The following is a 72089-nucleotide window of genomic DNA, read 5'->3' on the forward strand; positions in this document are numbered from 1 at the left end:
TCTAATGTTTACATTGATGGAGGTGCATCGATTAATGTCATAAGTGAGATGACCATGATAGATGCTGATTTAAAATACTCTAGTACTACCTCTCCTTTTCGCATCAAATTGGCTGACAACACTAGCGTAAAGATCTTGGGAGTTGTGAAGAATCTAGAAGTGGATGTGTGTGGAATTTCTATGCCGACTACTTTTTAGGTGATCCCTACCAAGCCAGATGCACATGCCTATCCATTGATTTTGGAAAGGCCTTGGCTATGCAAGGTGAAGGTTGTTCAAAAGTGGGATACTAGAGAATTGATTTTGGAGGGAAATGATAAGATGCGCTACAACATCAGAAGTTGCAAAAAGGAAGTTGTCAAGGAGGAGCCTTGAACATCAGAGAGTTCGAGCTCTGACTTAACCGATGAAGAAAAAGAGACATGGTGTAGCTCGGAGGAGTCCACAACTCAGAGGGTGAGCTGGAAGGAGTGGCCTTTGGTCTTTGTCTTGGTGTTGATCAAGATGAGTCAGGAGGGAACAAGGTGGTGGTGCAAGAAGATCATGTAGAGACACTTCATGTGGAGGATGTGGAGCACACTAAACGACACCAACACAATGAAGAGCTTCTTGGTGATTCTCTATTAGGTAATGAGAAGCTCCAGTACTTCGATACGTTAGATGATTTTCCATGTCTCTTTGCAACAAGCTATTCACAAGTTTGACTAGTCTCTCTTGTGGAGCACAAGATTGTGAGTTGAAGCCAGAAAGCAAGCCAGTTATGCAATGCTTAAGGCGATTGGGGGTGATCCAAGCTGAGGCACTAAAGAAAGAGGTAACACAACTACTTGAGGTAGGGTTCATCTTTCCTGTTGATGATTCAAAATGGATATGTCCTATAGTTATCACACCAAAGAAAGGAAATAAGTGGCGGGTTTGTGTGGACTTTCATCCTTTCATTTGCCATTCAACTTTATTAAAGCTTGCATGAACATGTCATGGATTTTTGTTTTAGGTGGTTTTTCAACCTAATCGAGTGGACAACCAGTGGTGGTTTGTGATTCAAGCTGCACATAGAAACTAATATGTATTTGAAAATATGGAAGTAGAGGATGAAATGGAAATAGATGGGTTGGAAGATAGTACTTCCAATACCCCTTCTACTAGAGTTGTGGAAAGTGAAGATAGTTTGAGTTCCTCAAAGAGTTTCTCAAATATAGATTTTGGAGACCTCAATCTACATGCTGACGATGTGCGAGACCTAGCCACAGATGATCAAGAAGATGAGCACAATAGAGATTCTAGTGATTCTTCAATCAATTAAAGAATGGAGAAAAACGTTGATTTTGGTTTGTGGACATTTGAATTTGATTAAATTTTTGCAAGGTCTAGGAAAAATAAAACCCCACACTACCCAAATTTTGGCATGTCAAAATATTGATGCTTTTTTTGACACTATGTTTTATTTCAAAGGCATTTTCAACATAAATATCAATGCTAATATTTATGATATTTCCAATAGAATACAACACTATGTCGATGCTAATGCCTTAAAAAAGTATCAAAATAAAAGCTAATGGTAGTAGTAATTCAACAATGCTCATTCAATTGCTTAAACCCCTATGTCATCTAAAAGCTCAAGACAAGTACACATGTTGCTATGTTTATCATATGCAGATGTCTTTTCTCAAAGATTCATCAATCAGCTAAGGCTAGCTCATCTAATTTCAACTTTGACTATTATCAGTGCCTACACCTGACAAGATCTGATAGGCCTTAAAGCAACATATTGTTATAAGCCCAACAACAGTTGAATGCCTACAATTAGCACATATTTGCAAATGACGTTGGTGGAAAGATGTATTTGTAGGGCATGCTACTATATTGTAGAGGATCAATCATTTGAATTTGAACATTCTCTACATCATAGTTGTATCCAACATTGAGCCAGTGGACCCCACAGTGGAATGTGTTTTGATTTATTTTGAAGAACTTCTAGCATTTCATTTGTATTTTCTATTCTTTTTGTTGTCTGGTTGCAAGCCAATCCCTCAAACATGAATTATTAAACTCTTATTTTATTTGATGTTTATACAATGCTCCATGGCTTGTGCAGATATTACCACATTTACACTGGAGCACATCATTGAGTGTGCAAGGAGGCAGCTAAGCAAGTGGTAGTCCACAAGAGTAAAGACTTTCAAAAGGGGAAAGTCAAAAAATTAGACTCATCCAATGAGTCTATATCCTCCACATCTAACTTATAGTAGTTGAAAGATGAAGCAGACAATGCTGAGACCAAATATAGGCAAGCAAGAAGGTAGACAAGATGACTCTGGAAGAGTTAGTGGCCAAGGCTCACATCTCCAAAGATGGCATGGGTGAACCTCTCATCTTTGACCTAAAGTATGGTGAATACAAAATGATGTTCATAGTCCTAAAGAGTATGGACAAAATAGCCTCTAGTGTGCCATTCTACAAGGTTAATAGATAGACTACCAACACCTTCTAGTATAGCAATAGATGGATTCCTCGCTTGCCTGTAGCAACCACTTTCCAATTCCTTACTATAACTCCAATTCCAACCATGACCCTTGCCACACCTCCCACTATTGGAGGGCATCCCTACCATCCTTGATTGCATGCTTCCAATAGTGCTACCCCCTACCACATCATTTGTTTCTACTGTAGTGTTACCGATCATCAAAATACCAAATGTGAGTTATATAAGAAACACCATACTAAAAAGGAGTAAATCTACATTCAAACTACTGCAACACTAGTCATTTCTCCTCAAGTGAAGAGTACATATTGTTTCTCATGATGAGATAGATAGGTTTCCCACCAATGATTCTACCTCAGTCATGGTTGTGACAAGGGTGATAAAGGTTTTGCTAAGTCTAGCATTGCCTGATCAACATTTCATAGCAAAGGGTGAGATGCAAACTGATTGGTAGAAAGACAATTTAGAGACCAATGATAAAAGTGTGCCACATGATGTAAAGGTGAACCATAGTATGGGGGGAGAGTCATCTTCTGAGTCAATGTTGATGGTCTTATACTCCTCACCCCTTGGTTGATGTGGTTCCATTTTCTCTTTTGCTCTTGGATCAGTCATCTTCTTCACGCTCATTTAGTAATTTTCTCTTTTACTCTTGGATCAGTAATCTTCTTCATGCTCATTCATTAGATCTTGATCAAAGAATGCATGTTTCATGTCATGCATTTCCTCATCTTGCTTATAATCACTACTCTTGTGTAGCTATATCTTCATATTCTTGGGCTTTTGAAAAGGATATCCTTCTCTTTGGCCTTGCATCTTTTAGCAAGAGAACAATGATAGTCCATTACCTAGCTCCTCTCTACTCCATAAAATAGGACATGCACATATTTGAGCTACTTTGAGATAAGATTTACTTATCCAAAGATATACAAATTCATGATCATAACTCTTCATTATCGTGTATAAGTTTCAAATGCCAAAATATCCCATAGTCCCAAAAATGTTTATTAGTTGTGAAACATTGTCTACATATTATAACACCCTTGCAATCATGCACATTGGCATAGTATCTTCTCACATAAACTTCGAGAATGATTTCGGGACTTTGCTACAACTCCTAAGCCTCTTGATGACATCTACAACATAGCATATGCACAAAGGTGAAATTTTATTTTTGGAAGACCGCGATGTGTCCTCCCACTTGACTAAGGCAATGGGCCAAAGAGTGTTCTCATCCAAATGTGCTATGGACACTATCCTATCAACACAAAAACTTTTCAACCTCAAAGGCTTCCTACAACAATTCAACAAACATTAGATTAGAAGACCAACAAAAAACATTATACAAAAAAACCATCAAAACATTGTCTGGACCTCATGCTTGCTTACCATTATAGTGTTGTGAACTTCTATTCCGTACTCTATTCTAATGTTGATGGATCTCTGTAGGGTGTATCCTATTCCATCTTAGAGGTGGAAGATTTGTCCTATTTTGTCTGAAAAGTGGAAGATTTCCATTAGAGGGCTACACATCAGCAAGTCATATATTGACTTGTGTGCATCTTTCAATGTAGCTATCATTTTCAGCGAAAAAACTTTCATCATATGGTCATCTATCCCCAAAAATATCTTGGACACTTGTAGTAACATTAAACACAAATAGCACCCCCATTGCCTCATACTTTGGTAATCCAAAAAGCACCTCGATATCATGGACGAAAACATACTCTTCTCCATCAATAAGGAGGGGGGTCAATGACCATATGTCTAATGTTGGTTCATCGGTCTTTGATGCAAATGCATGTACTATCCTAGCAGTGGGCTATTGAGGTAGGCTCAACAACTCAACTAGTTCCCTCTTCTCCCTTTTGTGGTTAAGAGTCTCTTCTAAGTATAGGTCAGAGTCTAGTACAAGGATAAGTATATCAGTAGAATTGGTAGAGGCCGTACTTGAGGCTGAGGGTTCTTCTTCTAAATTTTCTTCATGGAAAAGGAAGAGGAAGTTGAAGGTCACCTCCCAGTAAAGGAACCTTATGCTAGTGTCCCTCGTGATTCCCAATTCTTTGAGGTGATTAGTATCTACATCATATGATTATCATAGAAATGAGCCAAGCACTTGACAAACTTGGGTTCCTCCATGAAAAGGTACTTAATGTAATCTACTAGAACTCAACTTTTTGTAGACTCGTTAATTTGATATGCAAAAGCAGTCAACTTGTCTCACATGTAGTGGTGGATAATCTCTTTGAAGACATACTTGGCTCTCATATATGCTCTTAGGACATCTAAGGTCTTGTCAAACACCAAAAAAAGATCCTCCTCCATATCTTTCTAAAAATAATAATAATAAAAACTACCTTGTATTAATTCTTGGAAACAAACCATACAAGTCGGGTGTCCCAAAGGTGCCAACTACGAACAAATACCTCAAGCCTGGCAAAGGCCAGCCTACATCCTAAGATCCAAGCTCACTGCTTGGGGTATCTTAGGGACCGGGACCAACAACAAGGGGGGGACTATACAACCAGCGAATCCCTCATGGCGTGATAATGTATAAAACCCCTATAGGCCATGCCTTGCGAAAATGCTCTCGATGGTCACTCTAGAGTTGAATGTCCCACACTCCCAGATGACATGCATAGTGTAAATGATAGCCTCCTCCCTATCTACAAAGAATTTAATAATTGCCCTAGTCATACACATTGTTTGCTATCTTACTTTAGTAAACTCTTGCTTATGTTTTCACCATTTAAGGTGCTCTCATACATCCCTTAGAGTCCATTTTGGTATGACAGTTTCATTCTAGAGTGTAGGGATGTTCTCTAAGTCTTGATATCCTCCATCATAATCTAGGCTCGAACATGCCATCCTCCATGACCAATAGGTGTTATCTCACATCCCTTAGAGTCCACTGTGATGTGACAATTACATTCTTGATTTCTTGATCAACAATAGATAAACTTACCCTGATAATGTCATCATTGTTAGAGTCAAATGAAAGCTACCAACTGCTTGTTTCCTTCTAACACCTATAATAGAAAGCTAAATACAACATCTGGCATGATATGTGGTACCTAATAACCACATTCCCCTTACATGCACAACATAGAAACACACCACCCTTTTGTTCACCTGACCTAGTTCCTCGAGTGAGGACTCTAAGGGATATAAGAGAACACTTATTGATCATGGAGGATGGCATGTCGAAGCCTAGATTATGATGGAGGATATAAAGACTTAGAGAACATCCCTACCCTCCAGGATGAAACTGTCATACCAAAATGGACTCTAAGGGATGTACGAAAACACCCTAAATGGCAAAATTATAAGCAAAAGTTTACAAAAGTGCATGCATAGTTTTAATTTCATCCTACTGCACATAGAAGATAGCAAACAATGTGTTTGACTAGTGCAATCATTAAATTCTTTGGCATTTGCAGTTCTTGCTTCAAGAAATGGAGGACATAGAAAATGTGGTGTAATTTATTTTGATGTTTTTACTATGGTTTCATGTCCAAAATTTTCAAACAATAATTGGGACTTTAGTATTTAGGGCTTTTATTTTAAGGGTTTGAATATATATAGAGGTAAGTGGCAAGTTTACATTGACTTTTCACTTTCACCTTTAGAGAGCCATATTTCTCATACTCTCAAAGCTATCTCACTCCTTTAATCGCTATTTGACTGCATCTTCCATGGATTTTGTAAGAGCCATATTTCTCATACTCTTAAAACTATCTCACTCCTTCAATCGCTATTTGATTGCATCTTCCATGGATTTAGCAGAGCTAAGTCCCATGATTTTATCTCATGGACTCCATTTGTAGATAGGGAGGAGGATATCATCTACACTTCCTAGCCTTTTTATGAACATGATCTATCAATGAAACTCTTCCCAACCCTTCAGAACAAAGACTTTCTTGGTACTTCTAGGTTCCCACCACCATGGAGTAGGAGTCATTACACTAGGCAATACTCATGGTGGTTCAAACTCATCCCAACCCTTGGGAACAAAGAATTTTTTTATGGGCCTATTCTAAAAATGAATCTTTTCCCATCTCTCAGGAACAAAGACTTTTCTAGTACTTCTAGGTTACCCACACCATGGGGTAGGGGTCATTATACTAGGCAATGCCTATGGTGGTTCAAACCTTTTAAACAACCACTTTTCAATCCTTCTTATCCTTAATGATCTATTGATGAAACTCGTCACAACCCTTGGGAACAAAGACTTTCCTGGTACTTCTGGGTTTTTGCCACCACCACAGGGTCGACGTCATTGCATTACAAAATTTCCACTATTATCTAAATAATACAAAAAAGTTTATGATAAATTACATGGTTACTTATATCTATCTAATATATTTATTATTTTTTCATGTAGGATTCCAAATTTTTATGGAGCACTCCAAGGAAATTTCAAATCTTGAGGGTCGAGCATTTATCTCTAATGTCACCTTGAATTTGGAAGAAAAAGAGTATGCTAGCAGGAAATTTGAAAGATGGCATTGATATCACATGGGTAGGAGAGCTTGGTTTTTGTTTGAAAATGAAAACAAGGTCTTTCTCGATGATGACAAAGAAAGGTTTTGAGGAAAATGAGGAGCTAGGGGATGCATCATTTTTTAAGAAAGATATGATTGATGTTGCGAGCATTATAGTAACAATAATGATGGACCCAAAGTTGACTTTAATTGTCTTTTTGTAAATTCTTTAGATCCTAAAGTTGGGGGTAATCATTTTATTTGATATATCTCTCATCATTATATAAGTGTCTATTTTGATATCAAGCTTTTGCACCTATGTTTGCATTGCAAAATAGAATCTAGATGACTCATTGGCTCTCAATTACTATCATTGGATTGTCATTTGCACCATTAATGAGCCCATCACCAATGTCTATGTTGCTTGCCCATATCTCAACTATCATTCCATTTTCCAAGGTTACTGTCACATCTAGGCCAGCTATTGCTTGTGGATTCTTTGGTGGTTTGACATGCTTGCTGTATGTTTTGTGTTTTGTGTCAATTACTTTTAGAAGATAAGGTGCTCTAGGAAACTTTTTGAATATGGATTTCTTATTGAGCATTTGTGAAGAAGAGATGGACCAACTTTGTGTCTCGGTCAGGTTTGTTATGGAACTTGATGTTCATGTAGTCCAATCTGTGTTGGTTTGCTAGACAAACTTTGTTCAAGATCTCTATGAATCTATTTTAGTTTTTGTACAATATCTTTGTTAGCTCATATCACCAAAATGTGTCTTCTCAATACAATTGCTTGGTGAGGTTCACAGGTGAGATATACTTTTGAATATCCATGTATCTCTAACTAGGCTTACTTGACAAAGGTCTCCAACAAAAGATAACGTCCAGTCCACCAAATGGTTTTATGTGATATGTGCTTAGTTGAGTGGATTCTAGTGTCAATGATGTTCAACATTCTCTGCCCAATTAGTGATACGTCATCAAACACAACTAGTTTCAAGTTTCTATATAGTATACTCAAGTTATCTAGCTTTTCACCCATAAATTTGTTGGGACGTGAGCAACTAAGGAAAGATGTAAAGCGGAATGCATTATTGTGCCACCTGTGTTAAAAGTATCTTTCCTTGTTTAGGCCTTGAGCAATGTGGTTGGGTTATCTAGGTCACAGTTAATTGCTTTATGAGTAGTGTCAAGCCTTGAACAATAATGTGCAATAGTTTCAAGCCTTGAACAATAAGGCACAATAAAAATCATGTGCTAGTGCTAGCACCACCAGTTAGGAATAGGTGGATTATGGTCTCTGCTTACAGTCTCTTACATAGCAAGATGTCATCATTCAGGAGACACTACTCTAAATTGGTCTTCCTTATCTCAACATGGTAATCTGCATTGGGCATGAATCTATATGTTTTATGGATATCATAACTATCAAAATTCTTGAATGGCAAGTAGAGCAAGAAATTCTCATGGTAGAAGCATGTAGGGTCCTTGTGCTAGTTGAAATTGACAAAGTATATGATTTGGACATTCTTCAATTTTCTTTTTTGTCTTGTATTGTGATGCATAGTCAGCCAAGCAAATGTCAGTAGTTAATGTGGCCTAAGGGCTTGAACATTTTTGGAAAAAGAAAAAGAAAACAAATAAGAGGTTTGCTTAAAATAAGTGATCATTAATGCCCATGAATCTAGCAAGATTATGTAAGGGACGATTATGTTAACAATGGAAGAGAGAGAGTCATTTAAGCCATTAAAGACAAGAGAGCAAGTCTATGTGTAGGTGTGTGTGTGTGTGTGTGTGTGTGTGCATGTGTGTGCGCACGCGCGTGTGCACGCATGTGCACATTAGAGAGAGAGAGAGAGAGAGAGAGAGAGACTCCCAAAGGTGGTATTTAAAAGGGAAAATAAATCAAACATTTAAAAAAAGTAGTAACTTATAAAAAAATTTAGAGGAGAATGAAGAGGGTTCAATGTGTGGATGGTGAAATATTTAGCGTGACCTACACAAAGATTGAAGCAAAAGTTACGATTGTTTCTCATCCAATTCACAAATTTCAATGTAAGTATATACTATTTTTTTAGCAAGAAAGGAAGAAAAGAAATAAGGTACTACAAATATCATGAATAATGTTCTACTACCAAGGAATTAGAATTGAGATGATGATAGCATTTAATATAAATTGAGATATAAGAATTAGGTAAACAACTTATTTCTTGAATTAGTACATGAATTGTGTCCTTGGGATTATGATACTATGGAATTGCCATTTGAAGCTCATGTCCATTGTGTCCATTCACAATGTTAATCTCCTATTATCCTTTGAACTGAAGTCTATGATGCACCTGAAAGAAAAACAAGAAAATAAATTAGTCATAGAAATGTATAGAAGAGCATAGATGTAAATGGAAACTATGTACATGAAATTTTGAAAACCCATCTCCCCACCCGACACACACACACGCACGCATGCATGGATGCATGTATTCACACACACACACACACACACACACACACACACACACACACACACACACACACACACATGCACATAGATGCACGCACACACACGCACACCATACACACCCACACATGCATGCACACCCACACACATGCATACACACCCACACACATGCATACACACCCACACACACACATGCCCACCATGGATTATTCTTTTGAGTTAGTTTCGTTAAGAAGAGAAACTTTTATATTTGTATCGAAAGATTGTATGCCCTAATAAAAATAATTGTTTGAAACATTTGCCAGGATTTGAAACTTTTATGTGAAAAAATAAAAAGTTTCTCCAAGATTTACATCTTTTACTTCAAATTTCATAAGAAAATATTAAAAATGTACTCTTTTTTATCAATTTTGTGAAACTAAACAAACTAGCTCGATAAACTTTTGCTAAAATTTTATATTAATATATAGGGATAGCTTCAATAAAAACATCCATGATGCCCACACCCACACACCCTCCCAACAAACACACATACACACACGCGCACACACACACACACACACACACACACACACACACAAAACTCTCTCTCTCTCTCTCTCTCTCTCTCTCTCTCTCTCTCTCTCTCTCTCTCTCTCTCACACACACACATACACACACACACACACACGAATGCTAGCACATGTGAACGCATGTGCATGCATGCAAGAATGCGCATGTGCACACACACAGGCATGCACACACACACATGCATGTGCACGCACACATATTTATGTGTTATCTTACCTTTTGAATGTGTGTAAGCATTAGAGATATATACCTAGAGTAATGTCAAGGAGTTTGTTGTTGTGAAGTCACAAAGGCTCATAGAGCAGAGATGGACATCACAAACACCTTAGGCACGCTAAGAGGACTACTAGTCTATGAGCTCTCAAAGCTACCTACACATGATTAACAGTTGCAAATGCCTCAATGGTATGTTACAATGACCAAGATGGATGTTTTATTTGAGGTGGCACAAGACTCAAAAACTTGACATGGAACTCCAAAGAGAACAGTTGCTTGATGTAATAGTTTGTGGATAGTAGAAGCATTGAGTGCTAGAGGGAAATTGCACAATAACCAAGGAGGGTGTCATGGCATTTATTGAGGGCAATTGTGAGAAAATACATCAAAGAGTGTTGGGCATAGAAAGATGGAATGAACAACTAACATATGATCCATAGACCATGCTATAAGTCAAAAAGTTGTGTCTCATCTCAAGTACTACACTAGGACCAGATGAGAAGATTGCCAAAAAGACAACATATGATGAGGGAAATTCCAAGTCATTGGATATCTTCATGGCATACTACGTCTTTGCACAAGTGATGAACCTGGCACTTGCAAAACATGGTTGGTTGAAACTGCCAATATATATTCATTAGTGAGCAAGTGCCAATATATATTCATTGGTGAGTAGGTTGAACGTAGACTCACAATTGGTAAACACACACACACACACACGTGCACGCACATGTGGATGCACACACACACACACACACATAGTGAAGAGTTAAAAATGACCAATGTTATTGTGATTAATTTGAATGTGTGTGATATGATCTATTAACAATAAAATAGAATAAGAGTGCATATGGTTGAGGTGACAAACTTTCGCAAGTAACCACCCTGCCATGTGGATGGCCCATGAGTGCATTCTTGCATGTAGTATATTCCAAGAGAAAAGCTCGATGAGTTGAGGTGATATTTATGCATATTCTAATCACTCAATAGTGTAACTCAAAGTATCAATTTAAAGCAATAGTAACCTTGTGTGTCTTGCTTGGCCAAAACTTCACATAAGGTAAGGGATTAGTACAAATGGAAAATTTTGTAACAAAAAAGATTACATTGATGACATTTGCACTTATGCACCATGCATGGTCAAGAAAGCTCATCTTGTGTGTCTTGCTCGATCAAAACATCACGTTAAAAATGGCAAAAGAAGGATGGGATACATTTGCAAAACTTTATGCACCAAAGAAACATTGAGAATTGAATGAATCATTTGCATAAGTTTAGAGAATTAAGCATACCAATATGTGACTTGTAGTAGCTAGAGAAAACATGAAGTCGAAAGAGCTAGTTCAAGTCATTAAGATATTAGGCCAATGCAACTAATAACTATCCAGCCAATAGATCGATGGAAGACTTGTGATCAGTTTTGCCAAGTGAAGACTGAGGAGCCTAAGCTATATAAGCAATAATAAGGGAGCATCATCTTATATGGCGAGTTACAGAAAATAGTCTTTTGAAATGATGCCATTAAAAGGATTAGGGAACTATTTACAAACTCCAAAGGCAACTCAAGGCAAGGGATTAGTAATTATGATAATTGTATAAAAAAGAAATAGATGTTTGCACATACGCACCATGCATGGTCAAAAATGATCATCTTGTGTGTCTTGCTTGCTCAAAACATTACATTGAAATGGAAGTGAAAGAAGCGACATGATTCCCACCTTTTGAATCAAAGAACATTCCAAAGTATTGAGAATCAAATCAATCATTAGTCATCCAAAAGTTTCAATATTGAAAGACAGAATACATAGCGTGCAATAGCTAGAGAAACCATGAAGCTTGAAGAGCTACCTCAAATTTCTGAACATATTAGGCTAGGGCAACTAATAGCTATCCAAACAATAGATCATTGGAAGACTTGTGATGAATTTTGCACTAATCAAAGACTTAAGAGCCTAGGCTATACTAGCAAGAATAACGGAGCGTCATCTCATCTGACAAAAAATGGACTTTCAGAATGAAGCCATTAAAAGGATTAGGGTGCTATTGACAATACTCCAAATGCAACTCAAGGTAAAGAATTAGTACCTATGGATAATTTTATAGGAAAGAAAGATTACATTGATGATATTCAAACAATGTCTGATGCTTACAAAACACATTTAGTAATGCATGACCAACACTTCTTTTCAAATATATTTTGATAATATATAAAAGTGCCACCATCTCTTCATTGATGTTGCCAATATGAAGGAGACATATTCAATATAGTCTTCTTAAAAGGTGTTGCTAGGAGAGGATTTTCATCTTGTGGAGCCTTCCATCGAGTCTGTTGCTAAGAGGAAGCCGATGCATCTATGACTGTGAACTTACAACAATGCTAATGAGAATGGCTACTATAGATGCATATGCCTACTCTTCCTAAGAACACATGCAAAATCATCACAAGAAAAGATCTTGCATATGACAATCATAAATGCTTTTCTCTCACTAGCACCTTCATCTGGAGGGGAATATCAAGGAGACATCCAATATACTTTTCTACTTAAAACTTATGCAATGCCTCACACCGACTCTTTATTGAGAGTGGTAGGGTCGCATTTGCACCCCATGTGATCACCAGTAGATCCAATCAAAGGAGCATTCACTTTTAGATGCCTTGTTTACTATGACTTCAGAGGTCACTATCATTGCCTCTTCAAGGATGGTTTCAAAACCCTATTCAGCCTCCTGTCTAATCCATATCAAAGATGTTTGCCAACCTTCATCCACGAGGTTAACCGACACAAGGTGCGGTTGCTCTCGATATGTAGACACACATGTAATATAGCCAAACTCCTCTCAAAGCATGATCACTAAATCTTTTCAACCAAACAACATCAGACAACGGATGCAAGGACCCAAACCAAAGATACGAGAGACTTGTCATTGCTTCTTCAAGGATGATTTCATATCCCTATCCAATCTCTTGTCCAACCAAGACTAGCGATGTTTACCAACCTTCATCCACGAGGCTATCCGACACAAGGTGCGGTTGCTCGGAGCATGTAGGCACAAGGTATATAGCTAGACCTCTCAAAGCATGATCACTTAATTTTTTCAACCAAACAACACACAACAAATGCAAGGACCCGAACCAAAGAAATTTTTTCAGCCAAACAGACGACAAATGCAAGGACCCAAACCAGAGATACGACAGCTTGTCAACGGACTAGACACGTGTCATACTAGGGGGCCTTCCCTCCATGCTCACCAGACCAAAGACACGATCCACAAGAGTGGCAGTGATGTTTGTTCACCATAGGGCCATCCATAGCCAAGAGATGCAACAAATTGACAATCCATCACAAGCCTTATGCCACCACAATAACCTGACACAACACCCCCACCAACTCTCATCGCCTGTGCTCAAAGTGTTTCTATATATTAGTGCCGCAATGATCATGATTATGGTTTTTTCTTTGTGTATTCATCATGGGAGTTGATGCCTGTTTAGTGGCTCCACCCCTCAACTCATTGTATCAAGTTCTTTTAGTCTCATAGACCCTTTGGCCTTTTAATAAACTCACTCTTTCTTTCTCAAAAGTTTAGTGGTGGGTTTGGATGCATAATGTGAAGCCTTTAAAACCTCATATTTCCATTCAAACCTACAAACACATTAGGTTCCAATATGATTTACAATGCACCCAGGAATGGATGACGATTGCATCAGCAAAGGAAAAGACATATGCCTTGATGGATACATGATTGCATGCACTAGCAAAGGGAAAGGTATAATGGATGCCATATCCCTACTCTTACAAAATCATCATAATCATGCCTTTTGCTCCTAGAAAGCCTTCATATGGAGGAGAATATCGACGAGACATCCAATACACTTTTCTACATAAAACTTTTGCAAGAGTTAGTGGTGGATTTGAACGCATAACGTGAAGCCTTTAAAACCTCACATATTTCCATTCATATCTACAAAAATACTTAGTTCCTATATGATTTATAATGTACACATGAATGGATGGATTGATGACTGCATAAGGGAAAGGTATATGCATGAATGGATGCATGTACATACATATGCATGTATACATGTACAAATGCATGCAAGTATAACTCTTTTTTTTAACATAATAACCAAAACCAGTATGTCAGCATACTCAAGACATTATAGTCACTGAAACACATTGCGCGAATAGCTCTCCAGCTTTCTACAACCAAAACACAACTTGCACAATCATCTGGATGTAGTAATAAGCTGACAAATGGTCCATGCAACAAAATCTCCTTTTCCCACTCTTTGGAGGCGAGGCCTTACAGTCAAATACCCAGCTAAAAATGCCGAAAGCTAGCAAGGAATCCAATTCTTGAAACTGTGCATGGACATATTCCTAAGATTTGCAATAAAAGAGTACATGACTAGAAATATGGAGTCATGGACAACATCAAAGAAGGGGCCAGGGCCAGCCAGACTGTTATAATATCCCATACAATCAAATGCCTTACACTACACTGCTCATCCAAGCATTTATACATTAAACAAAATATAGATTATATCGTTTTTATACGAGTACAATTTCTTGTCATCTCGGTAGGCTCTCTGTCAAGGCACTCTGCAGCTCATATAAATGCCCTGAGCTCTATGAAGCAGATCTCTCTGCTGCTTCACATAAAAGCAACCTCCATGCCAGTATGGAAACAGAAGTCTAGATTGCCGTTGTTCCATTTGCAAGTTTTAAGAAAACGTAATTAATGCATGTAAACCATTACTGTCATAAACCAGACTCCTATGTCAACTTACATTGAATCTTTCCCAAGAGAAACGGAGCACGAATAAGGCGCTGAGGCTGTACTATGCATGTGGAAAATTCCCAAGAATTGCAAATAAGAAATTGCCTTTACAAAGTTGGACCAAGATCGAAGGTTCACGGCATGCACACAAAAAACACGAGTCAAATGCATCTTGTAAAATAGTGTCCACTGACATAACCTCCAGTCATTGATCGCTTCACATTTGCTTCAAACTGTTTTGGGTTGTCTCTCAAGACATCTGCAGCTTCTCGGTTTAGAGGATCATCTGGATTAGGATCCTGCAATACCAAATAGATATCAGCATCATACCTGTGATGCCTCTCTGCTGCAATAAATTAAGGGCAAAAATATCTCTAGTGCATGAGCAACAAATAAGTGATGAAAGTTACAAGGCTGGTAAAGGCAAATGAGCTATATAAAGCTCTTAATTGAAACATCATGTTTTCAAAAGATGTGGAGCAGAGAAAAGGAGGGGACGGAGAGAAGATGCCTAGCCAGTGATGGCACAGTTATTCTATACGAGTAATATATGGTAAACTCACCAAAAACAAATACTGCAACCCATAGATGATAGAATTTATGCTCAAAACTGGTTTCCAGTCTTCTCGCAATATGTTTAGACAGACATTGCCCTCCAGATCTATATTTGGATGATAAACCTGTCAAAAAACCATTTTCCATCTGTAAACATTACTAGGGCATTGCATGCTCTGAAGCCACATCACTGCACCACATCAAAACCACTGTTTTCATTGAAGTATTTTGAAGATGCCGGACAAACATGTTGTCACTGAGCCACATCAAAATCACTGTTTTCATTTAAGTATTTGATGATGCTGACAATTAATTTTCAAAACAGTGTCAAGGAATTCTCCTACTACTTCAGCCAACAAATACCTTAGTCTTGCATTTGACTTTTGGTGCTTCATGTGGATAAACCGGTGAAATACTGAAGCTGAAGACAAACGTGCCACCCCTGTATAACAGTGATATTACATCGACAAATGGCACCCCTTGAGTATAAGTAATTTGAACCTCCACAACCAAAGCATTAGTCCTTTGTAATAGAATATTTACAGAGCCAGATGTTAAAAATGGGGACTAGAAGACTTACTGATAATAGCCCTCATCAGGCCGAATTGTGATTTCAAAGTTTAAAAGATCATCCTTCCCATTTGGAAAGGTGATGGAAGTCGTTTTCGCCAAATTCAACTCAGTAATATCTGCCCACAAAATCAAAAAGGAATGGTTAAAACTCACAATTGATCAGGTACCTGTCAAGCCAAAATCACTTCTAGAGAATCCACAAATACAGCATTGTCACTTTATCCTGAGACAAATTGAAAGCCATCACACTTAACAGATGACTACAAGTACATATCCAGATGAATCCAGGAGCATGCCCAATCAATCTCATGACCACAAGGTTGAAAACCATAACCTCTGTCAACATAGCAGGGACTAACCACATATGACATGCCCACCAACGTCATCAGTATAGACCAGAGTATAAGCATATCTCTCACACAGAGCTTCTGTTGGGAAGGGCAGACTCAGCACTAAAGGAGAAAGAACCAAAAAGTAGTCCACATCAAGCTACAATTGCTTGTGAAGACTATGGTATTTCATTTTAGTCTCTCCTAAACTAGCATTTCTAAGTTAGAAGACAGCAAAGAGGGCATTGCACCATGTAAGAAAAAAATAATTTATGGCAATATCGCACTACTAAGTTCAATGTTGAGCATCATCAAGTTGTAGAGATTACTACTTCATTGTAGAGAACTTGACTCCAATAACCACACAAGAGCTAATTCGAGTCTTTACAAGTGCATAGAGAGAAAGATAGAGACAGTAATTGAACTATGCTCAAGAGAGTAGAAACAGTTCTTGTACAAAAGGTGTGCACGGTGTGCCACCATCTAACAGCAAGGTCATGAGAAAATTTAATAACAAAGTTAGAGATTTACTCAAGTATAACAAGTTAGAGATTTACTCAAGGTCACATCCGACCTAGTCATCGTTTGTTTGCTCCTCCAATGCTCCTTGTGGGAAAAAGAATTAAGTCTATGCACCACTATATTGACTAAAGAGCTCTTAACAAGCTCACCATCAAAAACAAGTACCCATTGCCTCGTATTGATGGCCTTTTGGATCAACTGTTACATGCAACACACTACGGCTAGATTTTCTGACAAGCTTCTCCCTAGTTAAATGAAACTGCACTTCAATCTGCGTAATTCCCTCTTACACCAGATGATGCAAGCTTCTCCCTAATTAAATGGAACTCCACTTCCATGTGCTTGGTTCTTGCATAGAACACGACATTTTTAGCCAAATGAATATAGTTCTACTATCACAAAGCATAGCTGTACTTTCAATCTATGGAATTCCAATCTCTCTCAATAGAAGCCTTAACTATGTAAGCTTCATACAATCATTTGCTTCGTACTGCAGATAATTCAATAATTTGTTGCTTCTTACTGTTCCACTAATTTAGCCAATCTACATTTGTAAAGCCATGAAGACCTCTGTCTTCAACTTTAGCAAAAACAAGCCCAAAGTACATTGTTGCTTCTTAGATATTTTGTGAATCTTTCTGGCGCTCTCCAATGTAACACACACACACATCACTTTCCTTTCTGAAATAATAGAGATGTGGAGCAGCAAATCTTTTCTTCAACACTCTAAGGATATGTGCATCTATCCTAGCATACCATGATGGGTGCCTGCTTCAAGCCCATAAAGAACCTTTTTCAATTTGCACACAAGCTGCTCCCTCCCTTTCTGTACAAAGCCCTCATGTTGCTATGCATAAACTGATAACCACTGATAGACCATGGAGCCTCAGCTTGTAACATGACAACTTCTAAAAGAAGTTATCAAGTTACAAAAATTCAACATGAGGATTAAAATAATTCAACCAAAACTCGATCCCAAATATCAAGGGTGTGCCCGATGCTCTAGACAATATGGATGCTTTTTAGGTGAGATAGCATAAGTTAAAGAGATTAAAAGACCTTGATCTACAAGCAAAGTCACCAAATTAGACGACCTCGAAGATAGTGTAAATGTCAAGGTGAAAGACTTGTTCTTATCTCTGTTCTCCCACAAGCAAGAGTCTATAGAATAAGATTTATGCCCATTAAGTCTTTAACCTCTAAAACCAAAGGCTATAGTCCACAAGTTAGGTAAATAGATTGAAAAAGTCCAATCTTGTGTAGTTACCTTTTTGCACTCTCAATTCTCCTGCACTTTGCTTTTTGATAGGTGCTCTTCCATTAGCACTCTCTGCAGCTTCCTTTTGCTTTTGTTTCACACTAAATAGCTTGATCATCTTTATAGTATAAGGCTGCATGAAGACAAGCAGAACAAAAAAGCAAACATAACTTAGAGATCTCAAGCAATGATGGTACAAAATATATCAAGTCTTCATAACAACCTAACATCAAAGCACAGTTTTCAAGGAATGCTCTGAATATGTAGACCAAATATGTCATAGTTACAAGGGGATGAGAATGGAATTGGAAAAAAAGGAACAACATTGGAATGCCACATCAACAAATGACATGGCATTGAACTAACACCTCAAACCGAAACAGCAATGGGGATGGGACACCGTTTTCATAGATACGTATATGCAAACCACGAATACAAAACTTTAAATTTTAAATATCAATGAGACAACTAAAAAGTTTTCAAGAGCCAAGAGTCAAATTACATAAGGAAAAGGAGACTCCTAGAATCTTAAATTGAAATCACCCTTTCATCCCAGACTCCACACACTAGACCTAAAGTACTAAAAAGAGACAATTGATTCAACATTGCTAAAAGCTAAGTTTGTTATAAATTTCATAAACAAAATATAAGCATCTGTCAATAGTTGTTAGTAAGGGCTGGTAACAATACACTACTCAAACAAATTTAAGCATTTCTTGATATTAACTAATAGAGGTAACAATATATTACTCAAGACTCGATACACCAACACAGTGCAAAAACTAATGTTCTAAAAATCCTTCTAACATCCTAAGACCAAATACCAAATATCAAAACGAAACTCCCAAAAGCACGATGCAAACCTATCAAAATGCAAAGCTCCAAAGTCATGTCTAGGGTCTAGACTCCTTTCTTCAAGAGAACTTACAAGGATGACAAAGGGGCTTGATGCCTTTAGGAGGATGGGTGTGAAAAGAGCCATGTGGGCACAACTAATGGATGCCCTTCCTTCAATTTTTAAAATGACAAAGGAGAGAGAGAAAAAGAGACAACGGATGAAGGGAGTTTGTGAGACAACTAAGTATTCTCTACCTACTTGTGCGCACATGAGTGCAACAAGATACATGATTTGTAGTATCTTGGCAATTATGTTCCACATTAGATAACTTGTAGTCGCAGTTGGTGATTGATGTGTTCTTCTGACATGGTGTCTGAGATTTTGTTGTGAGCTAGAGATACATGCTTAGGTTATGCAACATGCTACCACGGCCTGACATTCTATTACGCAGATCTGCTTCTACAGACTACAACTAAAGGTGAAGCCCCCTTGCTCTAAGAAATCCAGTCCAGTGTGTTGTAATTAAGTGAGTTACAATGGGATCAGACTTTTTTGGTTGACAAAGTTGTCAAGGAATCTATAGAGGCATCCATGGCATCTCGTATGCCTATCCCTTACTTTCATGAGAGGAAGATGCTGGATGGGACTAGCTATCCTATAAAAAAGATAAAGATATCGAGTCACATGGTGGCAAGCCTTAAGGGGTGTTGATTCCAACCCTAAAATTAGGTGGATGTGTCAAGCAAGGTTGCAGATCTAGCCCAAGTCAAAGATTTGGGTCCTTAGGGATGCTGAGGCACTATCCATGGTCATTGGAATGATTGCAAATCGGTGCTTCCGCAATTCAATAAGCAGTTGTGAGGCTTGGAACATATGGTCAAGGTGAAGATTCTCAAAGATTAACTAGTGGCAGGTGGTCAAACGGTTGATAGCAATCAAGTAGTCATGTTGCTTATACCATGAAGCTTCAATGGGCTAGTGACTTCGGACAGTTAGAGAAGGTCGAAGCCTCTCATCTTTGAGGATGATGTTAAAAAGTGAGCTTGATGTTGCAAGACAAAGGAGACACCAAGAACGCATTTATTGCTTCCAAAATAGGGAAGGGTAATAGGAAAGGCAAGTCTAGCAAGGGTCGGACTCTTCTGAGAATAAGAGTAAGAAAAACAGTTAGTAATATGGACATCTTGTGTGAGACTGCAAAAAGGAGAAGGCAATCAAAAAAAGGGCGACCAGCCTAAGGCAGTCTAATGATCAGACAACTAATTTGGTGTTTAAAAAGGAAGAGTTATTCTTGGTGGTTACTCCAAATAGCCTCCGAATGGGATTCATTGATCTAGGTGTGACAATGCCATTCGACAACATAAAGCAGTAAAGATCTCGCCAACATGAACAAGCCTTCTCTCAAAGATACATCTCCACAAGGGTAGCTCAAACATAGACATGATGGTTGGTTTCGATTAAATGCAACTCCCACCTACAGAGCCAAGAGCGCACATAATCAAGTGCACACTCCTCCCCTGATTACACTTGAGGAGAAGATGACATCCCATTGTAAACGCATCTGGATGCAACGAACCTATTGCTACATAGTCTATATCTGCTGGAATAAACTTGTAGCACCTAAGCATCTATCTGGAGAACCTACACAGTTAGTGTTGCAAAAGGTCCAAGAGCATCAAATGGGGGGTTTCCCCCACATTTGCATCCATAAGGTATTTATGAGTTGCTCAAAACATGCATAAAACAACAAATAAACAATCCTACTAAATGGTAAAGTTTCGAAAGAATCCATACATGAAATCATAAACAGAGAGATTCCAAGACAAAGATAACTACTATGAAGCGCAAAGAGAGTTAGAAAGAAAACATGAATCCATAGTCACCAAAAATGTTTTGGAATGTAGACATGTAAAAAAAATTAGGAAAGTTCCAAAACGTGAGTTTGTACTTTCGAGCCCCATAATGTTATAATATGTCCCACATATATACGGTATATTCAAATGATGCTAAATATGCAGAATTCTCAATTGTATAGCCCCACACAACGGCATACAATGCATAGAAATATAAAACATGTTAGACATTCAATGAATTCGAATCAACGTTTGTATCCAAAAAATACAGCAAGACCCAAAAATACAAATCAAGGGCAACACCCATGCATGCATGCAAACATTTCGTTGGAAAAGGAACACTTCGAAAAGTGTTGCAAGTTTTGAAACATTTCTCTGTCAGAGAAACATGTTTTGTTGTGAGTATGCACGAATTGTAAACTAAACTACTACGATCACATGTGTATGCAACACATGCCACAAAACATGCAATCAAAATATCTCAACACGCCTAGAGCTTCTCGCAAGAGAAAGAATGAAAGAAGGAGAGCACAAACACAAGACTTTCTTCCTTGCTGCAAAGAGATATTTGTAGACAACCAAGGTGGTCTTGTTTGTAGGAAAGAGGCCTTGATACACTACAAGAAGCTAGACTCAAAGCGATCTCCTAGAAAAAAGGATAGCATGAGCTACTCGCAGCAAATGTGATGGCTATGAGTGGGAAAATTAGAGAAAGAAAGAAAGATGTATTAATGCCTGCAGAAGGCCCCACAAGCCTATGAGAGAAAGTACAAGCAACAAAAAGATGACCACCACATCTGAATAACAAGAGAGTCCAGGAAGTGCATATGTAGCAACTCTCCCAAGTTACTATAGGCATAGCTACGGTCTACCTACTAATACCGTAATAGAATGACTTTAATTACATCAGTTTAGGACTGAGAGTCTTAGGCCTAGATGTGAAATCCCAAGTCCATTTCTGTGAACCACCCACTTGCCTGCTTTCCTGACTTCCTTCACTTTAGTGAGTTCAATGATTCTTTGCTTACGTTGGGTCAAAATGCGTTCCTCTGATATCCAAATCTGTGTGCCCAAAATGGTTTGTCTAAGAATCTTCACCCTTGCTGCCCAAAATGAGAACCTACCCATATAATTTATAGCTTGAAGTGGTTTCCACTGCAGTGACATTCGAAATTTTAATTTCATCCGGCCAACCTATGATATTTTCTCTTTGAGACATGTGATTTTATCATGTGTCCTCCCCCTCGCCAAAACAGCTATCCAGCACTCCCCCTAAGCATACAATAAGTCTATTATTTGCTCTAGTTTCCTATTCTTTTACTTCCATGTAAAGATCAGCTTTGTTCACCTTCTTGCTGACATCCGTGAACACCTCTTGTTTCATTGAGCTTACTTGAGTTGTGATCATTTCTTGGACCATAGACATTAAACTTGACTTCAGCTGAAATCGTTCCAAACAAGTGAAGGTTGGCCATAGCAAAAATCCCCTTAAAAGGAAGTGCCCTCTAAATTTGAAAGCCTCAAGGCTATCACCTGCAATGAGCAAGCTGCTCAAAAGCTGACACAAAATGTGCAGGTGTCAGCAAAAGCTTAATGTGTCAAGGAGCCAACAAAGGACCTTCTTCGGCTTCCTGGATTTCAGCTCTTTCCTGGTCAAGAGCCCTGTGCATGATGTCCTGATCAAGATGAGGCATATCAAGCTGTAAATGAAGCTGAATATCATGCTGCACATGTGGCTGCAAATGACCAACAGACGGAGGAGGAGCAACCTCAGATGTGACATCATCATGAGCATCTCATGGAAACAAAGGCATCAAGCTTTCAACTGGGGCATCAACCACGGGCTGTTTTTGACAGTCCAGCAAAGGCATAGTGGAGGATTCATCAAATACAACATCCCGACTCACAAAACGCTTGCCCGTGCAAGATTGGTAAAGCTTATAGCCCTCGCTCTCTCAGCTATACCCAATAAAAATGCATTTGACAGCTTTACCATCCAACTTCGTGCGTGTCTGAGAAGGCACATGGGCATATGCTAAGCATCCAAAAGTCCTCATGTAAGTCATGGGCTTATGACCCGTCCAAGCCTCATAAGGTGTGATGGTCTTTAATACCTTTGTGAGACATATGTTCAAAATGTAATTAGCACACATAACAGCATTGAACCATAACTTGTAAGGCAAATGTTCAAAATGTAATTAGCACACATAATGGCATCCAACCACAACTTGTTAGGCAAGTGCTTGCCTTTCAACATACACCTAGCCATCTCCATCACTGATCTATTCTTCCACTCAGCCACGGGATTCTATTCAAGAGTGTAAGGCACCGTGCACTGATGATGAATGCCATGTGAGGCCAAAAAAACAGCTAACTCCTTTGACATATATTCACCCCCCCCTGTCTGTATTAAGGTGAGCAATGTGCATCCCACTCTCATTCTCAGCCGAGGCAATAAAATGCCTAAAGCATGTAGAAACTTCAGATTTGGATTTCAATGCAAAATTCCAAGTATACCTGGTCAAGTCATCAATGAACGTCACAAAATAATAGAATCCCCCAAGAGTTGCAACCCGCATAGGTCCACAAACATCACTATTAACCAAATAAAGCTTGCGTGCAGCACCAACTCTCCAATCCTTGGGAAATGCAGTACGGTGCATCTTACCAAGCAAGCAAGGTTCACAACCATGCTTTGAAGGCATGCATTTTGGGAAGATCAACAACAATACCATCCTTATATAACTTCACCAAAGCCCCAAAGTTTAGGTGTGCAAACCTCTCATGCCACAATATCTGCCATGGTAGATGAATCAACAGCAAAGGCATGTGCATCTGCAAGTCCAGCATCATCCAAGCATCTGTCATAGGCATCGAGTCTATACAGTCCTCTAGTCAATGTCCCAATCAAGACCATGGTAAAGGCATGTGTAGCATCATACTGACACACATCTAACTAAGAAAGCCCAATCCTGGTCTTGTGCAAAATTAGCCGGCTCATGTCGATATTCTGCACTAGGAGAACGAGATACTGCAAGACTAGATTCTTTCTTCTTCTTTCCATATGCAATTCTCTTCCTGCATTCAAAGATATCAAGCCCAAGTTTCCTGCAATAGTTGCATCTCTTCTTCTTCTTGTTACCCCTCGAAGAAGAGGCACCATGGGAGTGACCAGCCTATGAATGAGGCGGTTTACTAGGTGAAACCTTGCCTTTGCCTTTGTTTTTATGCTGGGCAGCCAAGGCTTGATCACTAGCCATAGAAGCATTACGATTTGCAAGGCTTTGTTCCTCCTGAAGGAGAATAGCAACCAGCTGGTCAAAGGAATAATGATTTGCATTGCCACCTGCAACCAACCTCAATGTAGTAGCAAAGCCCTGATAAGAGTCAGGCAACCCATCAAGGGTATTAGAAACAAGCTGAGAATCATGTATCACCTCATCAATATTAGCCAATTGCTCCTTCAAATCCTTCACACTAGTAAGATAGGTATCCATATTACCACCCTCATCAAGCTTCAAGTCCTTCAGCTGCTTGCGGAGATAGGCAACCGGCGCCTCATTCTGCGCCTGATATAAGGATGCAAGCTGATATATACCTAGATGAATCCGGGAACATTCCCAAACTCATCCTCTAAAAACACAACATAGTGCAGCTTCAATCTCATGATAGTCACTCACAAGGTTGAAAACCATAAACTCCATCATGCATAGCAGGGACTAGCTACTATGACATCCCCACTGACGTCATCAGCGCCCAACAGTGGGTGTAGACCATAGTATAAAAATATGCTCTCACACATACAAATCCACACACCCACACATACTTGAGCATCCATTTATACAAAGTCTTCGTACTGAGTTTCTGTCGGCACTCCGGAGGTGAAGGGCAGACTCAACCATGATGAAGGCTAGCACTAAAGGAGAAGGCTAATCAAAAGGTAGTCCAAAATCTCTTCATTCAAGCTACAACTGCTTGTGAAGTCTAAACATTTTCATTTTAGTCTCTCCCCAAGGAGCATCTAAATCTAAACCTAGCTGATAGGGCAACGCACCATTTAAGAAAGAAAGAATTATCACAATAACAGCAGGCCGCAACTTGGACGAAAACTTCACAAGGATGCAAGCTGATCCCATGCTTGCTTTGCTGTCTTGCAAGACCGGATATAAGGGATAATAACCCTTTTAACTGAAAGAGCAATCAAGGCATGTGCTTTGGCATCACGACCAGCCCACTGAATCTGCTCTATGTAGGAGGTAAAGTACCTATAGTAGAAGATGCAACTGCTCTAGCATGAGACCCATCACATGAAGAGCCCGAAAGAGTACGTGTAGTACTAGAGATAGGAAGTGGAGCACCAGAAGCTGCATCACGTGTAGGCCTGGCCTCAGAGCCTGAAACAATGTGCCACAAATTCTTGGCAACCAATACATGCCCCATCAAGTATGACCACATGGGGTAGTTAGTGCCAGCAAGCTTGTCCTCAGCCCCAAGCATCCCAAACAAATCATCGTAGCTATTAGTCATGATGCTGAAATTGAAGACAAATGCACCAACTGGCAAAGCAAATGAGAGGAAGGAAACCTCTCAAAATCAAGTGACAAGTGCTCCAGAAGGAGGAAGCACTTTGGAAATGAGAGGAGAGTGATGGAGGGAGACTCGCGGCCCGAGGCAAAGGTAAGCCAGATGAGAAGGATAGGTCTCCGGATCACTTCAACAAGCTCCAAAAGTCTCCAAACACTAGCACCCAGCACAAGACAGCTCTGAACAACTGAAAAGACTTTGAATCGGCTGGCACGAATCCCAAGGCAAACCATATAGCAATAATTGCTCTTGTTGCACGGCTCCTGTACTACAATAAATGCACCGTACATAGTTCGTACAGTAGTTGCAAACCTGTACAACTCACACGTGTGACGAAATCTGCCCATACAAGCAATAAATGCAGCCGCATGCAGTCCATATAGGCCATATAGACTGTACGAACTTCCATACAGTCGGCGGCTGCAGGAGACAGGTTGAAAATGGCTGTAGGAGGATGGAAACACGATGAAAATTGCAGCAGATTCTCCAAAATGCAGTCTTCCCACAGTGGAAATGCTTGGAGAAGCCTCGGACGTGCACACATGTGGAAATACCTAGGAAAATGAGCCGACCAGCAGAGGAATAGGCTGCCAAACAGCTCCCAATGGCTCCAACAGGACTTCAAGTGGCTGGAAATGGCTAGAGGGTGGCTAGAGGGTGGAACCCTGACCTGCTATGATACCACTGTACGCTAGGGCAAGCAATGGAAGCTCAAAAATGGATGAGATGTTGTAATGAGTTCTTGCAAAACTGAGTGTGGAGGCTCAAGAGAAACCGTAGGGCTAAATTCCCTAACGGACTAAGTGTCCTAACTGTCCTAAGTGGTACATGTACTAACTGTACCAATTGACCTAACTAACTGTAGCTAGGCCTACAAGGCACATACCAAGGAATGAGTGGCACCTATGGATAGCCCATAGAATAGCCTAAGTTGCTGGCCTAAAATCAAAAATCAAGATTAAGGTAGAATGCAAAGAGTTGCCCACTTATGAGGATGCCTCAGAATAGCTAAGGAGAAGGAGAGGAAGCAAAAGAGGTTGACACAGATGTGTTGTGAGATGCTAGTAGTTCAGCATGTTCCTGAAATTGTTCCTCATGTGAAGATAGAAGCACAAAAGCCTGAGATTAAGGAGGAGGAGATACATCAGATGTCTGAGCTCATGAAGAATCTAAGTTTGAATCTAATTAATGGTAGGCGACAAGGTAGACCACCAAATGGTTATGGCAAAGGCGGTATGCCTTCTACAAGTGGTTCAACCCCATGGCAGACAAGTCGTGGTCGTTCATATGCACCCTACATCCAATACTTCAATTGTGAAGAGTGGGGACATTACAGCTCACACTGTGATAAGCCTCCTCGTGTTGGTGGAGGTATGTACCACTTGCCAGCAGGTTTAAATAATAGGGTGGATGACCACAATGTAGAAGTGAAGGATGTAACTCAGCCTTGTACATCTGGGATCCGTAAAGCTATCATAGAGGAAAAAGGAACAGGGAAGGCGGTTACTTTTGGTTTGCTTGAGTTGGAAGAGGAGAAAGATGTCATGCCTTTGGCGAAGAGGGATAGAGAGGAGGAAGTTGGTCCAAGTGCTAAAAAGGGGAAACAAGCCGAAGAAGTAATTACCTACTAGAGGAAGAAGAGTAGAAGGCCCAGAAGAAAATTTAAGACCTTGGATGATCCCATTGGGAAAGAGTAGGGAGAATTTGTTCCGGGGTAGGCGGTTCCGAGAATTCCAGTGGAGGTGGTGGCTCTAGTTGAGGTTCTCCGGCACCTACGATCACCATTCATACAACAAGCACAACCTCTTCAACAATTCCAAATTTCAGAAAGAACGGGAAGCTAGACGGGACAAATTATCCTATCTAGAAGGTAAAGACCCTAAGTCATTTGGTGGCCAGAAGGCTGTGGAAGATCACAAGAGGAGAGAATCCAATGCCCACGGACATTAAGGATGCAACGGGTAATGCTGTCCTTTGCTGTAGCTCCAGATGACCTCGAAGCATGGGAGGACAAGGATGCCAAAGCCCTGGTACTAATTGTAGGGACAAGGGCAGATTCAGTGATTCCTCACATCCAGAGGGCGGACACATCAGTCGAGGCTTTATTTGAGACCGGACAACAAGTACCGAATCTTAGCTCTGAATCATTAATTGTTCAATGAAGGAGATATGGTCCATGACCATCTCACTAAGGTGAGGGTGGTGAGAGATCAGCTGGCCTCAGTTGGTCAGAAGGTGGACTCAAGCCAGTTCGCCTTGCTAGTTCTTGGGATGCTACCATGGAGTCTCAAGGGCTTCGTTACAACCATGGCCAACAGAGAGGAATAGACCTCTGACTTTTGAGGAGCTGGGTACCTTATTGCTACAGGTAACAGGAGGAGGCTTGGAAGAAACTTGATGACAAAAGTGATGACAAGGCGTCGCTGCCAAAGATAAGGTCGGCAAGGGAAGCGCAAGCCTCGGTGGCAAGCCCAAGAAGGACGATTCTGAGGATGATGAGGACACTTCACAAAACAAGAAAAAAGGAAGCACAAGAAGTAGTGTTTCTATTGTGATCAGCCATGCCATTTTACAAAGGAATGCAGAATGAAGATGGCAAATCAGAAGAACAAGAAGGGGTTCCAATTCAGGTTCAGAGGAGTCAAACACTGCCAATGTGGTAGTCAGTGGAGAACCATTATTCTTGGTGACATCTCGGAGTGTTGCTGAGATCAGGTATGCAGACCCAGAAGTCACAATTAGAATGTCTGATATTGAGATGTGGGTAGACGAGAGTCGAATCTTCTGTGAAAGTTAAGGACAGCGATGAGTGCTTGGAGTATGTTTTGTTAGTATTGCTGACACAAGGGAGAATTCCGTGGAGTGCATGGTTTGCTTGCAGAGCAAGCACACAGGAAAGACAATGTTCTTTACAGACTGTGGGAAGAATCTGCTCTTCATGTGTCTCAGGAAATGCAAGATTGGAAGGAAGTGCCTTCCTAGAAGGCAGAAGGGGAAGTGTGGGTGCTTCTTCAAATCTCGAAAGCAAGGTGATCATGCATAAGGTGTACTGGAGCCAGAAGAGTACTTGCTTGGGAGTTCAGTGGGAGCTCATGGTCCGGGTTATTTAGAGACATTCTTCGGATTGTTAGAAAAGTCACTGCCCCACCTGTGAGCCCCCGTTTTGAGGGGACAAGGGGGCAGGAGACTGTAGGGGAAAAAGGGCTGAGGGTACAGCAACCTGCGTGGAGGATTGTGCCAGGCCTATATGGAGGCATCTACTACACATCAGCAGCAACCAACAGCAGCCCAAAAGGCCCTGCATATGGGGCCTTATATAGGCCAAAGGTAGGCCCAGGCAGCCATCTAGGCCCTTCTGGGGGTCGGTTTTTACAGACTCGACCGACTGGAAAAGTCGGCCAGTTCTAGGGGCTGACTGCCCTCCTATATAAACCCACTCCCTCCCCACACTTTTGTCATCACCTGCACTTACAGCCTTGCACACAGGCAAGCGCGCAGAGGGAGAAAAGTAGCTCAGCACTTGACAGCATCCTTTGGCTGTTTGTACATGCTCACCCGTTGAGTTTTTTGTCTGCCACGATTGTGAAAGAATATATCTGAGTTTTGACTATCTCTATCTCCATCTCTCTTAGTGTTGTATGAGCTAGATCGGGAGTGAGGTGTGAGTGATTCGAAACTTTTGTGAAAGTCAAGGACAATGATGAGTACTTGGAGTCTGCTTTGTTAGTATTGCTGACACAAGGGAGAATTCCGTGGACGTGCATGGTTTGCTTTGCAGAGCAAGCACACCGGAAAGACAATGTTCTTTATAGCATGATGTGGAAAGAATTTGTTCTTCATGTGTCTCAGGAAATGCAAGATTGGAAGGAAGTGCCTTCCTAGAAGGCAGAAGGGGAAGTGTGGGTGCGGTGCTTCTTCAAATCTCAAAAGCAAGGTGATCATGCAGAAGGTGTAGTGGAGCCAAAAGAGTACTTGCTTGAGAGTTTAGTGGGAGCTCATGGTCCGGGTTATCTAGAGACATTCTTCGGATATCATTTCTCGAGATGGTTCTTTTGTTGCGGACCTTGCCAGAGAGAACATGGTGCCTAGAAGACTCAAGGCTGTTCACTCATTCTGAGGGAACCACTTGGAAGATGATGGCATCTGGATTGCTCGAGTTCGAAGGCAAGAACATGACTGAAGGTGGTGCCATATGGTGCTACTTTGGACGGACTTGTGTACGAAGATGGTTCGCTTTTGTGGGACTAGACCCGGTGGACCAAGAGTCAATGGTTGAAAAGCCACAAATCAACAACGGCATTGCACTATTCCAGAGGGCTACACAACGGGAGCTTCTGGAGCATCTTCATCAACAGTTGGCATCGGACCGAGATGTCTTGGTGAGAGGGAGTGTTGGAAAGTCACGTCCCCATCTTTAAGCTCCCATATGAGGAGAGCATGGGGGAGGTACACTTAGGTCAGAGTAGAGTTTCACGTTGGTTCATTTGATAGAGATGTTGCTTTTTGACCAGGACTTCATGCTCATCTGATGTTTCTGAGCAGGTGGATATCTTGGTAGGATTGTCCTTGAGTTTATTGGTTTCGACCAATAGTGAGTTGTTTCTAGCGAGTTGACTACTACTTCTAAGTTTTCATGAGCCCTGGAGTGAGCTCTTAAAGGAAGGGGAGTATGCCATGTGCACGCTAGGGACAGGCAGCCACATGACGGGCTAGAGTGCTGTCCGTGGAACATGGGTTAGTAAGATTGCTTTTTCACTTTTCTTGGTGCGTGCTTTTCTAGGTGAGCACTCTGCCCTAGGGTATAAAGGGAGTGCCAAGGCCACACCAGCCGGTGAGGGAGCACAGCATGGAGCTACCAGCGCAGTTGTTCACCACGCGGAATGGGACGCCAAGGGTGAGGCTTGGCTTTAAAAGATGGCACTTTCCACAAGGCTCTCTAGCCTAGGCTCAGCAGGGTTGATCAAGTCAGGTTCAACATGGTTGGGTGGTGAATTGCCTGCACATGATCTTGGTGCTGTTGGCCATGGTTCGATAGGGTTAGAATTTGTGAGGGCGTGACAGCTACCTCTCTTGGATTAGGATTTTTTTCCTGGATTAACGCGTCCCATGGCATCTAGACCTCATCCAACACTAGCTCTCATATCCTCGATCAATTCGGATCTTAAATACATTTGGGAAGATCTATGAAAACCCTTGTGAAGCCTCGGCACCTTGGATAGCTCATGGAGTTGGATAGTAGTTTTTGGTCATTGTGGTATGGGACACTATGGATTATAGTTATGATTGATTAGAAATGACAACAGGGGGTATACACACAGCGGAAGGCACATAGCCCTAGAGCTCAGATAGTGGAGTTGGGGGCAGAATCACAAACTTCTTTACTTTGTGTGCTCATCAAGCAAGTGCAAGCCACCAATGGACAATGCTCCACGAGAGATATAGAACCAAAAAAATATATTTCCGTGCAAAAGGACACAATACAAAAGGAGTCCAGAGTCTCACCAAATTGTGGTGTTGTGTCCTTACCAAAAGGATGCTGTCCCAATATCTCCATGGCACTTCTAGATCCCTAAGCTTGCTTGCTCCTTGACGAGCCTCAGCAGACTTTGTCACTGTGCCTTGATCCGTGCTCCTTGGTGCCCTGAAAAGACAGCCAAGGGTCCTGAGCTATGTCCACAGCTCTTCAGCCCCATTGGATCCCGTGGATGAAGGTCCAGATTTGCTGCTCTGCTGCTCCAATCTGCAGCTTGAAGTGCTGCCTTAGTGGATGAGGAATGAGTGGGGACCCTATATGGGTCTGTGTGCTGGCCGACCTGGTTGGTCAGCCAACCAGCCAGTACAAGCCCTATATAAGGGCAAGGGGACTGCCCATTGCAGCCCCTTTCCCTGGTGCTGTTCCTGGCCCCTTCAATGGCCTACAAAAAGGTCCGAGATGCCTAAAGATCAAGTCCGAGATCTCTTATGCTTACAAAGAACATGGTGTTTGACGCAATGCTTCTAAGACATGATCTCGACAATTGTCACAGTGTGATCCTTCTATCACCTACTTCCGAGACTGTGGAATCTTATAATATTTAAGAGATTCCCAAAGCTCTTCTTGCAAATATTCCATCTCTTGAAGGACAGAGTCCAATTCGTGGAACGAGTTTTGACGTGATTTCATCCTCCAATCCCACAAGGCATGGTGTTTGACGCAATGCTTCTAAGACATGATCTCAACAATTGTCACAGTGTGATCCTTCAATCACCTACTTCCGAGACTGTGGAATCTTATAATATTTAAGAGATTCCCAAAGCTCTTCTTGCAAATATTCCATCTCTTGAAGGACAGAGTCTAGGTCGTGGAACGAGTTTTGACGTGATTTCATCCTCCAATCCCACAAGGCCGTAATCCAACGAAGGAGTCTTGTTACTATGGTGGCTCTCCATCACCAAAGACTAGCAAAAAATTGAGCTGCAAGCTGCAAGCTGCTTCAATTCTGCCCACCACGTATACAAGGAAGCACAAAAAGATGATGGCTGCAAGGAATGGTAGAGTAGAGGAAGGATAGTATGGGGGACCAGGAGTCATATAGGAGGGGAGAAGACTAATTGGCCAAGGCAGCAAAGGAATGAGAGAGGACTAATAGGCGCACAAGGACCAGGACCATAGTGGCGATGGAGGAGAGTTTTATAGAGTGGATGGACATTATGAAAAGCAGTATATGCTTTTGACCTCAAAATGCAAGGTCCGCTATTGATAGGTGCTTTTTAATAGACCCCAAAAAAAAAACTGTGATGCTCCATGTCCTCCACGGTGAACCCATGATACCAAGGAAATAGGTAGACAAGGTGCGGGCCGAGGAGAATGGGCTAGCTCTCTGCGCAATCATTATCTGAAGAGCTACCGCAAGTCAAGCAGCCTCCTTCACAGTCAATTCAATCCCACGCGTATGAGCTGGAAATCTCCTATGTGCGTCAGCATGAATCCTTCCTAGGCGTAGAGGTGGAAGCCCGCAAAGAGGAAACGACAGTGTATCGTTCCTACTTTACACATACCCCACTTGCTACTGCCATGCCTACGAACATCCTCCTAACCTTGATTCCGCATCCATAACTACCCTTCCATCGACTAGCCAGAGAAGCAATCAAAATTTGCGAAACATATAAGGAGTATACCTGACACTCCTACATGCCTCGCAACCAATTAAACCACAATCGAAACCACCATCCACAATAGGGCAGCTCTGATACCAACTGTCACACCCTCAAAGGATTTAACCGCATCAAAACCATGGCCAAGTAACACACCACCCAACCATGTTGATCAGCCGCACCTAGCCCAGGCTAGTGTGCCTTGTGGAAACTACCAGCCCCACAAGCCAGGTCTCACCCCTAGCATCCCATATCGCCTGGTGAACAACTGCGCTAGTAGCTCCATGCTCTGCTCCCTCACTTGCTAGCATGTGCAACGATGGCCCTGGCACTCCCTTTATAGCCTCAAGGAAGAGTGCTCGCTAAGAAAAGCCAAGAAAAGCACACAAGTGCCAAGAAAAGCAAAAAACCAATCTTGCTGACCCATGTTCCCACGGATAGCACTCTAGCCCATCATCTGCCTACTTGTCCGTACCATGCACATGACAATAGCGCAATTCTAAAAGAAGCTTGCGCTTTGAAAAAAAGCAGACTATTTTACACATTCTGGAGCTTGTCTTTAAGGAAAAGCAGGCTATTTGGAGCATGACGTATATAGATGGAACCTGATGCCAAAGATAATAGGCTATCAATTGCATAAACACCATATTTAGAGTTATGTGCTAAGAACAACTGGAGCCATGCTTATAAATACAAGCCAAGGGCTCAATTCACGTGTCGTAGTTAACGTCCCCTACATATCATATACATGTGGTCTTAGTAGTAGTAGGCTTGAGGCTAGGGCATGTGATATGGAACGCATGACTTGACCCTCAATGTATTATCTACCTCACGGTCTAGCCCTCAAGCTAGGGTGCGGTTCTCCTATCAACACCTATGGTTGGGTGGTGAGCCGCTAGCTCCAATCTATACCCTTGGTTATGCCTAACCCCTCATTAGACACATCCTAGATCAATATGGATCTTGGATACATCCAAACTCAACTCAAAGCCTAGCCCTTTAAGGAGCTAGACTAGCGGTCCTTAGCCACGAGGGTTAACAGCCATAGCTAATGCCATTATGTATGAGGTAATATATAACCCTAGGTTAGGTACAAGCTAACCAATTCAGCTTGCCCAGCACGCAACAACTGTATTGAAAACATGTTGAATGCAAGCAGCTCAATACTCTTGCCTCCACCAATAGCCCTCAATGCAGGGGCTATTGTCAATTGCTAGCCAAGAAATGCAACCTCTTCTTATAGTATCAGCAACACCTACCCAATTTGAATCACAATAGCCATAAAAGTGTGTGTTTCTGATGTTGCTAAGCAGCCAAATTCCACCCCTCCAGTGATTCTCCCCTGGCTCAATCACTATAGCCCACCCCTCTTGTGACTCTCCCTTTGCTCAATGGATCCCACTTGGACAACTTTCTATGGCACTATAAGAAGATGTGTAAAGAGAGCAGAAAGAGAAGAAATTATTCACCAAAAGACCCCAAAAAATAGTAATAGTTACTAGGCCTTCTAAACCATTAGCATTATGCATTATTTTGTTCAACCTAAGATGCAAACACCCTTGCTTCAGGGAGAAGGGGGCGGCAGGAGTGAGTGGAAAGAAATTACATAAAGGACAGACAGCTCTACAGCACTCAAATGGGTATGGAATATCACACAACACAGTTCCTGCTTAGCCACTGCAACTTAAATTCGAAACCAGCTTTTGATGCAATCTATGGTTTCAACCAACAAGTTGCTGCATTACAGAAATCCAATCTTTTTGCAACATGGAATATTTCAAGCTCAGTAATAAGAATCAGGAACTGTACACCTTTACCAGGCACCATGCATGTCCAGAGCAATACCATATGCACTGTATCTCTTATGCATAAAATGAAATTTATGGCAGAAATCCAAAAATAGTCTTAAAAGAACCTTACAAGACAAAAAAGGTAGCTGCTCTATATGTAAACTCCACCTGCCAAATTCAGTGAGTTAACCAATCAGGCATTTACAAAGCATTTTATAGGACAGAAATTTGAAACCAAAAACCACAGGTGCATGCGTACATGCGAGATCCGTGCATAATGAGGCCAGCTTAAAATTAGAGACAGGTGTAAAATGGGACCTATCCAAAAGTCATAAAAATCCTGAAGGCCAAACTAGAGAAGAGCAGAGCACCTGGAATCTGGGGAATTTCCTCTCAGTATAAAGTTCAAACACAGGGCACGAGGCACAGGGTGTAGCTTCATGCCAATCTCGTGCTTTGGTTAGTAAGACTTTTGCACAATCCAGTCCAAAGTAAACTGATGCTTGAAAAAGGATCCCCCAGGCTGGTCCTCACAAACACAATATTTGACACCCAACAGGGAGTGCAGCAAGCAATTTTCAAGTGAAAAGAACAAAAGAATGCCCTTGCTGACGCCTTTTGAGCTAACACTTCTCTCTAGATTAGAATAAGTGAACAAGGTAGTATTGGTGAGCTTTAAACTTAGCATCCATTTCAGACCATTCGGATCAGAATGCTGAGCATGGAGCATGATACCATTTAACAAACTCTTGCCAGGGATACTACTCACATAAATCTACAGGCTTTTGAGGTTATCTGGGCACGTCACCCACAGATGGATGATACACAAATGAATAGCAGCGAACGACAATCCTCTAAATTGAGGTGCCCAACACATCATGGCAGCAGATGATCAGATATATCATGTGACCGACCCGGTATTCTTATGTTATAACTATCAAGACGAGAGCTATAAGTGTAACAAGGTAAGTAAAATTCTAGAGAGAGGAAAGACATGAACCACCCCCATGAACCCTTCTGGAGCATGTCAACAACTCCAACTCCTCTCGAAGAAAACGGTATCTTAGGGAAGAGGACTTCACCATGTCCGCTAAAAATTACTTTACTACTAGGTGAGACGTATCCCATCTTATAAAAATTAGCTGATAGACCTAAAAATCTCGCGTGGTTAGGAAGCATGGCTTTTACGATCGTCACAAAAGCGACGATCCACGCACCGACTTTCCCGGACCAAATTCAACCAATCGCATGAATTGTGCACAAGCAAAGAACAAACCCACGTCAAGGAGAAATCTCCTTACCCCAAGAGGACCCAAAACCGTTACGATCGACTCGAGGCGCTGGCGTTAGACAAAATCGATCGTGAAGAAGCACCGCATTCGCCTCTCGCCGCGGATGGGCAATCAATCTGCAAAGTATGAAACGAAAGGCACTGAGGCAACGAGACCCACAAAGAATTACAAGGCCAGGAAAGCAAAATGGAGCCTAAAAGCGACCAGAAGAGCGTAAGGTTTTTACCCAAGAGGAGGAGAATAAACACGCACCAAGACGAGGGCCAGAAAAGGGAGATACCCAAGGCTCCCCTATAGGGTCAATCCCATTCATTATTTGGCAAATGCATCTATCTAGCTTACTCCAAAAGCCAACCTCCCAACAATTATTACTTGACTAGGAACTCTCCTTAATCCCCTTTTGAACTCTTTCCTTCTCATCCACCGTGCTGGAGGAACTGAGCTCGTTGATTTTGAGTGCTTGTCAGGTGTGAACTCTCATCGTGGGGATTTTCTCGTAGGCTTTTTTATTTTATTTGATTGCTTCTTACATCGATTGGATTTTCTGATGCTAGAGCAACAACTTCACTTAAGTATGTTGGCTCCACCCTCGATGATGCTTGCCTTCTTATTACATTCCATGGTGTGGTCTGATATAGCTTGTAAACAAAGCTAATATGTGAGACGTATATAAAAACAAAAGGAATTGGTATTGTGTCAATTATATAAGCATTTCATTGAGGCCATTACACGTACTTAAATAAACACAAAAGGAATGTGTATTGTGGTCGTATAAGCACTAGATTGCACATACTTTTTCAACCTCTTTCATTTGATTAGTACAAATGTTGTTTTCATCCTACAAGTTTACATGTGGGTTTGTGCAATGTAATGATAAGTCCTCTTGTTGTCGACTGTTGTGATTGCCTTCACGATGACTATCTACGAAGGCCCATGGCTTTGTCTTTGATTTGGAAGATTGAATCTTAGCATCCAAGCAGGCCTTTTGTCAATTCTTTTGGATCTCTGTTTGATGTAGTGCAAGGCGTCAGGTTTCATCTAACTTCTCAAGTTGTCCCAACTTGGCCTCTACGTGTTCATCTTCTGTCATCCTCTCTTCTTGTGCCAATCTCAAGGCCGGAATCTCTATCTCTAGTGGTAAAACTGCCTCAATACCGTACACCAACTCAAAAGGAGTGTGACCTGTAGACATTTTATGGGTGACCTTGTAAGCCCACACGGTTTCAGTGACCTTCTGATCCCACTGGCTCCTATACCCTGTGGCCATTTTTCCCATGGATTGACAAAGGAGGCCATTGGTCCGCTCTATTTGTCCCATGGATGTAGGATAATAGATGCTAGAAGTGCGATGACCAATACCTATGCGATCCATGAGCAACTCCACTACTTCATTTAAGAATGGACTCCCATGGTCAGATACTATTTCCATGGGTGTCCCAAACCATGTGGAGATACGTTCAAATATGAAATTTAAAACTACCTTACCATTTGCAGAGGGGAGGGCGATAGCTTCAGCCCACTTAGTAACATGCTGAGTGGCTACCAAAAGATACTTCTTTTTGCGGGCAGTCATGGGCAGGGGCCAGACAAAATCTATTCCCCACTTCTAAAACGGATGGATGGACATCACTAGGTGATGTTGCCCAGGATGCAAATCCTTCCTACCAAAGAATTGGCATGGTTCATAAGTTTTGCAATACATAGTGACATCCTTGAACAAGGTCGGCCAATAGTACTCGGCATGTAAAATCTTCTTTGCTGTATAGTCACTGGCATAGTGGCCTCCACAAATTCCATCATGATAATGCTTCAATACCTTAGGTACTTCATCTACATCAATGGCCCATCTTAGTACCCCATCCATGCCTTGACGGTACAACACCCCATCAAAGAGAGTGTAGCACCTACTATCTCTATGGATCTTCTTTCTCTCAGAGAGCTAGTACTTTTTGGAGGAAAGGAGAAAGTGGTTAGAAACCTGTAGATACCACCATACCATGGATCCCTAACTTCTATGGCCGCTACAAGGGTAACATTGAGGCACTCTTCTAAATCAATCAAAGCATTCTTCAAGTTGGAACAACCCCCTTTTACAATTTTGAAAGAAAAATCATATTCTTGTAGAACTGCCAACCATTTGGCCAACCGGCCCATGGGATTTAGTGATTGAAGAACTTGCTTTACAAGACCATTGCTAGAGATTATAATGAAGGACTTCCCAGCCACATAATGCTTAAATTTCTCAATGCAGAACACCAAAGACAAGGCATGCTTGTCAGCCTCAGAGTAGCGTTGTTCAGTTTTGAGTAATTGTCGAGAAGCAAATCGAACAGGATACATGAACCGATCCTCCCCTTGCTAGAGAAGAATATCCACCAGAGTGTGCTCACCAAACCCAGGATTGATATAGAAAGTCTTTGACCAATCAAGATTGCGTAGAATGGGTTCTAAGCCAAGAGCACTCTTGATTTGTACAAACCCATGATCATAATCCTCATCCCAAGAGAAATCAACCCCATCTTTTAATAGCGTAGTCATGGGTCACGTCAAAGCAGCATATTGATCAATGAAGCAGTGATAGTATCCTACTAGATTGACAAATGAGCGTACCTGACATTTGGTTGTTGGTGGGGAGAGCTTAAGGATAGCTTCTACCTTCTCGAGGTCAGGCTTGACGCCCTCGGATGAGACAACATGTCCCAGTAACCTCCCTTGAGTGGCTCCAATGGTGCATTTATCAGGGTTGAGACTGCCATTCACATCATTGATCCTTTGGAAGGCCAACCTAACCTTCATGACATGCTCCTTACGTGCCGAGAATATACAGAAATCATCTAAAAACACCTCCAAGAAAACCCCCAAATAAGGAGCAAACACCATCTGCATAAATCTTTGAAAGGTAGCAGGAGCATTGGTGAGGCCAAATGGCATTACTTTGAATGCAAACGTCCCCCAGGGTGTGGCAAATGTGGTTTTAAGCACATCCTCTTCGGCAATTTTGATTTGATAAAACCCGGAGTAACCATCACAGAAAGCATACATCTCATGACCACTTACCTTCTCAAGAATGAGGTGTTGAAAGGGCAGAGGATGATGGTCCCTCTTGGTGGCCGCATTGAGTTTCTTATAATCGATGCAGACCGGCCACTTGTTGTTTTTCTTTGGGGTGACTACCAGTGGTGAAGCCCATTCAATATTGTGAACCAGAACAATAAACCTAGCTTCTACAAGCTTCTGCAACTCTAAGCACAAAGCGTTGGTTTGTAGGGGCCCTAATCTTTGATACTTCTGAGCCACTGACTTAGCATCAGGCTTCAGCTCTATCTTGTGTTCTATGGCAGTCACATGGCAAAGGTGGTGGTAGCTAGTTGCAAAGAGGTCAGGGAAACCTTTGAACATTTCTAGGAACTCATCTTTCTCACTCGGAGTGAGGTCTAGGGAAAGCATAGATTCAAGCTGTTGAGGACTAGTTGTTACCTTTTCCATGGGTGGCGGGGTCGAAGACACCTCCATCATGTAAACTTCTTCCTCTGAGAACTCCTCCCCCCCATCTGAATCTTCCATTGACTTAGACACCGAGGATGAGAGAGTATCACTGTCTTGCTCCTCTTCTTTTTTTGGTTCAGCAGCACCTGGTTGCACTAGGATCTTCTCCTTTGAAGCTTCAAAAGACATGTGTCCTGTCTTCCAATAGCTGACTACAACACTCTTTCTCAACCACGGTCTCTCGAGTATGGCTGGGTAACTCCTGCCTGTATCTTCAATGTCAACTACATAGAAATTGACGGTGGTGGTGAACCCATTGATAGTGATGGGCCAATCCTCAATGACTCCCAGGGTGGCGAGTCGTCGACCATCTGCTACCTTAATTTGAGTGGAGGAACGCCTTGTGCATTTCAAATTCAACTTCTTCATGATACAAGACACCATGATATTACATGCAGCTCCCCCATCAACACACACACTTTTGATATGGTAGTTATCTATGATGACATCTACTGTATGCGGGTGCCAAACAACTTCTTTAGAGATAGAAGAAATCTCTCGTACCTTTCCCTTTTTCTTGGTCCTCCTTGTTGAGAGCCCTTGCTATAGCTCACATCTCACCTTAGGGCTTAATGCTATTAGTTGAGGAAGCATGATGCGCAAAGATCGATGAGCAAGGTCTTGAACGACCGAATAGTCTTCTTGCCCTGAGCCGATAGGAAAATTCAAGGGCGACCACTTACTCCTGCGAGATCTTTTAGTCTTCTCTGTTGATGGGTCTGCCATCTCAGCATGTGAGGGCTCTGAGAAGGACACCTTCTTCTTGAGGCGGCCAGTTGGAGAGGAGTTCGAGGTGGTACGACTTCTCTTCTCGAGGTCAAGGACCTCTACGTTAGAATCCTTGGTGCCTGATCCACTTAGAAGATTCACCCTTGGAATATTGGGACAGGTGCAATAATGACCCTTCTGGTGACACTTGTAGCACACAACATTGGCATGTTCTCTTAGAGGGCGATTGGCTTGATTTCTAATCCTACCACCTCAAGTCAAAGATCATTTAGGGCCTTGGCTAGGTCTTTGACTCTGGGTTCTTTAGCAGGAGGGGCCGGGCGAGTAGGAAGGAGGGGGGCTCGTGGGCGAGGCTAGGGAAATCTTCCAGGCCGAGGGTGAGGATATACACCTTGTTGAGGGTAAGCATATGAGGGAGGACCATACATTTGAGGTGGAGGCGGTGGATACATCCTTAATCGAGGGTGGGGGTATGCCCCTGAGTTGGACCCCCGAGGTTATTTTTGCAAGAATTGAGGGGGTTGCAGAGGGACAATCATCTTCTTTGAAGCAGGGACAGTGAAGCAGGGACAGACTGAACTTTATCAAACTTTTGAGCAATCTCTTGTGCTAGCACCATGGTTTCTGGATTCTTCCATTTAAGCTTGAGGCGGAATTCATCACTTGCTCCTGCTACAAGGTAGCCTAGCACATGTTGAGTCATTCTAGCTCAAAATCTGGCGTTGTCCTCCTATGTGGCAATTAAACGATCTAGGAGCATGATCACTTGATCTACATATCGACACGCTGTCTCACCTTCTGACTGCTTCAGGTCTGCCAAGTGCAGGTACACATTCTCTGGCTCCTCTTCTTTGCTGAAATACTCAATCATAGCTGCTGTCAACCTCGGCCCACTTTGGTGAACATCCTCAGCTTGCTTCTCATGCCACACTTGAGCCAAACCCTTTAGAAATGTGGGAAGAACCAGCAACCATCTATCTTCAATAAGAAAGTTGAGAGAAACACAATGGCTCTTGGAGGCCACAAGATACTCATTTGGATTTTCTTCAACCCGACCATAGAACACAGGAATGTCAGCCATGCTTGGAAAATGGGAAAGAGAGAGGCAAAATCAGGCTTATCTATTAGCAAACAATGGAAAGAGGTAGCTTGAACTGAAAATTAGGTGAAGATACATCCACAAAGCACACATAGGCAGGGTAGGGTGTGACTGGTGTATTGTGAAATGCTATACAAGAAGAACCTTTAGCATAGAATAGTTCATAGACAATCTTAAAAGGACCAACCCTTATTGGTCGAGGCATGATCAAACATGACCTAGAGGAAATTACAAATTGTATAGGAAGGGGCATCCATCTTTACAGGCGAGGGTTAGAGACATGGTGCTACATGAGGTGGTTCATCAAGGCAAACAAGAATGCCATTACAAATGTCAACAGTTGGAGAGCTTGCACATCACCTTCAGCTTCTTCCAGTTCTTGTAGTCACCATGCTATTTCTTCAAGGGGTGTGCGGTTTGGCATCCTTCTTTTGAGCAATGTCATTAAGGACCTTTCTGATGATGTTCCGAAGTCGGTAAACTTGTATCAAATATGCACAACACTTAGTTTCATGATGACCACAACCTTTGCATTCCTTACAAATGATCACCCTCATTCGTGGCTTGCGGCTTTGTTGGGGCAGTGCTTCCACTTGTTTCATGTGTGATTGAAGTACAAGCTTCACGTGCCAAGAAATCAGTAACTAAATTTTGAGCTCGAGGGATAAGCTGAATTTTTACCTCTTCAAATTGTTTGCAAAGTTCCAATGCTTGCTGATGTCGTGGAACCAAGCCTTCACTCCACACCTTCCACCTTCCACTAACTTGTTCACACACGAGTTGAGAATCTCCTTGCACCTCAAGTTGCTTGATGTGATGTTGTTGCACCTTTTGTAGCCCAAAACTGAGTGCCGAGTACTCAGCTTGGTTGTTGAAAGTACTTGCAGGTGCAGACTTGTTATCACAACACACCTCACCCCCCGGTGAAGTGAGCTTCACACCCACACCAACAGCCTTGTGGTCAAAGGTTTGTATGCTTTGTCAAATTGAAGGATCCAAGATGTCATTACAACAAGACTAAAATCCAGACATCCCAGGTTTCTTGATAGTCCAAGATAGGTAGAAGGAGAGGGTGGGGAGAATTCAATACTTGACAAGACATTCAACGCCAAATAAACTTACAATCCTTTATTGATAGTTTATCTTTTGAGTAAAAAGAATTACAACTTGAAGCTCAAAATGTGGCTCAAAGGGTTGATTAGGTACAAAGGGATTCCTTGGTCAAAACATTACCAAGCCCTAGAAACCTTTGTAGTGAGGTCAAGAAGAAATCATTCAAGATGAGCTTATCCACAGGAATTAACTCGGAATTAATAAGCAGATGTGCCAAATCTCCCCCCAAGCTTGTGGATCATCCCACCCTTGGAAGAATGTCACCCTTTTAATTACCTTCGGTGTAGCAAGTAGCTCGATCACCGCATAATGAGTAGAATTGGAATCAAAGCCCTCCTAGTATATCACTAGTTCTTCACCTTGAACCATCCACGGTGTATCATCCCACCCGTTGTCTCCTCGAGCAATGCATTGTACAATCAGTTGTTGAAGATCGACATGAAGATCAAGAAAGAGATCTCGCCAATTGGTAGCCGTAATGAGCGGAGGACTAAGCACCAAATCCTTGAAATCATCTAGAAGTGACATAAATATCCACCCTCCTCATGTGGCGTGCATACTTGAAACAATTTAGAATCTGCAACCTAGTATGTGATATGAATAGATCACATGAAGTGAAGTACTTTTGCTTTTTACAGCAAGAGGAAACTCCCCAGGGTTAGAGAGTTACAGTTCATGAGATTTCAACATATAAGCAATATCATTACATTTTGATCACTTCCTATTTGCTGGCCCATTGGTAAGTCTTCCTTTTGTGAATGGGGAGGTCTTGGGTTCAGTTCCCACTCCTTATTAAAAGGAGAGGAGAGGAGAAGAGAAGAGAAGAGAAAGAGAAGGATAGGATAGAGGGGCGCGAGATATGTTATAGTTTTATAGACACACGGATGGGATGCACAGGAACCCAAAAGATGCAACTGGCACGACTAGAAGACACGCAAGAACCCAAAAGATGCGCGGATGCACCAACCGTGACTAGAAGATGCACGGATGCACAAGAACTGCGAGCAGAAAGCACGCAAACTGGAGGCGCAGAAATAGAGAAGTTTTGCAGCTGCAAAGATGGAGAACTGCAAGCAGAAGACAGGCAGATTGGAGGTGCAAAAGCAGAGAATGGCACAAAGAAGATGTCACAGAACCACACACAATCGTAGGAGTAACGGATGTCAACGGATGTTATGCCACTAGCCGTGGAGACCTAGGCTCGAATCCCAGCAGCCACACCAATTCTATTAACTAGAAAATAAATCAAGGCATGAGGCTAGATGCTAGGCATGGCGATGCTTGAGGGCCATAGAGGAAAAGGGAATGTGAGGGTAGAAGCATTAACATGGGTGGGGAAAAGGGATTAAGAGGGGTGGGAATGAATGGGAGACTATGGCACAAGGGGGAAGGCAGAGGGGAAAGAGGAGCATGTACATGATGGGAGGTGGAATGTAGAGATGGAGACATCAAGGGAAGAGGGTCATGCTTTATTTGAAAGGAAGGATGGGGGGAAATCAAAGTACTAGCTAGGTGGCTTTACAAAGAATGAGCGTGTCACATCAAGGAATAGCCCCCTCCTTTTATAGCCAAGAGAGGGGGTCTCTCCCAATAAATGCATCCTCCCACATGCATGGTGTGTGTGGAGGAATCTCCCATGTGGGCTAGGTGGGTACACACTCTTAATTGTGTGCAACAACCCTTTGCCTCATTTTTTCACATAAATCAAACCCCATATCCCAAGTCTAAGATACTCCCTTGGTCTCTTCCCAATTTCATAATGTGTTCAAACATCTAGGAGGACAAGTGGAGGGTTGGCACAAGGAATCTTGCCACCTCATCCTACTTTCCCCATTATTTAACTTGCATTCTTGGACTATCTACACCCCCCCACATGGGCCTATCCTACATGGAGGGAATAATCCAATATAATATCCATCTCCACCTATTTTATATTACTTCTCCCATGGTCCTTGGGCCATGGCTCAATAAATGCAAGCATGGGACTGCCTAGGTGGAGGGGTGGCACATGGAGGAACCATGCCACCTTAACATTTTATAATATTACTACCATGGATTATGTACAACACACCTTATGGGTCCTCTTATGTGGAAGGGTGGCACATGGTCATGCCTTGCCACCTCAACCCTGGGCCCTATGCACACCATATTTTATTATACTATTGCCACACATACAAGCACACACACATATTTATGCCTTTTACCTTGGTCAAATTTATCCATAACAACGTGCATGTGTGCGTGCATGCCTGTGCATGCGTGGGCATGCACATGCATGTATGTAATAGGAGGAAACTCTATGGTTAGTAGTTAGCCACTTAAATGGGCCCAAATAACCTTAAAAAGAGGTCCCATTCATTGTAAATGCTCTAGTATTCTTTTGTACTTTTAATAGAGGTTCTGCATTTGATGGTGGGCTTTCCATGTGGCATCCTGGTGTCCTAATCCCATAAGCATGGGTGTGATGGCCTGCTTTCCCAAAATTATATAAAGTGGCTCAGTTGTACTCTTCACTCATTCTATACTCATGCAAGTACACTCATTCCTGTCATTGTTCCTAAGCATCAGCCTACCAGAGCTGCTAATCCCAAGAAGGACACTATCAAGATTTCAGCACTTGCCAGCCACATGAGAGCTATTGGATCTCATGCCCTCTTTTTGTAAGAGAGATCTAACCCTACGCTTTCCTGCCATTTTTTACTTTGCTACTATTTCTGCTAAAATGGACCCCAAATCTAGTGGTAGTTAGCAGACATAGTGTAGGTCTTGTTTCATTTAGTATCATAGCACTTTTTTGGGAATTTTGTAGGTGAATATTAATTATTTTGTTTTGAAAATTAGAGCACCCTATCTTGAGCCCAAGGGCTAGCCCTGTACAAAAATTCATCACCAAAGTGCCCTAGATTTTGTTCTAGCACTTGTCGGCCTAGGAATAACCCTAATTTCCAAAGTCCTCATATTTTGACAATTGTTGTATCATTGCATAGAGGATGGTCCCTTGATCAAAAGGATTAAGGTATCACAGAGAAATTCTTAGTCTAGTGGTGGAATTGCCTAGAAAATAGTGCATTACCAGGATACTTAATCTGCTATGATTTGCACAATTCCTATTGCAAATGATGATATGATTGCATATCAAGAATTGCATCAATTGTTAGAATGTATGTACCAAGTTTGGATCTGATTGGACTTCATTTGCCCATCCATCTGGACAAAAATCTGCTCTAATAAGTGCAAATTAGGGTTTATCTCTACCTATAGAAATTAGGGTTTTTCTCTACCTATAGACCCTAGAAATTGAGACTTTTCCATTCTACATCCTACCTTGTTCTATTCTATTTTACCTAACCCTTAATTGTAGCATCCATTGATAATGAGGCTTTAATGTTGGAAAATTGGGGCAAATACTCTAGATTTGCCACATGCACACTTGATATTCACTATTATGTTGAATTTCTCCAAGCATTGATTCTAGAGTGTTCATAGAGATTGGCATCCTATTGGCATTCCCTATTCATACAATGCATTTGAGTCTAAGTAGTGTATCCAAATAAGAGGGTCTAAACATTGCCTCAAATAGTTATTTTTTGTTCAAAATATCCAAATAGTTTCTCTACATAGTGTTCTAAAGAGGGTCTAAACATTGCCTCAAATAGTTATTTTTTGTTCATAATAGTGTCCTATTACCAAAATTGTATTTGCGATATTTATTGCTATGGAAATTATTTTATTTTAGTCAAGTCTGACTATGGCAAAGTATTTGGAGTGCATCGGATGCGGTGGGGGTCCTAGCAGAGGCTTTGTGGGGTTTAGTTGGGGATGCCTAACTACCTATGTTTTGCCAGGCTAGATGGTTAGTATTGTGGGTGATTCCATGTTAATACTAATGTCTCTAGTGTTACTGGTGTTATTGCAATTGATCGTAAGGTGTGTATTTTGATGTTTGTATATCAAGCGTATAATTGTGTTGGGATTAGTTGGTGTGATGATTCATCAATTGATTGTAACAACTAACATAATTGGCAACTTGGGTATAGATGATGAGTTGGATAACGAGGAACGGAGATGGTGAAGGTGATTCGGATTGATCGAAGTATCTATTGGCTGTCAAAGGCAATGTTCTATATGGTCAAGTCATGAATTTTAAGCTGTGGGCTAATTTATTTTATTAATTGTGGATGAGGCATATTAAGTCTTGTAATATTTTAAGCTCATGGACCTACGTTGTGAGCAATCCCTCTAATTATGGACAAGAGATGCTTTTGGATGTACTATTATTGGCTCTTTGCTTTTTGGAATTACAATTATAAATACTCTAGATGGGAAGCAAGAGCCACCATCTAGGGGGGGCAGATTGGACCCCATGCAGTGTCGCTCTCTCTTTCTCTTCTCTCCCCCACTTGTTTTCCTTGTTCTTGGTTTCTATGGTTTTGATCAATCTTGAATTGTGAGCATGTCAGATTTCCGTTTTCGTAACAATGGTATCAGAGCCTGGCTATGCTCTAGCCTCCCTGCGGGAGGCAAGCAACATGATTTTCTCTAATATAATGATAGAGTCATCCTTAGAATGTTTTTTCTAATTGTTTCGATTACTTGATCACTATGTTTTGAGTTTGTATGCAAAAGTTATATAAGATGCTTTGAAAATCAACACTACAAGTGCAATTGACAAAAATGGCCCTCGTAGACTTGTTCAAAAGGTATGCATCGGTTCTTTTGAGTGGTTGAATCAATATATTCTGACTTTAGGTAATAAATTTATGGTTGTTTCTTTTCAGTGCCTAATGTCAATGAATTGGTAGAAGCAGTCTTTGGATAGGAAGATGAATAGCCATGACCAGAGATGACTTAACCTTAGGGCATGAGGATAGTAAAGATTCATATTTTTAATGATATTTAAAGTAATAGGAGCATCATGTGATTTGAATGAAAGTCATATGAAAATCATAACATGGATGTCGCTCTCCTAAGCAAAAGATCACGGCTATTTAATTTGAAAGAAAGCAATAGGACTAAATTAAGAATCGAGAGCTGCAGATGAAACAATGAAACAAGGACAAATAGATGCATGTTATTGTTTCAATAACAATCAGCAATTTCTCTTGTCAGCTTAGTAGATACAATCAAGCGTACAAGCATTGTGACGAGATAGCCAAGGCATCTCTAGTTACATCTTTTATCCTTCTTCTTTGCTTTACTTAATTGCTTTTCTTAAGTTGCATATGATGAGGTCACTATGAAAGAGAGGCTCTGCAAGGAATCTCTTTTGAACCACAAAGTTATCAAACTGATGATTGAATGGGAAGCAAAAGGAAGTTGATTGGGGCTCAACCAAGCAAGCAAAGATTTGTAAGGACAAAGGAGATAAATATCTATTTCCATATTTTTTGTTTTTCTATATTTTCATTTTTCTTACTCTTATTGAAATACTCAAATAGAGACAAGAAAGAATGGTATGGCGACAGAAGGGAACAATTTAATCTGAAGAAGAGTGATACATCAAAATAAAATAGCATGAAAAAGAGAATAAAATATTAAGAAGCATAGATCAATGTTACAAAAGACCCATTTTGTAGGGTAATCCTATGATGATGCATTACTTGAAGTAAAGATACAAGGACAAACTAGTGAGCCAAAACACAGTGTTGATTTCCTCGACTTCAAAACCTCATGATGCAAAGCATATCATGAAGTAATCAATATACCTTTGGAGAGTGGATCAAGGGAAGAGAGAGAGAGAGAGAGAGACAGAGAGAGAGAGAGAGGGTGGCAGGGGGGGGAGAGGCTTACGTAGAAAGTAAAAGAAGCTACATGACCTCTAAAAAACCAATTGAAAGCATATTAGAACATAAGGAGGCAATTCACAAGCATACAGAAAAAGAGTGAGAAAGAGAGAGAGAGAAAGAAAGCAAGCAAGCCAAGAGCAACTGTGAGTGGCAAGGCAACACACTTTTCCTAATAGAATCTTGCATTCCAAAAGTTTTTATCAATCAATGTTTTGGTTTATCCTATGCTTTATCATATGTATATTCGGTTGCATGTTGTTGGAGGGAAAACGTGTGCATGAACACATGAAAAGGAAAATTTTTGAGTAAAATTCTCCTTCAAATGTACAACAAAGGATAGTAAAGAAAGCCGAAGCTAGTGTTGTTTACGAAAGCATCAAGCTATAGTTGGCCACCTTAGTTAGACGTTAGCAATTTGAAACAAAAGATGAGATTGCATACACCTTACTCTCGAACAACTTCTTGTACATGATAAACTTAGGAATAACATTCACACTAGCACAACCATGCATACATGCAGTTGACATGTCAAACTAAAGAAGAGCTAGCTACACTATTAAAGAAGAGCCAACCACAAATGAACTTCCTACCAAGAAAGAGTTTCTCTAGGTGATTGAACCTAAACCAGATGCAGTGTCAACCACACGAAGTTTTGATCAAATTGTTGCCCACATGGACGTTAGGTAAGTTATATAACTGCCTATGGAGTTAATGTAAGGTCTAAAGAGGTTCCATATATTTTGGCATAGTGTGTGTCATTGTGACCCAATTTGAATTTCCATCATACGCCAAAAAATGGCAGAAGGGTTATGACAGTTAGCAATATCCATATCATTCATCTTCAAGAGTTTGTCAATTGATAAATTTTGTTTCTAAAGAGAGAAGAGCACAGATGTGGATAGGTTATTTAGTTTCCACATTTGGAAGTTAAAAGGGCTGGTGATGGTGGGCTAGGTAAAATTTGGGCCACTCATGTTCAATGACCTAGAGAAACTCTTTCTCGATAGGAAGTTCATAATGTAGTTGGTTTAACATTGCATCTTATTTTGGCTTAATCAATTAGAGAAACTCTTTCTCAATAAGAAGTTCATTGAATATTTGGCTCTTGTTTGATCAAAGCTGATTGACCAAGCTAAAAACATATTGATGGCACATATCACACATGTATACATTAGGGGTTTCATGATGAAACCCTCAAGGAATTTAAGGATGGAAAGCCTAGTACTTTTCTCTCATGCTTTGGCTTGTATGAGAGTGGAATAATAGTCACTTAAAGTCAATTACTAATATTCCCTCCGCATCTAGGGATTTCACTTGATTCATTTGCTAGAAGACCTAGAGGAGGGCTCTCCACCCTTGGAAGAGATTCTAGGGTATCTCTTGGGATGGGGGGTTCTCCACTATCATCATATAGGTCATGTACAAAAAAGAGTAGCGCCCTTAAGACAAGGGGATGGCAAGATGATATAATATAATAATTTGAATGGTGACCTTGTAATCCAAAAGACTCTCTGTGGAATAAATATGTAATTTTGCATCCTTGATACCTCTCTCCCTTGTTAGGTTATTAATTGTTACATCCAAAATAATTTCTCTTGAACAAATGTATGCTTTTGCATCCTCAAATCTCTTTTCCTGTGCTAGCTTATCAATTGTTACATCCAAAATAATTTCTCTTGAAAAATATATGATTTTGCATCCTTAATATCTCTTTTCCCTTGTTAGCTTATAAGTTGTTATAGGATGTCTACTTTCCTAATGGCCAAAAAGTATTCCATAACATGATGTGTAACTCCACAAATGTTCTCATTTTGCCAAGGCTAGCCTTGCTTTGTTTGCACCTTCATCTAGTCCTACTTGATTCAATGGCTGAACCAACAATTGGGGAGACAATTCCATGCTAGCTACATCTCATGTATCATAGTTTTTTGGGGGTCTTTCGCTAGTAATTTGGGGTCTATTGATGGTCGTATTAGCCACATCTATATCAAACCCCTATCTACTTGATTGTCTAGTTTATGTATTTATTTTGATCTCATTACCTTGTAATGAAAATTCTAACATTTTCCTATTCTTTTGAAGTTTTATTGATCCATTTTCTTCTCAAGCCTTTTTCATCGTGATCATTTCTTGCTATTCACCATTTGGAGATTTACCCTTGGATGTCTTTACCTTTGTCTTCAACTCTCTCTCTCTCTCTCTCTCTCTCTCTCTCTCTCTCTCTCTCTCTCTCTCTTTGTGGCACGCGCATGTGCTCTATGCGCATGCATGCATGTGTGTGTGCATGCGGGCCTACACATGTGTGGGTGTGTTAGCATCCTCTCATGGATAATGCACTCAAATTGAATACAAATTTAGTGGTCACAAAGCTTGCTCAGCTCAAAGTCAGATATCTATCAAGCTTCATTGGCTATGATGTGCCCTTTTATTATGGGCCCTCTTCCATTGGCAACCCATTCCTAAATGCATGTCAAGTTGCTTAATGTCACCAAGCCAAAAGTCTAGGGGGTCTTTACTTCCGACTCTCTTATAGCTCCCTCCATACTTACCAATGTACCTATAACAATCCAATGGTCTAGAGGGAATTCCATATATTTACCTTAGCTAGGCTAACAAACTTGAAGGGGGCTTGGGGGGTAATTCAAGATAATCCCATCTAATGGTGTAGAGGGAATTCCATCTATTTGCCTTGATCGATGAACAAAGTCAGGGGGTAATTCAAGGGGATCCCATGTCTTACCTACCTCCACTTCTACAAACCCATCAACTACTTCATTACTACAACTGCTCTCCTTAAGTAGTGGGTCTTTTCTTACAAAATAGTAAATAATGTAAACACCAAGTCTCCATTTACTACACCCACTCTCCTTAAGCAGTGGTTCATTTCTTAAAAAGTAGTAAATAAATGGTACCATCACATACCCCTCCTATCAAATTCATCATGACTCCGTATGTGTGTGTGTATGCATGCATGTGTATGTGTGAATATTCCCATGGATAGAACATTTGATGTGATAATTGACTACACGTCAAGTGGTGATAAAAGAAGGTCAAGCAAGAAGTTTAGTAGAGCTAAAGCTTGAACCACACATAAAGGAGGGGAACAAGTTCACAAGGAGGTATTGTGGCTTTTACAACTAACTACACTATGATCTTTTGTCCCTAGCAAAGGTGTTCCCTCATGAATTGTTGATGACCATTATGTAGAGGAGTTGTCTCAGCTCACAAGGAGGTGTTGTGGCTTTTGCCACTACTACACTCCAACCATTTGTGCCTAGCAAAGCGGTACCCTCAAACATCATTATTGTTTTTTTGTGAATAAAATTATAGTCATTTACAAAGGAAGGATTTTCTCTATACGTTTTCAATTTGTTGAAGATGCTCTCAAGCCACAAATCTTATGATTTAGCTTCATTTGTAGGAGTTTCTTTCCAATTTGTGAGCATCACTTTTAGTTTCTAGGAGTTGACTTTGGTGATAACTAATCAAGGGTTGTTGCTCAAGGTGAGGCATGAGGCTAGAGTGTATAGATAGGGCATTCTAAAAGTTAGGAGGAGGGAATGGGAAACAATATGGGCTAAGAGATACAAGGAAGGCTAGGCAACAAAATGTACCAAGTGGGTTGGGCTAAGTTTTGAGGGAAGGTAGGTCAATGAGAGTTTGGACAGAGAGTCGAGATGGATTGGGGGTGATCAGAGAGTTGTTGGAAAGGGGCCAGTATGGGCTATGTAGTAGGAGATGGGAGGGGCTAGTGGGTGGTGAGAGAATTGAGATAGAGCATGCTATGAAGGGATGGACAATAGAGTTGAGACATAGTTCATCCGAGGCCAATGGGAGGCGCTAAGTGGTGAGAGAGTTGGAGGTGCTAGGATTGATGGTGGGAGACTTTGGAGGGGCTATCTCAGATTGAGTGAGAGTAGAGAATAGCCAAAGAGGGTTACAACAAGGGTTCAATGATGTTGACAGGAAGCAAGGGTAGTGTGAGGATAGTTTGCATGCAAGGAGAGCGATGTGAGAACGAGAGGGAGATTAAGGTATGGGTGAGAGAGAGAGAGAGCAAGAGAAGGGGGGATAGAAAGAGAGAGAGAGAGAGAGAGAGAGCGAGAGAGAGAGAGAGAGAGAGAGAGAAATGCATCATCAAAGATTGTTCATGGTCCAATATGCATGTGCAATGGATCTCAATTGGATTTGTAAGGAGTTATGCAACTACCAACAAGCAACCAATCAAATAGTGGACCATGACTTGAACCACTTTGTTGAGCTATGTTAGGAATGGAGGGCTTCTCTACATCTAGAAGTCCCAACTGAATTACTTAAGATTGAGAGATTCGTTGAAGGTGGACTTGAAGAATCCTTGTCGGTTTGATGAACCAATTGAAACTGCACATGACAAGGAGTGAAAAATGCATCAATTGGGTTTGATTAATGTGCCCAAATTACATGGGAAGTGGTCTTACGTATCAAAGCCTATAAATCCTTCTTTGGATGGGTCTATGTTGCCTTATGCACTATGCAGTGGTTCCTCTATTACTATTTTATTTCCAAAAGCTAAGGATGAGGACTTTTTTCATCTTTGGTGCAAGTTCATTTAGTTAGGATGAGGGCATGTTAGGATTTGAGTGTGTGGATGAGCAGCATGCCAAGCTAGTAGTGATGAAGTAGAGCGAAGCATGCTTGAGACAATGGATGAAAATGAGAAAGAATTAGAGAGATTTGAAGAGTCAAACGCTCATATTAACGTGATCTAGGATTCAAGTACATCACACTATGCTTTGGTTGAGGATGATGATTCTTTATTACAAGGTCATGCAAAGCTCTTTGAAGATGTGGCAAAGTTTAAGATTGTTGATGTAGAGGAAAATGTCAAGGAACTTATTGAAGAAGAACCAGGCATTCATGCGAAAAATGAGGCAGATATCGATGCTAATGAAGTGGGTAAATTTCTGATCTATATTTTGGAACAAAAATAAGGCCATTCATCGATGGATGCAAAATCATATGATGGAGAGGTAGATGCTTGGGATGCATTCATGCAGCTAGTCCATGAGGCAGAGAAAGCTAGTCCATGAGGTAGAGACAATTTTGGCTGATTTACAAGAAGAAATTCCCTTATGTCCTGAAGGCCAACAATGGGGTGGGCATGAGCCATATCAACCCAATATTGATGAAGAGGTAGTGCCAATGCAAACAAGGTGTGAGGATGATGAGGATGATAATAAAGAGGAGGGATCATTGACTCCTCACTCTCCGATGTTGATGACTTTGTTCCTCTTCTTATCTTTTCTTATCCTTGTTTGGGCGGTGATGTCTTATGTCAATATGATGTAGCAAAGCCTATTGTGGCAATTCCAATGCAAGAGCAAAGAGTGAAAATTCCTCATTCAGATATGCCTCCTGATGCAATGGATGTACTACAAGTGCAAGGCTGCAAGTTAGATGCTTTTGACTAGGAGGATCTTGATTGGGGATTTGAGGAAACAATCGAAGAATTGGATTCAAAGATGGAATACACATTGGAGAGATTAAAACATGGGTTGCACAACTTTGAAGACACAGAGACAAGGGACTTAACTATGCTTGGATGTAGGTATCCTAGTAATTGATTATGTATTTATTGCAAATGGTGCAAGCAACATGGAGTTTGTCTATCTTGCAAAGGCTAGACGTGTTATGTCAACCATAATTGAAGAACCCTATTGCTAAGTTATGGTGAGGCAAGAAACCAAAGGGCTTGATAGCACTTGCATTATAGAACGGCTAGAGGGTTTGGGTCTAGGGTCACTCTTAGGCCTAGACATTATTGTAACATCCACTGAATCTGAGGGCTTCTGTTTTATTTCCTCCCAACCATGATTTTCACAGTGATCTGCCTTTCATAAGTACCCTTTCCTTTTTCATCATGATGAAGATCACTGTCTAGAAACCTCCCCCAAGCCCATGCTTGCAAAGTGGTCTCCTCTTTTGGTGCCATGTGTCCCACAAGGGACCTTACCCTTCTAGCCCCCTCATGGGCTCTCCTTTGCACCTCTTAATTAATGTCTAAGCCTACTTGGCGTGAACCTAGACCCAAACCCTCTAGGCCTCATAGTATGCAAGCATCGTCAAGCCCTCTAGTTTCCCACCTAACCATAATCACAATACATGTTTTTGGGATTATGGCTGATAACACTTATTTCATTAATTTTGGACTTGTCAATGTACAAATTCATTTTTACATATACTTTTGGACTAGTTTTCAGATAAAATTTAAGAAAAACCCAATCTTCAAAGCACATATAAAAACATAAAAACAAGCATTTTTTTATATATTTTTTAAGGACATGAAACTAAAATTATAAAATTTAACGCAGCCTAGATAAGTTACATGAAAAAATAAGATTTGGTTGTTGTAAACTCTCTTAATATTTAATGGTGTTAATAAACACCTTCAAAAGTTAAGCCTGAGATTTTCAAGACTACAGCCATTCACAATTTGATGAATTTTCTATTTTCAAGTCCTTAGCCTAAATTCAACCCATTCAAGAGCTGAGCTCATCTCTTCCTCATCGATGTAGTTAAAATTATAGAAGAGAAGTAAGGATTGATGAATTTTCTCCTGCATAACACTTTGTTTATTCCGAATGGCTTGCACTTCCTCGGGGGAAAATCTTCCATAACGAGCCACACGCGAAGATATCTCACTTTGAAAGTCTATCAACTCTCTCCTATATGACTGCAATTTATCTATTTCAGTAGTAGCCATACTTATTTTTCTTTCCTCTTCCTTCTCTAAGCCCTTCTGACAAGCAAAGTCATCCTTCTCGTACTGGGTTAATGGAGCTGGATTTTGCTTTCTCTCCTCTCTCTTTCCTTGGTTCTCGGCAATCCATTCTTTGAGGCTACTAATGGCTTGCTCGACAGAATCGATTACCTTAAAAAGATCCATAATGGCTGCAAGATGAAAGGAGTATGCTTGAGAGGAGGAGGTAAGGTTGCGAGCAAGATGAAAGGAGCAAGCTTGAGGAGAGGAGTAAGGTAAGAAGAGTAAAGTGGAAGAAGTGTGGAGAGGAGTAAGGTAAGAAGAGTAAAGTGGAAGAAGTTTTTGCTGCGGGTGAGATATAGAAGACGAACGAGGTGAGGAAGGTAACGAGAGTGAGGAAAGATATAGAAGACGAACGAGGTGAGGAAGGTAACGAGAGTGAGGAAGGTAACTAGAGGAGGTAAGGCAAGATAAAAGGAGTATGCTTGAGAAGAGGAGGCAAGGCTGCGGGCAAGATGGAAGGAGCAAGCTTGAGGAGAGGAAGGAGCAAGCTTGAGGAGAGGAGTAAGGTAAGAAGAGCAAAGTGGAAGAAGTGTCTGCTGCGGGTGAGATATAGAAGATGAACGACTACTAGGGAATTTATAGAACTACAGATGCAAGACTGTAATGCGAGATGACTAGATGCAAGACCGTAATGCGAGACATTATAAAATAAAATGATGGGATGCAAGACCATAATGGGAGACATTTGAGACATGTAAGATAGTGATAGTACATTGAAATCTATAAAATAAAATGATGGAACACAAGAATGATATAATTAATAGAATCTCATCATGAGATATTCTTTTAATATAATATAAGTTAGTAATTATTAGAATCTCATCATGAGATATTCTTTTGATATAATATAAGTTATACTTGTTGTACATAATAAATGATAGATTTTGAGTACATTGAAATCTATAAAATAAAGTGATGGAACATAAGAATGATATAATTATTAGATTCTCATCATAAGATATTTATTGTACATAATAAATTAGACTTTCAAAAAAGTAAAACCTAATGTATTGTAATGAATAAATATCATAAAATATCCTAATGTATTGCAACATTTAACATAAGCTTTAAAAACACTATCATTAATCAATACAAACAAGATAAAAATCTTCAAGGACTCATGTTTCTTTCTACATGTTTTACAACTGAATAGAGTCTAATGAGTCCTCTTGAGGCTGTGATTCTCTAAGAGTACATTGAGTCTCTACTTGTGTGGATGGTGTACATTGAGATTCTACTTTTGGTGCAATCGGGATAGACTTAATCTCTTCCTTCTTTACAAGATGTGATGTTGTAGATGCACATTGAGTCTCCACTTCTTGTGTAGGAAGAATGCATTGAGTCTCTAATTCAAGTGTAGACTGTAATGCTTCTACTTGAGGCTGTGATACAGAAGGAGACTGAATTGTCTCTTCTTTTTCCTTGGCTCCCTCAGGTTCTTCATTGAGTCCATCATGTTGTTTCCCAATGATAGCAGTTAGATAGTGAGCAGTCTTAGCCACAAAATCTTGTAGCTCGAGCTTGGTATATGCTTCTATTGAGACATGTTCAAAAATTTCATTGAGATACAACATGAAGTTGTAGGCAATTCTCCACCCACTACTAAACATGTCTTTTTGCTCCACTGCGAGGCATGTTTGGAAATTTGGTTGGTCTTGATGCTCCTTGATTTTCATAATCACAGAAACTAACTTGTTTGCAGACCTGTCCATCATGACATATGACAAAGTGAATTTGTGTAGTAAATAGTAAGATGCATGTTCATAATGATATGATAAAAGAACACTTACCTGAACACCCCGTGAAAGCCTGTAAATGAGTTGACAAACCAACAATGGTTGTCATCAAGGTCCCATACTATCAGGCTCCAATGTGAACTACATCATCAATAAAGAGCGATAAGATTTATCACAATATTAAGTATTAATTGACACAATATTATAAATAAGAGAGTAAAAGAAAGATTGAGACCATACTTACTTCTCATAGTATGGCATAAAGACAAGTAGTATGCCATCCAAGTCTAAAGGTTGTAGAATTGAACAAACATCATCTACTGTCTTCTTGGTATCACTAAGTACAGCTGAAAGAAGAGAATCGAGCATACAGACGCGATTTTGTACTGATCTAGGAAAATGAGATATAACCGTACTGCAGCAATAAATAAACAAATGTTAGAAGCAGATTGAATCAAATGATTGAAGTATCAAGCCAAGAGATGTTCATATCAAACCTGAGGATGGCCATCATGACTTTGTCATTAGCCTCTTTCAAAGGGTCGGAGAGGATTGTAACTTCCTCGCTACCAAAAGTCAAAACACGAGGTTGCTTGCTAATGATGACCCTAACCTCAGAAGAGCTCCCCATTTCGTCCAATACAGCAGTTACATCAGGACAACTTATAGGCGTAGCAACCAATGTTTCCTCTGGATGCTCCACCATGTTATCAATAAATGCCTTAATGATAGATGACATAAATGCATATAGATGCAAGTTTGTATATGTCGACAATGAGGTTTCACTGCCTCTCAAATTAAAAATTTGAGCAAGGAGCAAAAAGCAGTTATATCTGACTCTCCACCCACAACTGTGGTCATCATTCTGCTTCGCTGCAGGGCATGTTACATACTCTATTTGATCTTCCAAGTCACCCTCCATTTGCATAAGTGCATCTATAGCACCTACCAACTTTCGAGCAAATCTACACATCAAAATAGAAAACATAAATGAATGTGCGCATTGCATAGGATGCATCTCATTGACATAATTATGACACAAGTAGGTTATACTTACTCTGACACACTGCCATGGATAGATGCTATTGAATTGACAAAGAAGCATTGCTTGGCTAAGATGTCCACAATTACCAAGCTCTAATGCAAGCTGCATTATCAATTAAGAATAATTATTATTTGATATAATCCTCCACAATGTAAGAGATAAGCTAGGTAGGGATTGATACTCACTCCTCGTGATATGCGGTAAAGATAACTCGTGCCGCAGTCAAATCAATAGGTTGCAACCACTTAAAAACATCATCTATGGTCTTCTACTTATTGCTAAGTACACTAGAAACAAGAGGATCGACCATATATGCACATCTTTGTATATATAGGGGAAGCTGTTGTAAAACCATACTGCAATAAAAAGAAAAGAATATTAGTTCATTTGATCCAATGGAAATACAAAAGCATAAAGTCAGTAAAAAGTTTGTGTCAAACCTGAGGATGGCTATTATGACCTTGTCATTGACCTCTTTCTTGAAGTTTATGAGGATTGAAATGTCCTCTTCATTGAATATAAAAGTAAGAGATTGTTCTCGAACTTGAAACCTAACTTGAAATGACTTCTCCATTTGCTGCAATGTATGATTATTTTCTAGAGTCATCCGACGGATAGTCAGAGCAGCTTTGCTTTCTTGAGATGAGCTTTCTATATTCTCTGCTCCAGCTATGTTCTCCTCATCCTCCTCCTCTCCCTTCTCCTATAAAAGGATAAAATAATTATGAGATTCAAAATTTTAAATTAATTATAAATTTAAAAAGACCTTTAAATGAATAAAGAAAATTAAACATAAGTTTTCATACCTCTACATATCTTCGTGGTCTTTTTATGTAACCTTGAGAGGCAAGGTCAGTGTCATATCCATCTTCTTCTACTTCCTTGCTATCGCTGGTGTCCTCACTATTATATCCAGAGCTTTGATCATTTTCATCATCTTTCTTGCTCTCATCATACATGATCATCTCTATGTCATCCTCTTCATGTGAGATCGGACCTTTCTTATCAAACTTTATTGTGAGAGAAGCCACGGTATCAAGGTATTCCAAGCAAGCAGGGCTCTCAATAATATTTACATTGTGTCCTTTTCTGATAAGAGCTTCAAACAGATGTCCCATTCGACACAATGTGACTTCCCATCCGGATGGTAGCAAAAATTCCATCATACTAATTAAAAGATCAGCACTTTTTGCTGGCCTTTCATAGTGATTTGCGTTGCGATGGAGGGGACTTGGAGCTTCATGCTCTTCCAGCAGTAGTTGCAATCTCTTTGCATTCCCTCTTATATTGTTTTGTAAGGAGTGATCATTGTAAGGGCTCTTCATGCACAAGAAAAAGGTTTCTAGACTCTGTATCTTGAGACCACATTCTCTCTTGTCCCTTTTTCTTGAGTATATCCCATTGTAAATCTTGAGCTCATTGCCATATTGTTTTTCTAGGGTAGCAGACATTTGTTCCTTGTCATCTTTATCAGCAAATATGACTATATTACATTGTCCCACTCTACCAATGGTGGTATGTAATATTCTGTCAAGGAGTTGATGGATGTCATCCGGTGATATTTCATAGACAAAGAAAAGCTGAGGTCTCTCCCAAGCAGTGTCGTTGGACAAAAAATCATTCAATGAAACTCCCTTGCACTCACTCCCTCTCCCACTCTCCCTTTCTCCCACTACCACCCTCCCACACTCCCTTTCTCCACTTTCCCACTCTCCCTTTCTCCCACTACCACCCTCCCAACTATCAATTCCACTATTACTTATGAATTCTAATTAAAACTATTACTTAAATAAATGATATTACTTGAAAACACTCATAGGATTTAAGGTTTAGGATTTCGTGGTTTGGGTTTAGGATTTGGGGTTTGGTGAGTTAGGGTTTAGGGTTTAGGGTTTCTGAGTTAGGAATTAGGGTTTGTGAGTTAGGGTTAGGGTTTAGGGTTTGTGAGTTAGGGTTTAGGGTTTGGTGGTTTGGATTTAGGGTTTGGGGGGTAAGGTTTAGGGTTTAGGGTTTAAGATTTGGGAGTTAGGGTTTAGGGTTCAAGGTTTGAGGGTTAGGGTTTGGGGGTTAGGGTTTAGAGTTTGGTGGTTTAGGGTTTAGGGGTTAGGGTTTAGGATTTAGGGTTTAGGGTTTAAGATTTAGGGTTTAGGGTTTAGGGTTTGGGGGTTAGAATTTAGGGTTTAAGGTTTGGGGGTTAGGGTTTAGGGTTTGGGAGTTAGAGTTTAAGGTTTAGGGTTTAGGGTTTGGGGCTTAGGGTTTAGGGTTTAGGGTTTAAGGTTTGGGAGTTGGGGTTTAGGGTTTAGGAATTAGGGTTTGGGAGTTAGGGTTTAGGGTTTGGGGGTTAGGGTTTAGAGTTTAGGGTTTGGGGGTTAGGGTTAATGGTTTAGGGTTTAGGGTTTAGGAGTTAGGGTTTAGAGTTTAGGGTTTGGGGGTTAGGGTTAAGGGTTTAGGGTTTAGGGTTTAGGAGTTAGGGTTTAGGGTTTGGGAGTTAGGGTTTACGGTTTAGGGGGTAGGGTTTAGGGTTTAGGGTTTGGGGGTTAGGGTTAAGGGTTAAGGGTTTAGGGTTTAGGGTTTGGGAGTTAGGGTTTAGGGTTTGGGAGTTAGGGTTTAGGGTTTGGGGTTTAGGATTTAGGGTTTGGGGTTTAGGGTTTGGGAGTTAGGGTTTGGGGTTTAAGGGTTAGGGTTTAGGTTTTAGGGTTTGGGGGTTAGGGTTTAGGGTTTAGGGTTTGGGAGTTAGGGTTTAGGGTTTAGGGTTTAGGGTTGTTATTGGTTAGGGTTGAGGGTTGAGGGTTTAGGGTTTAGGGTTGTTTTGGTTTAGGGTTTAGGGTTTAGGGTTTAGGGTTGTTATTGGTTTACGGTTGTTATTGGTTAGTGTCTAATAAATTTTCAAACAAGTTCTGGATTTTCGAATCATTAATATGAGAAGAGACTAATGTTGTTTATAATGGTTGTTACAGCTTGTTTGCAAAGGAAACTCACAAAGGAGATGGCTACAAAATTTATTCTGGGGATGGAGGTGATTTTATGTTGCAAAAGAGAAGTAGTTGCATTTGCTACAATCCATGAAAGTGATCCAAATTCTATTTGTCACTTTAGAAGACTTGGCGAAGATAAGGTAGCGGTTATGGTATCAAGGATTCTTAGTGCACATGTTGAGCTAAAGCATAAGTGTGGGGATGTGGAAATCCTTGGAGATGTTATGCCCTATAATACTTCCAACAAAGCATTTATTGCATGGGACAGAGATGAGACTTATCCAACACATGTCATCAGGAATACAAAGTGCATATCTTTGGATTTTAGAGTGGGAGATATTTTACAAATGTTATCATTTACAAATAAGTATTTAGCAGAAGGTCAAGTCTTGGGATTTGAACAAGTTGAACACTGGACATTTGCGCAGATGAGAATTCAAAAAGTTACTGATGATGGTATGGATGATAACTCAATGTCATTGGATGGTCCCTACTATGAGGTAGGTAAGGATTTGAGATGGAGCATGCAATTTTTAAAGATTGGAAAGACTCGGCATGTGGTTTTTAATGATAAACATAATGTATACTACAACATTAAAGAATTGAAAGAATATGCCAATGTACCAAGCTCTATTCCTTCAGAGATGGATGATTCCAATGCACTCAACTATAGCACTGACGTCTTATCAGAAGTCGATGAGTTCATTGGTACCGAGAAAGAAAAATATTTCACAAGTGATGCCTTATCCGGGGTGGATGAGTTCATGCACATTGAGAACTTCGGCAAAGATGTCAAAAGTGTTATATTTTCAAGCATGGATGGCTTCATGGATACTGATAAAGTTCTTGGAGTCAAAGCGGGTAACTATGGAATTATGGAAATCATGCACGATAGTATAATGAGTGATGTTCTCTCTGGAGTAGAGGAGTTTCAAGACTATGGAGTTATGAAATCCATAGAAAGTGCATCAATGAGTGATGTTCTCTTAGGAATAGATGAGTTTGAAGATCATTCTGGACACTCTATCACCACTGACTATGGAGTTATGAAATCCATAGAAAGTGCATCAATGAGTGATGTTCTCTCAGGAATAGATGAGTTTGAAGATCATTCAGGACACTCTAATGCCATTGTGACAAGTGGTTCTACGATTGTATCAAAAGTAGGGATGAGATCAACAAAGGACTATTCGGTGTTTGACTTTGATTATGAACTTGTAAATGTTACAAATGGTTTGACGAATGTATCAAAAGCAAGGATGACATCAACAAAGGAATATTCAGTATTTGATTGTCAGAGTGATAAGATCAAGGATGCAACATCTCATGAAAACAACGTGACAAATAAATCTTACAAGGAAAACTACACAAATCCAAATAAGAATGTATAGAAGGTCCCAAAATGGACATACAGATGCATGAAAAGACAACGAGTGCAGGCAGATCCAGAAAAGCAACCAAAGAGAATAAGAGTAATGAATGAAGATGTTATGCTAAAAGCAATGCGATCTACATGTTGTAAGCATACATGTATGCGATCCATTAACTTACATGACATCAAGGGTTGTAGAGAACATGTCTGGCAAAGGAAAGGAAGCAGAAGAAATGAATACCTACTCACGAGATTGTCTTGCTTTCTTGTAAATGATAAGAGAAGGCGAAGTTCAGGACATCAAATAAGGCCTCTTATAAATGGAAAAAGTATATGCAATAATGCATATCGCATTATTACGGGATTATATCACATGGCACATATTGAAATTTGGCTAATAAAGCAAAGTATGGAGTTAAATTTAACATTCATGGAAACATAGGAAGGCCCAAAACAAGAGCCTCAACGGTTGTGGCAATAGCAATTTTGAAAGATTACATTTATGAAAATGCTTTACCGCAACCCCACCTATCAGAAATGCATCTTCTAATAGGTTTGACAAAAAAAGAAGTATTTAACTCTATTGGAGAAACACAGAGGCAAAGAGGGCATGCACTGGCATCTTTTCATACTTTGTATACTCTTTGGAAAAAAAGCTTTGGACATGTTAAAATCCCAAAGAGGCAAAAAATGTCAAAGTGCAACGACTGTGATGATCTAAAGCGAGCACTTGAGAGTGCAACATCTCCAGAACAAAAAGAAGCTTACAAAAGAAAGAGAGAATTTCATCATGGACTTGTTCGACATTCTAGAATAAAATATGCATTTTGGAAGGAGCAAGCTATTTCTCACCCAAATGAGTACATGTGCATTATTGTAGATGGTATGGATCAAAATACAACAACATTACCTCGATTCGTTAACACTCCACCTAAGCTACAAGGCAAATACTTTTTAAAGACACATCTATGTGGAGTGTTAGTGCACGGATTTAAGTTTTTTGCAGACATATGGATTGATTCCTTGCATCTACATGATAGCAATCAAGTTGTAACATCCGTTATGAAGGCAATTCACAATGTACATGCAGAAAAAGGTCACCTACCAGCAACTTTGAGAATACAAGCAGACAATTGCGGACGAGAGAATAAGAATGTACTCTTCTTTGCATTTTGTTCAATGCTAATCGCTCATAGAATCTTCAATGAGATTGAAGTTGGGTTTTTGTTGGTTGGGCACACACATGAGGATATCGATCAGGTATTTAGCACAGTTTCAAGAGAACTAAAACACAAGGACATGGAGACAATGGATGACTTGATAAGAAAATGTGGGAGGCAAGTTGGTGGCCGTAAGGAAGGAATAATATGCTCAATGGTTGAGAGGATGTATGATTGGAAGAGCTTTATTCTACCTTTCATACAAAAAGGTGGTGATGCCCTAATTGGGGGGTCATAGCGCTCCACACTATTTTCGATTTTTCTTAAAGGATGAAAAACCAGTGATGCAATGGCAACACTATTCTCTTGATACAAAATGGGAACCTGAAGAACCTTACTCTCTCTTAACTTCATCCCGAGCAAAGAAATGCATCCAACATGGGCTCCTATAAAAGAATTCAGCGAGAAATCCAAAGGTGAAATAGAAGGCTTAAAAGCTTTTATTGCATACAAAGAGGAAATGCTCCGGAGATTTCCTGATTAGAAGCCCTCTTGGAAGGAACACACTACTGTTGTAATTAGCAAGACCTACCAATTGATAAAGGACCTTGCAAAAATGCGAGAAGATGATATTAAGGCAGAATGGCCTTTATTTTGGCCAAATGTTGGTAATGACTTGCGTCCAGCATGTGGTCTCTTTGAAAATGAGTTTGAATCGTTGCTCCCACGTCCATATTGTGGACCCAAGAAGAGAGAGTTTATGCCACAAATAGACATAGATGTCCATTGTTTTGTTGTAGTTCGACCATCGGATGATGAACATGAGAACGTGAAGTTTTGGGTTGCGAAAGTAGTTGACGTGAGCATGGATGACCGGGGGAGAGCTACAACATTTACAGCGGTATGGTATGAGCCAAGGGGCAGGAAGGAGAACCAAGATAACAGTACATTGTATAGTAGTTGTTTGAAAAAGGAATGGGTCCCAAACCATGAGGCAATTTCAAGACTTTCCAGAGAGACAGTCATAGTATCCTGGAAATCAAGGTCAAAGAAAACAAAGAAGCACATGGGGTATGATGTAGAAGACAAAATAAAATTACCGCAACCAATTATTACGCACATTACAGAGTTCACAAAGATGCTCGCCTGGGAGGAAGTAGAAGGAGATAGCGCAAATGAAGAATGCCCATGATAACACCATTCAAATATCGAGAAAGAGTGAAGGTGGTGGTGGTGGTCAGATGAGAGTGAATGAAGATGGCACCCAAGCGACAAGTGACGACAGAAAGGACATTCTGAACAAGCAAATGTTTGGATCGCTCATTTCTGTGATCATGATAGAAAAGGACATTCAAACAAGCAAATGTTTGGATCGCCCATTTGTACTAAACTCATTGTAAAGGAAAAATTAAATTATTGAAAAGGCCACAGGAGATCCTTTGTACAAAGACTCATCCAGAGCAATATTTGTTGTAAAACTTATGACATGATAATGTAAAATTGCAAGCATAGCTATTGCTATTTTTTGGAGTACAAAAGAGGCTTCCATCATGTCTCATGTGTATATAAACCTTTTAATTTCTTGAATATTCAAGAGTATTATAGTTTTCTGCATTGAAAGTAAAAAGAGTCTTACAGGTCTCTTATGTATACATTTTTAAAATGTTGTGAATCCTCAATAGCATGGTTTTTCATGGATTTAAACTAATAACTCGGATTTTTTATTTTAAGAATACGATTCTTATAAACAAGAAATACAAATTTAGGATTTAATAGTTTTGCATTCTTTGTACAACATTGTAGAGAGATATTTTGAAATGTCTTATGTGAAAATGATAGTGCCAGAAAGTAAACTTTTGATTCTCGAATGACAGTTTCATAAAGTAAACTTTTCAGTTGGGAAGGATTTTAAGGAATAGTCCAAAAGTAGACATATGAGTCCAAAATTAATGAAATAAGTGTTTGATGTAACATTCCTTTCCCAGTAAGAATGGTTTATGTCCTCGAAAACAAAATTGGAAACTCCTCTAGAGACTGCTTACCATTTTCCATGTTGGACTCTCTTCAGATCTATCTTATCGCATTCTTTTTTCTTGTCTATCTAAAATTCTTTTTGGTTCATGTGGTAAAGATGCGGGTTCAACAAGTTCAACTAGGACATCATTTCCAATGAGAGTATCATCATCTCCTAGTCTTATTTTTAGCCTACTAACATGAAAAGCTGGATGTACTCTACATCCCTCATGTAAGGCTAATTTGTAAGCAAGTTCTCCAATCCTCTTAAGTATTATGAATGGTCCACAATACCTAGGAGACAACTTTGGACATTTACCTATCTTTAGAGATTCTGAAGATTGAGGTACCTTAAGGTAGACTTTCTCATTTACTTCAAACTCCAACTTTCTACGGTGGGGGTTTGCATAACTTTGTGCTCTATCTCTTCTTATGCTATCTTTAGCTAACTTAAATGTCTGATTCATATCTTCAAGAAAGTCTTTGGCCGCTTGAACCTTCTCTTTTTTGAGTCCCACTGTCATTGGGGCTCTTGGTTGAAACCCATACATCATCATGAATGGACTAAAATCTATAGCTGAATGTTTGGCACTGTTATATGCAAATTGTAATATGGGCAAATTCCCCAATTAGTTTGCCGTTTACTTACATATGCTTGAAGCATATCCTTAATGATCTGATTGACCCTTTCAGTTTGACCATCACTCTGTGGATGATCCGTGATGCTCATATTCAATAAAGTTTCCAACCTCTTAAACACAGCCCTCCAAAAATGGCTGTTAAATTTGCTATCCCAATCGCTAACAATATCGGCTAGTAGCCCTTACAGTCTATAGATATGCTTTATAAATAGCTTGGCTAATTCTAGAGTTTTAACATCTTCACTAACAGGAATAAAATGAGCCATCTTGGTCAACCGATCCACAATTACCCACACAGAGTTGTACCCCCTCTATGTCCTAGGTAATCCTACTATGAAATCCATATTTGCCAGATGGAATCTCCAATGGGTGTAGGAGACCTCCTACCTTAAGGCATTCAGCCTTATTACCTTGGCATTTTTGGCACTTTAATACATAATCTTGGACGTCCTTACCTATTCCAGGCCAAAAGAATTATCTTTTCAGAAGCACATGTCTTCTGAATTCCCGGGTGTCCAGCACTCGGACTATCATGACATTCAAAAACGATTTGGTGCCTAATGTCATTATCATTCGGGACACATACTCTACCCTTGTAGAGCAGGTATCCATCTTCGATAGTATCTTTTTTCCACTTGAGTCCTTTATCACCAACCTGTGGTGTGTCGCCATTTCCATGCAACTTTTTAGTGAAAGCCTCTCGATTAGTTGGATCCCTGTTTTTAATTGCTTCCCATATTTCAGAGAAGTGAGGATCAAACTCACATTTCCCCTTTAAGGACTCTAGGAAATCATTCTGAAATTGAGTAAAAGTAAATTCATTAACAATTTTCATTCGGCTAAGAGAGTCTGCTACCACATTGAACTTCCCTTTCCTATATGTCAATTGTATATCAAATTCTTGCATTAACTCATCCCATCTAGCTTTTCTACCTTTAAGCTATGGTTGATTACAAATCCATTTAATGCTCTCCTGATATCAAAGATGATCTCAAATTTTGCACCATATAACTAGTGCCTCCACTTCTTTAAAGCATAGACTATAGCGTATAGTTCCTTCTCAAATGCTGAGTAATTCCGTTGGGCACGATCTAACTTTTTGCTTTCAAAAGACTTTGGCTGACCTTTTTGTATAAGTACCACCCCAACAACCAAATCACTAGCATGTGTCTCAACCATAAATGGTTCATTGGGATCCACTACTTTTAAGACAGGAGTTGCCGCTATAGCTACCTTTAATTTTTCAAAACTTCTCTTTTGAGGTTCATCCCATATGAAGGTGCTCCCTTCCCCTTAAGCTGGTCTGTCATCGGAACAACAATCCTACCATAATCTTGGATGAATCTCTGATAGAATCTTGACAAACCTAAGAATATCTGTAATTCTTCTAGATTTGTAGGATGTGGCCATTCCAATATGGCCCTTACTTTATGAGGGTCCATATGAACCCCTTCTTGGGATATTATATGTCCCAAGTATTTCATCTCTTTCACAAAGAATTCACATTTGGATTCTTTAGCAAAGAGTGAATTATCTCTAAGCAGTTGGAACACTTTTCGCAAATGTTCCAAATGCTTTTTCCTGGTTTTACTATAAATAAGGATATCGTCTAGAGATACTACAACAAATTTCCCTAGATATGGCATTAAGACACTATTCATAAGTGTCATGAAAGTTGCTGAAGCATTTGTTACTCCAAATGGCATTACTTTAAATTGATAATAACACTATATTAGAGAATTTGGGAATTTTCCAAGTCCCACTTTTAAATAGGGTTGAATATTTGACCATGTGGCTAAAATTTTAACCCCTTATTTGAAAGTGGGACTTGTAAGGATTCTTAAAATTAGTATTTAGGGTGGATTAAAGTTTCAAGTAAGGGCTTGATATTTGACCATATGGCCAAATATTTACCTTTTGGGAATTCCCAAATTCGCTAATATAGTGTTTAATGCCAATATCTAGTACAAAATGATGTCTTAGGGACATCCTCTTCCCTAAATCGTAGTTGGTGATATCTTGATATTAAATCAATCTTAGTAAAGTATTTTTCCCCTTGCAATTGATCAAGGAGCTCATCAATGCGAGGCATAGGATACTTATTTTTTATGGCGATTTTATTTAGTGCTCGGTAATCTATGCATAAATGCATAGTACCATCCTTTTTCTTTACCAGTAGAATTGGTGTAGACCAAGGTGAGCTACATGTTTGGATTTGGCCCTTCCTAAGATATTCCGTTAACTGTCTTTCAACCTCATGTTCCTCCATTTGACTAAGCCTATATGGGGGTTTACAAACAGGGGTAGATCTAGGAATTAAATCTATTTTATGATCTACTTCTTTCTCAGGAGGTAAACCATTATGTAAATCAGATAAAAAAATATCTTTAAATTCAAATATTAAATCATTGAAAGAAGATTTATACTTTTTAACATTATCAAAAACAACATTACTTCTTTCCGATGCAGAAGACATAAAATCACCAATAAAAGTAAGTTCACAAAGATATACCTTGCATTCTTATTGGTGTAGTAGTCATTCCAATTCCATTGAACAAATAAGAGGAGAATTCGGCACATCATGTTCTCCTTGAATCTGGAAGACTCTACCCTCTTTTTCAAACATAATGGAGTTATTAAGATAACTCCTCTATAAGCTATGCCCAAGACTATATAGCCATTTTCAACCACGCACTAAATCTATTCGGTTGACATGCATGATTTGAAAATCCAAGGCATCCAAATAGCCTTGAATATCCACCTCTAAACCATATATCATGGTGTCCCAAACTTTTTTATCGCTGCCCTTCGCCAAAGAGACCACATATTTATGGGCACTAGGACTCTCAAGCAATTTTAATTTCTTAACTAACAAGTAGTTTAAGAAATTATATGTTGCACTATCATCGACCATCACTCTTATTCTTTGTCCCTTAATTTTTCCATGCATCCTCATTAAATCATGAGGACCAAAGTTGGGTTGCCACATTGTCGATGATAGATAGAACATGTGGGTGCTATCCTCATGATAGACCTCTACCTCAGTGTACTTTTCAATACCATTAAGTGGCAGCACTTGCACCACATGCACTTGTCTTTGTGGAGGTCTATTTGGGGCTTTAGCTCCTGCTAGTTTATTTTTAGGGTAGTTCCAAGCAGCATGGTCTTTGCCTAAACATTTGAAACAAAGATTTTCTTGCCTGGCCCTCTCATAATCCTCTTTCTTCAAGAGAGGATAATTTTGTGTTTGAGGTTTCTTAGGTGGTGCTGAGGAACCTCCTTCTTAAAGTTCACCTTCCTTTTCAAATTGGGAAATTTATTAAACTTTGGAACAAAACCTATTTGCTCTGAATTTCCCCACCGTATCATCATATATTTGGGCATACTTAATGGCTTCCTCAAAGGTTTTTGGAGAATTTCTTTTCACCTCAACCTTGTGTCTTTGAAACCTCTCACAAAACCCCTATTTTTTTGGAATTCATCAATTCCCTTCAGCTTAAGGACTACCTCCCTATAGTTCGCTATGTACTGGACTAGAGTGTTTTTACCCATAGTGCAATTGTCCCAAGCCTCCCATGCACTTTCTAATTCATTTTCTGGTAAAAACTCTTTTAGGAAGGCTTGTTAAAACTTAGTCCAATACCTAGGAATTCCATCACTCTCCCTGAGGCTCATCGACCATTTATAGGCTTTATTTCCAAGGGAAAGACTTGCTTCCATGACTTGAATTTCAGGAGGTGTATTCCTGACTCAGTGGAAGTCTTGCCACTTTTGCAAGAACGTATTAATAGCATCTTTATTATGCTTCTCTTCTTCCCCATTGAAAATTGGCAGTTTTAAGTCTTAAGGATGTATGTCATGGCAGTGTGGAGAAGCTACTCTACCATGTGACATAGACTTATAAACTAAGCCCTTGACTCAACCCTCCAATCCTATCTTCCACCTTTGTTAGGTCTATTATGACTAGAAAGAGAGAGAGACAGAGAGGATGTAAATGGTGTCTCTACTTGCCGCGTCATTGAAGCATATATGTTTTGTTGCACTGGCATCTATCTGGCAAGAATCCCCAGTCTTCTACTCATTCGCTCAAATCTTGAATCTTCTATGAGTTGAGCATACATGCGCATCTGCTTGTCTAAGTCGAGAGGTAGACCTCTCAACTTGATAAGGAGGAATCGGTGATTTTTCAGTAATAGATACCGATTGAGAATCGGATATCTAAGTTATAGCTTCAGCTAGGGTTTTTAGTGTTTCACTGATGGTAACCCCTAACTATGTTTCTATATTTTGCGTTCGAGTTTCAAGTTTAGTGAATTTTGTATATAGAATTCCATAATCACCATAATTAATATCCTCCATTCCACATTATCCTCTTGAGTTTCAGTTTGTACCTCCTCATGTGTTTCCTCTCCAACTATTGCTTTTCCCTTTCTTCCTTGGCCTCCCTAATTATATTATCCCTTTCTGGAGTTGTCATTTTAAAGACGCATATCTTTCCAGAAATTATAAAGAAAACGCTTTATGTCAGAGAGAGGAAAATGTAATTCCCACTTCCTTGATATTTGTTTGAGGCATTGGATTTGTCTTTGAAGTTGACACGTCCTCTCACGCTTTTAATTCTTGATCTCTCTCCCCAATCCCGCTCTCCTTTATACTCTTTGCTTCGAACTTCTTGAACCATTCTTCAATTTTCTTTGAGTTTGGCGAGGCTAAGGAGATTGGGAGAGTTGGGAACTTTAGGAAAGATGAGGTGGCTTTTTTAAAAAGTTCTTGGGGGTGGAAACAAGAACCTTAGAAATGAGAGGGGTAAAAAAGAGAAAATCGAGGTGGCTTTTGTCAAAGGTTGGGGAATCTTAGAAATGATGTGGCAACTGTTGTAAGGAAAAACAATGATCTTTCACACAGAGAGGATTTTCGTGACCCATTTTGACAGCCAGTTGTCAATTCGTGACTTCACACAGTGCCTTGACTTAAAGGCAAGCTATCTGGGGAGATGAAGTCATTCCTGTGGCACTAGACTCAGCCTCATCTTGAAAGCATGGATTGTATAGCAGCACTACTATAGCTCTTAGAGTCCCTCAGTCCCTAGACTGAATACGGGATAGACATAGTGCCAACAGTGGGCTATGAAAGAGACACCAACTCCCAAGTATATTAATGCACCAAGAGACTAAAACCAGGGACGGTCGAACAGTAGTAAGCAATCGATTGCAATGGACACCCAGGTAATGATTAACTCCATTAATTACAAGTTGTAAGCTGCTTCACCCTATTCTATACTCAGAATCTCATAAGCCCTCGTGCCTTTAAGATCCTATGGGCTATTTGAGTAAACAGGCTAGCCGTTGCACCACTGTAGCAGAACTCTATAATTCTACTTAGAATATGTAAATGATGCAGTGCCAAGCATGGCTCCAACTTCCCATACGCTTAGTTGCCAACCACCATCGTCACTTTGTAGTAGCTCGGGCCTCACGAATCATCAGACAAAGACTTTACGGTGTGTTAGAACTATGTAATTAATTACTCTAATGTTGATTCATTGCTTCAGTCTTTTGAAACCTTCCTTTCATCATTGATTTAGGCTCTGATACCAATGTAACATCCACTGAATCTGAGGGCTTCTACCAGCCACAATTTTCACAGTGATCCCCCTTTCATAAGTACCCTTTCCTTTTTCATCATGCTAAAGATCACTCTCTAGAAACCTCCCCCAAGCCCAATGCTTGCAAAGTGGCCTCCTCTTTTGGTGCCATGTGTCCCACAAGGGACCTTACCCTTCTATCCCCCTCATGGGCTCTCCTTTGTACCTCTTAATTAATGTCTAGGCTTAGGCATGACCCTAGACCCAAACCCTCTAGGCGTCATAGTATGCAAGCATTGTCAAGCCCTTTGGTTTCCTGCCTAACTACAATCACAATATATGGTTCCGGGATTATGGCTAATGTAACAATTATCAAGGAGGTGCATAGGGAAGCCTAGTAGAGGGCTTTGATGCAAGGAGTCCCTTAGGGGGCACAAGGCACCAAGAAAGGAAGCTATTTAAAAAGTTCTAGGCTAGGAGGGCATATCTCAAGAAAGGAGGTTGAAAAGATGAACCTCGCTTGAGAATGGAAACAGGTCGAGCTCAGTGAGAGAATCCATGGTTGGGAGGAAAAGCTTTGGAGGGCCCTCTACTTTGGTGTTGTTACATTGGTATCATAGCGGTTTGAGAGCATGAGGAGAAGAAGATTGCCAATAGCAACCTTGATTAGATGTGGGAGCAGCCAACAAGTGCTTGTATAGCCCAACAAAGGCATCAAAGAAGAGATTTTTTGCAGTAGGTAGCCAATGTCTGTTTAAGTGGTTTCTA

General features: G+C 40.3%; 1 protein-coding gene across 2 annotated transcripts; it reads right to left on the reverse strand.

The window, feature by feature from the left end:
- Positions 1–14646: 14646 nt before the first annotated feature.
- RCE1 (RUB1 conjugating enzyme 1) lies at positions 14647–36071 on the reverse strand. Of its 2 annotated transcripts, XM_087387081.1 has the most exons (8): positions 35947–36071; positions 35730–35836; positions 34559–34596; positions 18239–18362; positions 16128–16236; positions 15911–15989; positions 15556–15672; positions 14647–15291 (listed from the first exon to the last, which is right to left on the reverse strand). In XM_087387081.1, exons 4-8 carry the CDS (start codon positions 18345–18347, stop codon positions 15154–15156), a joined length of 552 nt encoding a protein of 183 aa, XP_087243207.1. In that variant the 5' UTR covers positions 18348–18362; positions 34559–34596; positions 35730–35836; positions 35947–36071; the 3' UTR covers positions 14647–15153. The 2 variants fall into 2 exon arrangements, with proteins under 2 accessions (XP_087243207.1, XP_087243206.1); XM_087387080.1 differs by lacking the exon at positions 34559–34596.
- Between the last annotated feature and the right edge of the window lie 36018 nt (positions 36072–72089).

The sequence above is a fragment of the Dipteris shenzhenensis genome, chromosome 16 (genome assembly GCF_047967505.1).
Source record: "Dipteris shenzhenensis isolate YYH24624 ecotype China chromosome 16, Dip_SZ_1.0, whole genome shotgun sequence".
Taxonomy (NCBI): Eukaryota; Viridiplantae; Streptophyta; class Polypodiopsida; order Gleicheniales; family Dipteridaceae; genus Dipteris; species Dipteris shenzhenensis.

What these genes read in the sequence shown, in the direction of transcription:
- RCE1 (XM_087387080.1), bottom strand. Translation starts at nt 18,347, where the DNA reads ATGATCAAGCTATTTAGTGTGAAACAAAAGCAAAAGGAAGCTGCAGAG. An exon ending in AAGTCAAATGCAAGACTAAG is followed by an intron (nt 15,673 to 15,910) that starts GTATTTGTTGGC and finishes GTTTTTTGACAG; the next exon opens with GTTTATCATCCAAATATAGA. An exon ending in GGTTGCAGTATTTGTTTTTG is followed by an intron (nt 15,292 to 15,555) that starts GTGAGTTTACCA and finishes TTGGTATTGCAG; the next exon opens with GATCCTAATCCAGATGATCC.